The following is a 72,089-nucleotide window of genomic DNA, read 5'->3' on the forward strand; positions in this document are numbered from 1 at the left end:
CAGAGGCGGCGGGCCCGATGACATGCGGAGACAAATTATGGTCATTCCGCTCACCTTTTTGCCATTCAGACACAATTGTGTCCGATGGTGCGACGAGACAAGTTATGGTCATTCTGCGTCTTTTGTCATCCAGAGGCGGCGGGCCCGATGACATGCGGAGACAAATTATGGTCATTCCGCTCACCTTTTTCCATTCAGACACAATCATGTTTGATGGCGCGCAGAGACAAGTTATGGTCATTCTGCGTCTTTTGTCATCCAGAGGCGGCGGACCCGATGACATGCGGAGACAAATTATGGTCATTCTGCTCACCTTTTGCCACTCAGACACAATCGTGTCCGATGGCACGCAAAGACAAATTATGGTCATTCTGCGCCCTTTTGTCATCCAGAGGCGGCGGGCCCGATGACACGCGGAGACAAATTATGGTCATCCGCACGCTTTTTCTATCTGTAAGACTCGATGAGTGATAAACGCGCAGAGACAAATTATGGTCATTCTGCGCCCTTTGTCATTCAAATTTCGCAAGTTGAGTGATAAACGCGCAGAGACAAATTATGGTCATTTTGCACCCTTTGTCATTCAGGAGCAGCGAGTCGAGTGATAAACGCGCAGAGACAAATTATGGTCATTCTGCGCGCTTTGTGATTCAGATTTCGCAGGTCGAGTGATAAACGCGCAGAGACAAATTATGATCATTCTGCGCCCTTTTTCATTCAGGGACAGTAAGTCGAGAGGTGGGCGGAGACAAATTATGGTCATTCCCCACACCTTTTCGCCATCCAGAGGTGATTGTGTCCGGTGGCACGCAGAGACAAATTATGGTCATTCTGCGCCTTGCCACCCAGGTTCAATTGTGTCCAAAGGCACACAGAGACAAATTATGGTCATTCTGCGCCTTGTGTCAACCAAGAGGAACGAACTCGGCAGTATCAGGATGATGTTGGTCGTTCGGTACTGATCATTTTCAAAATTTTTGCAGGTTCTGCTGGTAGGGAGGTTGACCGGCCAAATGGTGTTTTGCTTGAACGAAATTAATGTCTTATCTTTACTTCCCTTTTATCTCCAATAAAAGACAAGTAAAGAGGGGCAACTGTCATACCCTAATTGCGTCTGGGGACCATCCGTTTGTTGGGATGCGACCCTCGTTTGACCACTTTGAGGTACTTGGCACCCATCATCAGGCAATTCGTGAAGTTTCGTGACATGCCGGAAGTCGAAAGAAAGCATTGTTGCACAATCCGTGAGGTTCCGTAACATGCCAGAAGTCAAAAGGAAACATTGTTGCACAGTTCGCGAAGTTCCGTAACATTCCGGAAGCCAAAAAAGGGATGATTACGTAATCCGTAAGGTTCCGTGACATTATGGAAAGAAAACAAGTATCGTTACGAAATTCGTAAAGTTCCATAACGTTACGGAAAAAGAATCAGCAAAAAAGGCAGGGGGTGTATTTAGTAAACGGGGGGTGCAAATAGCAACCAGGCCCACCTGGGACTTCCAGGAAGTTCCCTAGAAGGCGGTGCCTTCTGGAGGAAGCAACCTAGCTCGCCTGGGCAAGCTGGGTGGCAAGCTCCTCCCTTATTTTCCTATAAATAGGGGGAGGAGGGAAGAACAAAAATGTTGAGCCCTCTTGGTATCTGAGAATCACTTAAAATTAGTGAGAAAAATTGTTTCCGTGAAGAAAATCCAAGCTGAGGCGTTTCCGTAACACTTCCGAGACGTTTCCGTGGGTGATTTCGCGAAGATTTTTCGCCGTTCTTCATCGTTCTTCGTTCGTTCTTCGGTCTTCAACCGGTAAGTTCCCGAAATCGAACTTTTCAATTCATTCTATGTACCCTTAGTGGTCCTCATTTGTTTCGCGTGCTTTTATTTTTATTTCATTTTTACTTTCCGTACCCCCTTTTGACGTGCTTTAGTCATTTATTTAAGTCATTTTCTCGCCTAATCAAAAATAAAATAAATTTCCACCGATCATTTGAATTGTAACATCTTTTAATTTCTACTAAAATAAAATCCGACCGTTCGGTCATGCCGTAACCACGTTTAAAACCAAAAACAGAGGCAAAATAATAATATAATAATCAAAAAATATCTTTTAGTAAAATAATAAAAAAATCAATCAGACGTTTTTTCTTTGGGATTTTCCTTTCTTAGTCGAATTGACTAATAACCAAAGTGAAACTAAGGCTAAAATCAATTCATAAATCAAACTTTTGTCATCACCTAAAAAAGCCATTTTTAAGGTCCAACGCCTTAAAATGGTCTTTTCCGCTTTTATTGGTTAAACGTAGATTTCTAAAAAGCTTAAAATCAACACCTAGTTTTATTACCTCTTGCAAAAAATAATAAGAGATCATTAATTGTCCAATGCCTTAATGTTTTCTCTCCTTTCAAAAGAATCGAAAGATTATTTAATGGTCCAACGCCTTAAATGACCTTTCATTCAATAAAAACATATTTTTTGCAAAAAAGGATAAAAACAATTTAACCAACGTTTTGTTCTCAAAGAATTACGTAGGTCTGATTTCCTTATCACAATTGAGGAATACGTAGGAGCAAGGGAAACACCCTCGTCGACCACAAAAAAGATAAAAAATATAAAAGGCATAAAAAGACATAAGAACATAAAAAAGGGGAAGATAACACAAATTGAAGTCATGTTTGCACACTTGATTAAAGGCTGTCGTCCCTTGTGACGGACGCGTGGGGTGCTAATACCTTCCCTGTGCGTAAATACAACTCTTGAACCTTTCACTCAAAGTTCGTAGACCACGCCTTTTCCGGTTTTTCTGACGTTTTCCTCAAATAAACGTTGGTGGCGACTCTACGCATTTTCCATCCTTGGAAGACGCACCCGTGAGCCCTCGTTTCGCCCTCTCGCCGAAGGGTAGGTTGCTACAGTGTAGTTGGTAGGAATTCTGATTTCATTCAACATTCGCTTGAGCCATATCCCTTCATAAATACCATGTGCCCTAGCTCCGAATTTTGCTTTTGCACTACTCCTAGCCACAATAGACTATTTCTTGCTTCTCCGAGTTACCATGTTCCATACAAATGTGCAATATCATGTAGTTGATTTCCTGTCAGATAGAGATCCTGCCCAATCCGAATCAGTATAGACATCAATACTTCTGTTTGAGTTCTTCTGGAAATAGAGCCATCGGCCTAGTGTACCTTTAAGGTATTGGATTCTATTCACATTTCTCATGTCAATTTCAATTGGGTTTGACATAGAACGACTATCCATGCTTACAGCAAAACCAATGTATGGCCTAGTGTGAGTTAGATAGATTAGTTTTCAAACTAGTCTTTGATATCTATCTTTGTCAACTGTTACACTTTCCTCTTCACTCATTTTGGTTGGTTCTATGGGAGTATTGGCTGTTTTGCATCCAAGCTTCCTTGTTTCTTGAAGTAAATCTAGAGTGTACTTCCTTTGAGAAATAGATTACCATTCTTTGCCCAAGCAATTTCCATCTCTAGAAAATACTTGAGCTGGCCTAGATCCTTGACTTCAAATTCCTTGGCTAGAAGATTCTTCATATGATGTATTTGATCATAATCATCTCTTGTAATTACGATATCACCTACATAGACAATAAAGAAAGCTATCTTTCTATCCACATAATGCTTTACAAACATGGTATGGTCTGTTTAGCATTGAGCAAAACTATCTTGCTTGACAACTTTTGTTAGCTTGTTAAACCACACCTTTGGAGATTGTTTGAGACCATATAGAGATTTACGAAGCTAGCAGACCATGCTTGAGGTGTTAGGTCATTCAAGTCCTGGAGGTATTTCCATATATACCTCCTCTTCTAACTAGTTGGTGTTAAGGCTAATCTAGATTTACTACTATAGATAATAGGACACGAAAAGAATTGAATTTAGCAACAGGTGTGAATGTCTCTTCATAATCTACTTCATATGATTATGTAAATCCTTTTTCAACCAACCGAGCCTTGTATCTGTTTATACTGCCATCAACATTGCATTTAATTGTGAATATCCATTTACATCTCGTTGTTGTCTTCCCTTTTGGAATAGCGGTGACTTCCCATGTGCCATTTTTTACAAGTGCTTGAACTTCTTCTGTTACAGCTATTGCCTATTCGAGTCTTTGTAATGCCTCTTGAATATTTCTTGGAATTTCTACACTGCCAACAACTGCTACAAAGGACCTGTACTTTTGTGACAATTTTCCATAGGAGACATATCTCTCAATAGGGTGTTGAGTATAACTTCTTACCCTTTTTCTCTTAGCAATAGGAATATTAATATCTGTTGTATTTATATCAACGGGTTCAAGGTTAGGAATAATATTACATGTGGGAACTTCATTTCCTAGAGGCTAGTTGGATTCATGGTTTTGCATTGGAGTTTTGCTTGATTCTACATCCTTGCTCCTTTTTCTCTTATTAATCTTCTAGTTATCTTCTTGTGTTTCTGGGCCATGGTTTTGTTGAGATGTAGTTGAAAGTCTAACTACATCATGTTCAGTTTCTACTATAGGTTCTGTCACAACCTCTGTTGTCCTTTTTGCTAGTTTAGGTACAGGTTCGACTGTTTGAGTGTTATGGTTCTGGTCTAGTAAGGTTTATGCAGAAGTACTACAAGTTTGGTTATCTCAAGAGCCAATGGTTGGTATTCTGATTTTCCAGTTGGATAGGTGTTTGGTTACTCCCCTTGAATGCCAACTTTTGGGTAATAGGGCTGATTTTCAAAGAAGGTTACATCTATAGTGTGGTAAAAAAAATTAGTATGGGGAGAGTAACACCAATATCATTTTTGATGAGGAGAGTAACCAAGAAATATGCATTTGATGGATTTGGGGTCTAATTTTCTACGGTGAGTGTTTAGGATGGGGACAAAAGTTGAACATCCAAAGATATTTAATGGGATGGAAGAAAATATTTTGCTGGTTGGGAAGAAGGTGTGGAGAAGGGGGTCTTAAAGTCATGGATACGGGAAGGCATTCTATCTAAAAGGTAAGTTGCTGAAAAGGCGACTTCTCCCCAAAATTATTTTGGAACATTGAAGGCTAGCATGATTGATCTAGTCACTTCCAGAAGGTGTCTATTCTTTCGTTCTGTAACCCTATTCTGTTGGGGGCTATCCACTAAAGAACTTTGGTGAACAATTCCAACCTTTTGAAGATAGGAATTTAGAGCAAGGTTGTAATACTCACGACCATTGTTAGTTCTGAGTACTTGAATCCTACTGTGAAATTGTGTTTGCACCATATTGTGAAAGATTTCAAATATCCTGCCTACTTCAGATTTTTCCTTCATTAGAAACACCCAAGTGATGCATGTGTGATCATCAATAAAGGTGACAAACCATCATGAGCCGGTAATGTTGTGAACTCATGATGGTCCCCACACATGACTATGAATTAGTGAGAAAGGTTTGGATGGTTGACAGGGTTAAGGTGGGTAATGGTTGCGTGTATGTTTAGACAATTGGAAGATTTCACATTGAATATGTTTCTTGTTTTTATTGAATAATGAAGGAAACATATTTTCCAAGTACATGAAATTTTGGTGGCCTATTCTATAGTGCCACAACATGACATAATTATCACTACTTGGAACTAATGCTGCTACGTAAGATGGTTCTTGAGTTATTCTTTTAGTTTTTTAGCTTGAAAGAGGTAGAGTCCAACACACTCTTCCGCATTGCCAATCGTCTTTCCCGACTCCAAAATTTGAAATTCACACAGGTTTGGGAAGAATTTAGTAACACATTTCAAATCTCTTGTAATCTTGCTAATGGACAACAAGTTACAATCAAGTTTTGGCACATATAGAACTGATTCAAGTTATTTTGTGAAATAATGATGGATCCTTTACCCTTTACCTTAGAATGAGTCCCATCAGCTATCTGGACAGTATAGTCATAGGGACATGGAGAATAACTACTAAACAAAGTAAAGTCTCAAGTCATGTGATTTAAAGCTCTTGAGTCAATGATCCATGACTTTGCTCTTTCTTTACTAGTGTTTAGGGAATGTAAAAATTACCTCTTTGAGTGCTACAATATTACCACCTTTTTTTGCAGTTATCATAAACTGTTGAAGTAGTTTTTGAAGAGCCTTCATTTGTTCTCTGTTAAATGGAGATGAATTAGAATTTACCTCAGCTTGTTGATGGTTAAAGGTTGTGTTGCCCCTACCTTTTTGGAACTGCTTGGCTTCTGAAGGTTTTCCATGAATGATCCAACATGTTTCCTTCGTGTGGTCTGGCCTCTTGCAATGATCACACCATGAACTTCATCAAGATCCTTGTTTAGTCCCAATAGGAACTTGTAAATCCTCTCTTTTTCCACTAGCTCCTTATATTTCTTCTTATTTTTTGTACATCACCATGAAACTTCTTCATATATACCCAATTTCTGCCAATGTCTATAGAGTATGTTAAAATACTCGGTAACAGAGGACTCTCCCCATCGAAGGTCATGGAGTATGCTTTTTATCTCAAAAACAGCAAATGTGTTGTCCATGTTTGGGTACATTTCCTTCACTATATCCCAGATATCTTTTGTAGTGTCATAGAACATAAAATTTTCACCAATTTCATTTGTCATGGTGTTGAGTAGCCATGACATTACTTGACTGTTTTCAAGTTTCCATTTTTGAACATTTGCGACCCCTTTCTTAGGACACTCTGAATCTCCTGTGATGTAGCCTTCCCTTCCTTTTCTTGGAAGAAAGATCTTGATTGACCTTACCCATTGGGTATAGTTTTGACCATTCAGTTTATGGCCAGTGATGAGGTTAGTAGGCTTATCGTGTGAGCTATTTGGAAGTGATTTAGTCTCCACCTTGAGCGATACATAAGATTTTTTGTCTCCCATGGCTTGGCGGTGCTAGGTTTAGGAATGGTTCAGATCGAGCTTCGATACCATGCGGAAATAGGTTTTATTTTCCCTTGAATCTGTGAATGGTACATGGGAGATATATATAGAATGCACAGGACATAAATAAGAGCAATAATCTAGCCTAGAAATAAGGGGAATTGATCTCCCTAGAAATAAAAATTCTAAATATGGTAAAGACAAAAATGATAGCTAATAATTATGTACATAAAATCATAATGAGCTATACCTATAAGGTCATACACTTAATAACTTCATAAAGAGTTCTACTTCTATAGAGCTTAGAATTTACTTTTTAATAACTTCATAAAGAGTTTTGCTTCCATAGAGCTTGACCTATAAGGTCGCACACTTAAGACAAGTCAACTAGGAATATTAATATTATTTGGTTGGAGCATAACTATTTTAGTGAGTCAATTCGTCATAATTAAGCCCATTATGAGTGACACTCCTCAAAACCTAATTTTTTCCTATTTATAAGCACTAAATCAAATGTGACTGTACATGAAAAAATGACATAAATTAGTTTCAATTAATCATAATTATTGTTTTATTATTGCTAGCACAATAAACAAAGAGGAACCCTAGTGTAGGTGTGGAGATATGTGCTTGTTCATGTGCTTACCTCTAGAAAAGGTGTTACATTACTTCATTTAGTCAAAAAAGGTAATCCTTTTATTGTATTTTAATGATACTTTGATTTACGCCTTCATTTGAACAATAATGATGACAAAATCCATTAGTTTAGTTGCATTGTCTTGTGTCTTGAACCTAACAATTCGTATTAGAGCATGGTTAATGAAAGACATATTTTGAGCTACAACTGTAAAATATGAATATGTAGTATTCTACCAATTTTAGCATTCATTTATTGATAGCATGAATATGTGATATTCTACCTTTTCTAGCATTTGTTAATTGTTAATATGAATATGTGATATGTTGGATCAAGTGGCCTCAAAATAATTAAGAAGGGGGGGTTGAATTAATTATTAATGTACCTTGACTAATTAAAAAATTATCCTTCTTAATGTTACTAGATTCAATTAGGCTTTTACTATAATGTTCAGAAAGTAAAGAACATAAATAGAAACTTAACTAAAAGTAATAATTAAAATGCACAGCGGAAATTAAAGAGTGTAGGGAAGAAGAAGACAAACACAAGAGTTTTATAATGGTTCGGCAACAACCCGTGCCTACATCCAGTCCCCAAGCGACCTGCAGTCCTTGAGATTTCTTTTCAACCTTGTAAAATCCTTTACAAGCAAAGATCCACAAGGGATGTACCCTCCCTTGTTCTTTTTGAACAACCAAGTGGATGTACCCTCCACTTGAACTAATCCACAAGAGATGTACCCTCTCTTGTTCTCACTCACAACAACCCAAGTAGATGTACCCTCTACTTGTACCACAAAGGATGTACCCTCCAATGTGTTAAGACAAAGTTCTCAGGCGGTTAGTCCTTTGAAACTTTGTTAAGGGGAAACAAAAGATATCTCAAGCGGTTAGTCCTTTGAAATCTTTTGTTTATGGGAAAGGGAAGAATCAAAAGAATTCTCTGACTGTGTCGTTTTGAATTCTTTGACAAGGAAGAAGGGAGACACAAAAGAATTCAGGCGGTTAGTCCTTTGTTCTTTTGAAAAAGGGAGAAGAGAGACACAAAAAGAATTCAGGCGGTTAGTCCTTGGCGAATTCTTTTTGGAAAAAGGAGAAGATAATGAAAAAGATGAATAGCACACTTTTGTTTTCTGTGAAAGAACACAGTTTGGAAACCAGAAAACTTAGAAAGCTTTTGGCAAAGGAAGAATAAGAAGTTCAAGAAGATGTTCAAAGATATTCAAAGGTTGTAAAAGAATATATGAAAAAAGTTGTAAGTGTTATTGAAATGCAAGTCAAGGTCTTGCTTTTATAGACTCTTCATGTCTGGTCAAGAAAACCATTGGAAGAGTTATAACCTTGAGAAAAACCTGAAAACCATTGGAAGAGTTACATCTCTTGATTTTTATTCAAAACTTGTCACTGGTAATCGATTACCAAAACCATGTAATCGATTACACAAAGCATTTTATGAAAAGATGTGACTCTTCAAAATTGAATTTGAATTTCAACGTTCAAATACACTGGTAATCGATTACCAATATATTGTAATCGATTACACCATTTTAAAAACAATTGGAATGTTGCAAATTCAGTGAAAAGCTTTAGAAATCAAACTTTGTCACTGGTAATCGATTACAGGAAACTGGTAATCGATTACTAGAGAGTAAAAACTCTGGTAACTTAGAAAATTTTGAGAAAAACTCTTTTGAAAAACAAAATTGTGCTATGTTTGTTTTTTGAAAAATCTTTTCAATACTTCCCTTGTGAAGTCTTCTTGATTTCTTCTCTTGAATCTTGAATTCATCTTCTCTTGAATCTTGAAATCAAACTTCTCTTGAATCTTGAATCTTCTTGATTTCTTTTCATGAAACTTGAAATTAATCTTGATCTTGAACTTGTTGACTCAATCTTGAAATCATTCTCTTGGGCTTTTTGTCATCATCTTTGTCATCATCAAAACTACTTGAATCAACTTGATTCATCATCATGAAGATTGCTTCTACATGATACTTTACTACTTTACATTTGTCCATATGAATGTGATGTTATGTTAATTTTTGTTCATAAATATGAGTATGTGATATTTTATTTTTTTCCAATATTCATTTTATTCTTATTCTTTCATATTTTGAATATCATATATTTGTATTAATTTTGTATAACATAAAAGGTTTATGTTTTAGGATGAAGATGGTTTAAGAGTTAAACCACATTCATCATGAAGACTATAGGTTCCATTAATAATTCCAAGGCCATAACAACTCTATCCATTTGTATCATTGGTGTTTCTTTCCCACCCAAGAACAATACCATTTTCAGAAACAACTGACACAACAATCTAGAATGGTGCTTGCTTGCTCTGAAAAATGGTGAAAAGATCACAATTGATCACAAATGTAACTCAATGCAAAGGGAACACCACCTTTGTGACATAAGAAAACAACACCTTAGTGTGCCACCACTGCAAGGGAGATAGCCCTTTTGCATTGTCATGGTGTAACTCTCTCAATTGTTGCTTCTAATAGCTTCCCCAAACATACATCTCAACCCCTATTTTATTTTTTATTTACATTATCCTTTGGGTACAAAGGTTTGAGCCCTTCTCATTCCCTAGTCATGCATCTCATCCCCCTAGCTATGTTTCTAATCATTTTGAACTTTCGGGATCAAGGGGAATCAAGATAGTTTGACGCTGAAATTTTCATAAGTAGCATTGACTAGGTTAGTGCTCAAATTATTTTTAAAAAAAATAATTAGGTTGCTTTAGCTTAATTGTCACTAGTTGAAATTGATAAGTAGTGTCATGGTTGTTGCAAGCTGAAATGGATAAAATAAAAATAAAATATTAATAAAAACTATTACTAGTGCTACTTAAAGTTTAATTGGTGTTATGTTGACGTTGAGGCCGACACGAACTAATCGTCACTATTTTGCAAAAATTTGGTAATGTGTTATACAAAAGAATCTATATCTTTTTCCCTTTTGATAATCCATTTCATGCTCTTTGAGTATATATTTAATGAGAGAGCCATACCGTAATGGTTTTTCAATGATGATCTAGTTCTTAATCTTTCTACTATGTTTCCAATAATAAGTTCTTGTATATGATGAGATTTAAATCTCGAACCCTTTTTGGTTTTTATTTTTAACATTTTTTGTGTTATTTGGACAATCTATGGTGCATCATATTGTTACTTTGGTTGTTCCTTTTACTTAGCATATAATTCATCTATCATTTGTCAAAATTATCTTCTAGTGATCATCATAATTATATTCCTTTCAAACTTTAGTTTTTCATTAAATCTCTTGACCATTGATAAATTCTTCAACAACTAAAGATCATGAGTTGTAGGCAATAAGGCTTAAATGTTTCAGAGTATATAGAAAATATTTCTTTGTTAATCTTAAAGTTAAAATATGTTTAATCTTTGACATTTAAAATAAAGTACTCACATTCATTTGGATGGAAATATGATACAATAGTATGTTACCTTTTCACAATTATACTTGTTTGTATGCTTCAATAGATGCATTTATATCTATTGAAGCATTTTTAATGCATATTATGGCCCAGACCAAGGTGGTCATGTGGGATAGGTGGTTTGTGTTGGACAAGTAGTTTTTAACCATTAGATTTATTAATAAAACATTGAATGGTATAGATAGATTACTTGTAAACATTTGAATTATTTTTTAGTAATTAAAATTATTTTGTATATTATCCATATTGCCCTTTGAACATTATAGTCTTTGAACATTGAATGGCATGTCCCTTTCTCTCTCTTCCTTTTTTTTCTTCTCCTCTCTTTTTTTATTTCCCTTTCATTGACCTTGTTTGGCACTACCATGACTAAAAAGTAGAACCAGTAGAAACCAAAGAATCAAAAAGGCACTTGGAATGGAGAACCAAAATTTGTAATCAACAATAATCATTCTTGCCCCTGCCAACCTGTAGCTACAAAGATTAATTCTTTGGCACCTCCTTCGCCCAACTCATTTTTTTAAACAACATATTCCAAAACAAAAAAATCCCAATTGTATAAATGAAAAAACTAAAAAAAAAAATCAGCAAAAATAATCCTTCTTATAGTCCTGGAATTGAGCATCGTCAGTACTCATCACATCTAGACTCTGGCAACCATTATCATTGTCGGGGGAGATGGACTTTCACAATGTGTTATAGTTGTGAGATGACTAACAAAACCAGAACACCCAGATCCATACCCATACCTATAACTACCTGCCTCATTGTTGTGATATCACTACTCTAGACTGCGTTAATTTAAATTTTTAAATGAAAACTTCGTTAATTTGCTTATGAAAAGTGAGAGTAATTTTTTTTTCTTTCGTGATAGATATATTAACCCAATACACTTTCATCAAAAAATGCACAAATACTTAAATGAATATGCATAGATATATTAACCCAATACACATAGTTCACATGACAGAAACTAAGTGAGTTCGTACATATAATTAAATCTGTTAATTACATCCTCAAATCAAAAGAATTATAAAACCAGCTACGGAGAAGTTGATTAACAAAGCATAACTCTCTCTCCCCAAAATAATCTCAATGTCATCACGTCGGCTTAGCGGCTCCAACAAATGAATCTCACTCCACGTAATCTACAGTGGTCCATCTGCTCCCACAAACGAAGGTTCACGATCATCACAGGTATCAACCACATGGTACAAAAATTAAAAGGTTGAGTTTATTATAAAAGAAATTGACACAAAAAATGAATGACCATGATTAGTAAGAAAACATTAACAAATACCATAATCATACACAAACATCCATTAGTCCAACAATACACACAACAACTAGTCATCAACTTTCCACAATTCCAATCAATCATGCTCAGTATGATGCATGCACCTGACCTCAACTCTCAAATGCAATGTGGTGTCATTCGTCAAGAAATAGCCTGAGCGTGTCCATGCGATACTCATACTCAGGAAAACTAGGCAGCAAGTGTCGAGGTAATCCTGTCATGCACCGGTGTTTGGCTTTCGGCAAGTACACCGGATCGCACAAGTAGTATAAAATGGTAAAAACCAAGTATCGAACAGTCGGGGAACTTGTGTTATTTGGTAAGCTATTTCAGCAAATAGGTGTCTAGTGTGTAAAAGTAAGTGTGAATATGAACAAGTGTATAAACTATCTGTGCAAAAAGAAAGAAAATCACGCGAGAGAAATGATGTGTAAAAACAAGTAGAGAACATGTTGGTCTTCCTAATAGGTGCCTGATGCTAAAAAGATGTTCTCTATCTAACAATGCTCATGTGTTCTTATGGTGTCTCCTGAGATACTAAACCTCGATTCCTCATGATAGTTTAGCCTAATCCCGATCAAGCATCGTCCGCAGATTCCTCTTGTAAGACTAAACTCAACCATGACCGCATTAAGACACGCATACTCAACTAACTTATCGCACCCCGATTCCTCGTGAAAGCACGACCGCTCAGCCCTGCACTATCAAGGACTTTAGAGTCAGACCAGTTTCCACTGTTGAATGACCCTAACAAAGCATGCATCTACGTGATCAAGGTAAAGACATACTGGAATGAAAAGCAGATAGCACAGCGAACACATAAAACATCATTAAATAGATATAAATATATTTACATCAGGTACCTACAGGGAAGATCCAATAAAGGATTTAGCTTTCCATACCAGGAAGCCTTCTTAACATCAAAGAGAAGAACAAGATGAAAGATTGCAAAAATACAAGTGGTGAGGATGTCTCCTTCACCTTTAGGATCTCACAATCACTCACAAACTCATCTCAAGCTCTCAAACCAGCTCCTGCTTCAAGCTCTGGTCTCTGTAGATCTTCACACAGCAAAATCTCTCAAAACTCTCTGGAACTTGGACCTTTCTCTCTCTAGAAACCCTAGACATGCAAAGCTCTGAATCCTAGTCCAAACTCCCTTCACAAAATCTGATTTCAGGCTTAAATAGGTGGCCTTGTTCGTGCTCGTGCGCTTATCGCACGTATGGACCGCTTAGCGCACGTTAGTAATTTTTGGCTTAGTGCGCCTTTCTCGCTTAGCGGATGAACTGAAGCAGTGCGCTTAGAGAGATGAAGCGGTGCGCTTAGCAAACCTATACAACTCATCTTCTTTTGGATTCTTCCTCGCGCTTAGCCCAGGAGTGTTGCGCTTAGCAGATGCTCGCTAAGCCAGCAAATTGGCTTAGCGAGAAGGTGAAAATAACATTTTCCAAAGCTTGCCTAATTAACCTGAAATTGAGAGAAAATGATTATTAAACACACAAAATGAAAATACTAAGTATTTATTACCTATACTTAACAAAAAAAATACTTATAACATTACAAAATAACCATAAATTGGGAGATTTTGATACAATTTATGCAAGTTTTATACATAAAAGTTAGTCATTTTCACCGACTAACAATAGGCAACTCCCCCCCCCCCCCCCCCCATGGTGATCAGCCAGAGTCACAAGGGAGTTCCAAACTGAGTGACATGCCCCTTAAGTACAAGTATTTTCTCTCGTGAAAAACTACAAGTACTTACTAACAAAGTTTATACTATTTTCATGCATTATGAAGTATGAAATATGGGTACCATCAATGTGCACTGACCGTGGATAATTAAATATTCTAACCACCCATTCACTCCATAGATGCTTAAAACTATTTAGTCATTCTATTTCCCCCACCAAGGATATCCAAATTCGTCATTGCACCCCTCATGTACATACACAGCATACATCATAGCAATGACATTATCAACATCAACAACATCTCATCTCAATGTCATTATCAACAACAATGTCATTATCAACATCAACATCATCCCATCTCAATGTCATTCTTAACATCAACATCATCTCATCTCAATGACATTATCAACATCAACATCATCTCATCTCAATGACATTATCAACAATAACAACATCATCTCATATCAATATTATCATCAATAACAACATCATCTCATATCAATATTATCATAAACACCAACATCGTCTCATATCAATTATTATCATCAATAACAACATCATCAGTAATCACATTCCACACATACATACATATGAATTTTATGCCTAAGATTCACACTCCCCAGGTCTTCAGATAACATCAGTCTAAAAAAATGATAATGTCATTTATCAATAGCAGATGTATTGCATCCCATTAGTCGAAAACATTATTTTTCTTGAAAACCAGCATGCATGGGGATAGACATACATTCCCATAATTGGGTTCCCTGACCCCAATTACAGTATCAAAGCCATAAATTATAATAAACGCCCCTCACCTATCGTGAGCTCTTCGTCAGCTCCTCTCTGCGTCACTCAGAGGTCTCTCTTGTTCACATTCGTTAGCCAAAACATAGACTTCTATATACCAAATCAAAGGCAATTTAGTATAGGTTTCAAAAACAAGGTTAATAATAACATTTGGGGTCAAATACTCCTCTCAAAATAAAAGAGGCCAAGGGGTGTTTCGAGTTCTACTACAAAGAGACATCATTTTGAAATTCCGATCATGCCAATGTGACTTGAGTTCAACGAAGGTCACGGAAACAACATCAGTTTTATAACAAGATAATTTTTACAATGTCTTATTTTCAAAGTTTTTTTAAAGTATAAAAACATCCTATTACGGTACCCAAAATACAAGAGACACTAAGAGAAGTTCAAACTAACTAGGAGAAAGGTATAGAAGTCAAGATTACCTCAAAGAAACTACGAAAGAAAGGATTGAGAGGTTGTTCTATACTAAATCCTTGAGGTGGATTCTGAGGATTCCGCTTTGATTAAAGTGTTCCTCTCCGTGTGGTGGTTCAAGGACAAGCAACGAAGACTTTTGATGGCCACCAGTGGTCGTGAGTGGTGGAAGAGGAGGGGTTAGGGTTTCTGGGCAGAAATCTTAGAGAGAGAAAGCAAAAAATTCAAAATGTTGCATTGTTGGATGTATTTATAATTTGCAGATTTTGCTTATTAAGCTCATCTCGTTAAGCAAAAATCCACTTTTGGCATTTAGCGTGGCCTTTCATGCTGAGCGAATTACTTCCTCGGGTTGGGAATTGTGCTTAGTGCGTCTATCTCGCTAAGCGAGCTATCCCAAAATGTTATCCGAAAAATCCCAACGGTCAAAATGTGCAGACATGAGTCCTGAAACCTACAATTCAATTTTGAAGACAATCCAACGGTTAATGAGTCTAGATTCATGGATTTACCAGAGCATGTTTGGGTAGACATTGAAATCTCACAATCTCAACATAGTTCAATCAAACTCTACATAACCTAACATCCACATCAAGCAATCACACATAGCTAATCCACACAATACCTCAACTCATCCAAATCAATCAAATAATACAAAAATTACATTAAACATAATTTTTGTTCGAAATTTCAGGGTGTTACAGTACGCACGACAATCGGATCTTGGTTGGTGAGAACACTAAGATCTCCTTCATCGATGGTGACACAAAGATCCAAACCCGCACCCAAAACAAGCACATCTCCTTCGTCGTTGACAACACCAAGATTTCCCTCATCTATGGTGACACTGAGATCTCCTTCATCAATGACAACATTAAGGACTACGGATGAAGGAGTAACATTGCCCCAATCAAGGGCTAACCCAGACTCGAACAACATGGGGGCCAATCATAAAAAAATAAAATCTAGGGTTAATTAAGTTTTTAGTCCTCAAACTATGGGGTTTTGAATTTTTGGCCCCTAAACTATTTTTTAAAATATTTGGTCCCTAAAGAATTTGTCATTATTAAAAATAGTCATTGTCGTTAATGTCCTTTGTTAAGTGATGAAGTGTCATGAAACAATGCAAATTAAATTCCACATGTATGCCACATACATGCCACGTAAGTTTTATTATATTTAGGTAAATAATTAGAATATTATGTTATTAAAATGCAAAAGAGAAAAAGTATAGTCATTGTTGAACCCCAACACTCCAAACATTCATGATAAGGAGATCTGCGACGCAGAGCAACAATTCATTCTCCTTGTCTACAATCTATGGTGATATTTGTGGCCACTTAAGTAAACAACTCAACACTTAACAAAGATTATTAACGGTAGGGACTATTCATAATAATGGAAAATTCTTTATGGACCAAATTTAAAAAAAAAAATAGTTTAGGGACCAAAAATTCAAAACCCCCATAATTTGAGGGCTAAAAACTTAATTAACCCTAAAATCCATCTAGTAAATATATATCATCAATTTGTATACAAATTATAATTGATATTCCAAGATGTCTTTCCTGCATGTCACAAAAATATCTATGATTGAATCTATACTGAATTTTCAACAATTTCCCTTCTAATGTAATTAACAAACAATCAATCAAGAAAACAGTTCCCCTCTAATGGAAAATTGGAAATACTTTCTTTTATGCAGTGTGATGTTTATCAACCCTTGTTTCATCCTGATATCTTGACTTGTGATTGCAACATCTCGTGTTGATGTGCACTATCAAAATTTGAAAATTATAATAATTTTGTGTGTCTAATGACACTTTAAGAAACAACTAACAAGAACTCTTAGATTATAAGGAAAACGAAATGTAACAATTGGAGTTTAACAATGTTCGATAAAAATAAAAAAAATGATCATATAATAATTAGCATTAATAAAACATAATATTCAAATAATATTTCTTTATAATAAGAGGAAATTACTATTGATTTTATAATTTAAAAAGTCAAGACAAAAATTGATTGTATAATAACTTTAAATTTGAATCGTAGGCAAATTCAGTGCCACTTTATTCTCACACAGTCATGCTGCTGCTCGCCTACTCACTATGAATATGTGATTCAATAATTATATAAATAGTAAATAATAATCTAATGAATTTATATTTTTGAAAAAAGTATTTTTGTTGGAACCTTAATTGATATAGTAAATATCTTGTGTAAATAATGTTTCCTCCACTACTAGAAATGTGTGTTTTTACGACAGTCATTTTATGAAAGTTCTTTTAGAACCGCCTTAGAAAACGAACCGGTGACATTTTTATAATTATCTTACTGAAAAAAGTCTTGTACGACACACATTCTAAGACGGTTATTGAAAACCGCCTTAAAATGTGTGTTGATCGGCAAATTTCCCCATCTGGGGTACTTTTAAAAAGTATTTCCCCAGATGGGGTTCTTTTGCTTTTATTTCCGGCAGGGGGCACTTTTGTACGTGAACAGCGTGCCATGCAGGACCCAAACCGCCACTGCCAATGGCGAGTTTGGTGTCACTGAGCAAGTCGCTTATGGCACTGGCGATACGTGCCTAAACCGCCATTAGAGCTGGCGATATGCACAAGCCATAGGGAACCGCCAGTCAAACTGGCGAGTTCCAATAGCTGAGGGCAGCAGGCCTAGTTCCTGCCATGGCAGTGCAGCAGAGAGGAAATCGCCATTGGTGCAGGCGATTTGCAGAGAGGAAATCGCCATTGGTGCAGGCGATTTGCAGGTGCAGGGATTCAAAAAATTTTATATAAAACGCGAGATATGCATGCTTCGTATGCATGCTTTCTTCTTCTTCTTCTGCTTATCTTCCTCATTGGTTATCTTCTTCTGCTTATCTTCTTCACACGAGATATTGAGCTTCCATTGCATTGTTTCTTCTTCTGTTGGTATTAGGTGTTTTTGTAAGTATTATGTTAACTGAAAATTTTAAAATTTTTTGTGTTATATATATTAAGTTAAGTTTAATTTATATTTCAGTTTTAATTGAGAAATTTTTTACCTATTGTAGGTGAAGTTTTGAATCTTACTTCCGCTGTCCTAACACTACACTGTGTATTCTCCATACGTGCTTTGGATTGCTATTCTTAATACGCGCTTCCGGTAAGTTAATTTTTTTTAATGTTGTTTGCCCTATATTTTTCTGTTATATATACATGTGTTAAAATAATTTCAGTTCACATATTAATATTGTTTAGGTTAGGTTTATGTTAGGTTAGTTTTAGTTCATTTATAAATATAATTTTAAGAATATTAGTTAGGTTAGTTTTAGTTGATTTATAAATATAATTTTGATAATATTAGTTTGGTTAGTTTTAGTTGATTTATAAATATAATTTTAAGAATATTAGTTAGGTTAGTTTTAGTTGATTTATAAATATAATTTTGATAATATTAGTTAGGTTAGTTTTAGTTAATTTGATAATATAATTTATTTATAATTTTGTAAATTAATTATAGATATGGTAAGTTAGGTTAGGTTAGTATTATTAATTGTTAGGTTATGTTAGTTTTATTAATTGTTTTAGATATGCTAAGTTTGTTGATGTATGGTAAAACTTTTAAATTTTAAGTAGTATGTTTAAATATGATTTAGTTGGTATATTATTATTTGTACGTTAGTGATTTATTAATATAATTTTGTTAAGATTTTTAAAATTTGTATGTTATTATTTGTGATAAAATTATTTGTACGTTAATTTTAGTTAGAATGTGAATATTATTTAGTTTATTGAATTATAGTTTTTATTGAAATATATGATACTTTATTAATTTTATATATACGTTCTTTAAATTTTTTATTCCATGAAATTTTTTTGATTTAATACCATTTTTTTATGTATAATATTTGTTATCTAATTTAAATTTTAATAATTGTAAAAAAAATATGGTCATTTAATTAAATTTATTTATGTACGTATTTTAATATTTAAATTTGTTATGTATAGAGTATTTTAGTTAGTAAATAAAGTTTTTTTTGTGTAAAATTTATGTACGTGTAATAATTTATAATTTTATTATGTATTTTAATATGGTAATTTATTTAAATTTTTGTAGCTATTTAATTTTTAATTTTGTTATTTGTAGATTATTTTAGGTAGTATTTTAAGTTTATTTGTGTACAATTTATGTACGTGTTTAAATTTTTAATTTTGTTATGTATTTTAATTTGGTCATTTATTTAAATTTTTGTAGTTATTTCATTTGTAATTTTGTTATTTGTAGACTATTTTAGGTAGTATTTTAACTTTATTTGTGTTCAATTTATGTATGTGTTTAAGTTTTTAATTTTGTTATGTATTTAAATTTGGTAATTTATTTAAATTTGTGTAGGTATGTAATTTTTAATATTTTTATTTGTAGACTATTTTAGGTAGTATTTTATGTTTTTTTGTGTTAAATTTTTGTATGTGTAACAAATCTATGTATTTTAATTTGGTCATGTATTTTAATTTGTGTAGCTATTAAATTTGTAATTTTGTTATTTGTATAGTATTTTAGAACATTTATTTAAATTTGTGTAGCTATTAAATTTGTTAATTTTTTTAATGTAAAATTTTTGTTGTCAATTTTTTGTATTATATTTAACTTTACAACATCAATGGCATCTTCGTCATCATCTTCATCTAGTATACACATTAAGTCTAGTCCAATAGAAGGAGACGTCTTATGGCTGCAACCTAAACATGTTTCCGAACATGTTTGGAATGGGGAAGCAGACAGAAAACTACATATCAGGCGAGCTGTACCCATCTATCAAGGACAAGAAGAAATATCAGAGGAAATTATTCCTCTGCTTCGCCAATCAGGATTCTATTGGATAATGAAAATGGGGTACCTGAAAATTAATTCTTCATTAATTACAACCTTGATTGAAAGATGGAGGCCCGAGACACACACGTTTCACTTGAGATGCGGAGAGGCTACGATTACTCTTCAAGATGTGTCAGTCTTGTTAGGTCTTCATACTGAGGGGGCACCATTAATTGGTCAGACTAATCTTGATTGGGCTGAATTGTGTGAAGAATTATTGGGAGTCAGACCACAGGAAGGTGAACTTCAAGGCAGTGTGGTCAAATTAAGTTGGCTGGCTCACCATTTTTCAGAAATAAATATCCATGACGGGAACGTAGAACAATTACAAAGGTTTACCCGTGCATGGATCCTCAGATTCATAGGAGGAGTTCTATTTGTTGACAAAAGCAGCAGTAAAGTTTCCCTAAGGTACCTCCAATTTTTACGGGACTTTGAACAGTGCAGCACGTATGCATGGGGACCTGCCGTGCTTGCTTATTTATACAGAGAGATGTGCAGCGCCACCGATTACAAAATAAAATCAATCGGAGGTATGTGCATCCTAATCCAAATGTGGGCATGGGAACGCTGCACGACTTTGGCTCCAAAGAGAACTCCTCCTATAATGGAAAACAAACCACTCGGACACAGGTTAGTTTTTTTAAAAAAAATTTCATTTGAAAATAATCAATAATGTAATGCGTCGGCACTAATTATTTCATATTTTTTTTGTAGGTGGCTGCGACGTGGAAACCAACATATTGGCAATGATGATCTAATAGTTTTCCGTCGCAAATTGGATATCATGAAACGACATAAGGTAACAAGATCATCATGTATTTGTTAAATAATAAATAAAATGGCATGGTTTAAGATAAATTAACAATTGTGTTATTGTATGCAGTTTCTGTGGGAGCCTTACACAGCAACTGTTATGTCGATGTTACCTCCCATTTGTTTGGTTGGCAGTATGGCGTGGTGCGCAGTGGTGCCACTCATTTGTTTTCATGTTGTAGAGTGGCACCAACCGGATAGAGTGTTGCAACAATTTGGAATGCAACAACCTATTCCGGAGTCTCCTTCGCAACCATGGAATGTCCACGGGCTAACACTGAAAGGCAAAATGGATGAAAATTGGTTCTAGCTGTTGGCCCCATTTATCAGTCAGTGGAATAATCGAGTTGAGTTTAGGGTCGACGTTTATGCTCGACAAGAGGGCCTATTGAGTTTTAACTCGGATTACATGGTGTGGGCCTATCTAGTTTTAATTAAAAATTACTTAAAAAATTTATAATACAAATTATTTTACTGCAAACTAACAAATAAAAAAAATTACTTAAAAAAAATTTACTTCTTGAAATCTAGTTTTAATTAAAAATTACTTAAAAAACTTATAATACAAATTATTTTACTGCAAACTAACAAATAAAAAAAATTACTTGAAAGCTCAAATGTAGTTTTAATTAAAAATTACTTAAAAAAATTATGATACAAATTATTTTACTGCAAACTAAGAAATAAAAAAAAAATCTTCAAAAAATTTACTTTAAAGCTGAAATCTACTTTTATTTAAAAATTTACTTCAAACAAATTATCATACAAATTATTTTACTGGAAACTAAGAAATAAAAAAATTACTTGAAAGCTTAAATTCACTTTTAATTAAAAATTACTTAAAAAAAATTATCATACAAATTATTTTACTGGAAACTAACAAATAAAAAAAATTACTTACAAAAAATAACTTGAAAGCTGAAATCTAGTTTTAATTAAAAATTACTTTAAAAAATTATAATACAAATACAAATTATTTTACTGGAAACTAAGAAATAAAAAAAAATTACTTACAAAAAATTTCTTAAAGCTGAAATCTAGTTTTAATTAAAAATAACTACAAGAAAATTATGATACAAATTATTTTACTGCAAACTAATAAATAAAAAAATTACTTAAAAAAATTACTTTAAAGCAAAAATCTACTTCTAATTAAAGATTACTTAAAAAAATTATCATATAAATTATTTTACGGGAAACTACAAAATAAACTATAAATCTAATTTAATTATAAAATTAATAAAAACTATACATTCAAACTGCTATAAATAATTACTTACATAAAATTATAACACAAATTATTAATTTCAAAAAAGGAACGTATTATTTTGACTTCCAAAAAAGTAACGTATTATCAATTACAATTTTTTTTAATATATATAAGAACATGCTATTTTTAACAAACTATCAACACCAACCTAATCTAATTAAAAATATACTAAAAATTTCATATTTACAAAATATTTTCATGACTCAAAAATTTTCTTTAAATAAATATCATGACATATTTCTTTTATTTGATACACATAAAAAAGGATATAAAATATAAAACTAATTTAATTAAAAAATTATTAACAACTATAAATTCAAACTAGTCTAAAAAATTTAGGAACCTCATTCACAAATTTAACCCTCAAGAACCAAATTTCAAACCAATTAAAAATATGATGACAAATTTTTTCTATTTTTTACACACAAACAATCATATAAAATATAAAACTAATTTAATTAAAAATTTCATAAAAACTATACATTGAAACTGCTACAAAAAATTACTTTAAAAACATAATAATACAAATTATTTTACAGGACATTACGAAATAAAAATATAAAACTAATTTAATTAAAGAATTACTAAAAACTATACCTTCTAAAACTCAAAACTCAAAGCCTGCACTGACAGAAATTTAAGCACTCAGAAAACTCAAAAACTATACCCTAAACACTCAAAAAACTCAAAACTCCTTTGTGCATTCAGAAAACTCAAAGCCTTTCTTCGTCTAAGCTATTTCTGCTACTCCTTATGCATTCAGAAAACATACAGCTGAAACGTATATATAAGCATAAAATCGCCACTGGTGATGGCTATTTTGTGCCCTAAATCGTCAATGGGAGTTGCAACTTCCAGGCAACTCGCCAATGGCAGTTGCAACTCCCCTTTAAAGCTCCTGCAACCTGTCACCTCCTGCAACCTAGTAACTGGAAAAGGCGTAGCTGCCGTCAGACCATGGAACTCGCCAGTTTGACTGGCGGTTCCCTATGGATTGTACAAATCACCAGCTGTAATGGCGGTTTAGGCACGTATCGCCAGTGCCATTAGCGACTTGCTCAGTGACACCAAACTCGCCATTGGCAATGGCGGTTTGGGTCCTGCATGGCACACTATTCACGTACAAAAGTGTCCCAGAAATAAAAGCAAAAGAACCCCATCTGGGGAAATACTTTTTAAAAGTACCCCAGATGGGGAAATTTGCCTGTGTTGATCATAAAAGTTAAAACGAGTTTTATTAAAAGACCATCGTTATCTCACTTGTTTTATCCACTTTTAAACCCTTCACCCACTTACTCTTATTCGTAAATGTCTACCACTTCCCTCACCATGGCCGAGCTTGCCTCCACTCTTCCACACCAAAACCAAACCCACTCTCTTTACAACCCCCCCCCCCCCCCCCCTCCAAACCCTTCACACTCCAATTTTCATGCCTCAACTCCTCAGTCTCTCTCTCCCTCGCCGCACAAACTCACCATTCTCCCCTTGTAACTTTCGTGGCCCAAACTTCTGATTGGGCCCAACAAGAAGAAGAATAAAGCCTCGGTGAAACTGAAGCGGGCCTGGAAAGTTGGGAGCCCAACGGTGAAGACGTCGGCGAAGACAACTTCGACGAACCGCCAGAAGTGGCCAAGCTCTTCGTTGGGAACTTGCCTTACGAAGTTGATAGCCAAAAATTGGCCATGCTTTTTGAACAAGCCGAAACCATTGAAATTGTTGAGGTCAGAAACAAAGAGAGAGAGGCTCTTTACCTTCTCTTGTTTCAATTTTAATTAATTTTATTGTGTTAGGGTTGAAAACTTGAAATGAGTGTGTGGTGTGGTTCTTTCTTTTTTGTTATTTTAGGTTATTTATAACAGGGAAACTAACCAGAGTCGTGGGTTTGGGTTTGTGACGATGAGTACTGTGTAAGAAGCTGAAAGCTCTGTGGAGAAATTCAACCGCTATGTAAGTTGATATATAACTTGTTTTGTTTTCAAATGTGAATTTGGGGGAAGGGGTTGAAAAAATCGGTTTGATTTTCGTATTGAATTTATGTGTGGTTATGAATTACCCAGTGAGGATAGGAACTAGCTATGCAGTGAATCCTTGTTATGTGTTTGTGACTGTTGAGAAGGGATGAAAGTATGTTGAAATGTTTGCACTAGTAAACGTGTCTCGTTAAAATGAACAAAAGGATAATGGTAAGTGTTATCAGTTGGTGTTTGCCTAATTGTCTATGGTTGTAATAGGGTGTAAATAAATATGTAGCAGTGCTAGTTGCTACTTCTGTGCTACTTATGTAGCAGGGTGTAAATAAACACTACTATATATATAGTCATTTCACGTTATTATAAGTACTATACTATGATATTATTATATGATATGTTGCTAACTTTTCCCTGCAGGCAGAAAAACAAAAACTAAACTTTGGAACCCAAATGATGTCTTCAGATTCTGTTCTTCCTCTCCCCGAAAATCCCATCATTGTGAGCATAGTTACTTACTACCATTTTCATAATTCATCATAGTTACTTACTTACTTATTGTTATGTGCATTTGACAGGTGGGGTTTGGTGGGGTTGGAGTGGATTTTCTAGCAGTAGTGCCAACTTTTCCTAAACCTGATTCCAAGATCTGAACCATTGAATTCACGATTTTTCCTTCTTTCATTTCTTTCTTCTTCTTTATTCTACTATTATTATTGTTATTACTATTATTGATATTATTGTTACTTTTTTAGCACCTCATGTCCTCGTGTATTTGATATGTTTTTAGCATATTAGAAACACACATGACACATGAATCATCATTAATTAAAATCTATGACGTGGTTTTGGGTTTTGGGTCCATGAACTTTTTGACGTCCACTTTAACCTTAATTAACTAAACCATATAACCAACTCTAGCTACTCACTTTCGCTCCAGTGCCACCACTTTTTTTCTTTTATCACTAAAATAGAGTAAGTAATTTGTCTTTGTTTATTTAAAATTAAATAATATAATCTTGTGTACAACTTTAATCATAGTGGGTCTAATTTTAATTTGATCATAGTGTTGCTGTTAACTTTATATTATTATAATATTATGGATAAGCATTATCATTCTTACGTGAGTAACACTATTTCTATATAATTTTTTTCCTAATTTTCTCTTCTATCTCGGGCAAATTCCTAGTGGACAATTTTTCTTCTCAAAAATTAAAAAAAAAAATATTTTTCTAGAATAATCATTTCCTAACAACGGTGAAGTTATGTGCTAATTAGAGTGTTTAATGTTTGTTTGTGATTTTTGGTTTGACAGTTCCAAGGTGGTGGAAATAATGGAAATACTATGACATGTGCTGCCCGGTTGGGCTTAAAGCCAAGAATAATTTCCAATGTTTCTTGTTTGTTTGGCACAAGTTCTATCATAATGTACATAAGTACGTAACCTCATGGTTGGGGCTAATTTTCTTATGACTATGCAATTTGAAATCACTAGGTTTCAAATGATGGCCCGGGTAAGACTATGCTGGAGGAACTAGAAGCTAAAGGGGTGGATACCTCTTTTTTGGTGGTATGTATATGTATATGTTTCAATTTTTTTTATTAAGCACGTGGAGATTCTTCCTCATGCAAATGCAAAAAGGGAAGAAAAAAAGAAAAAAAAACATTTTAGTAAGAGCAAATGACATTTGTCTTTTAAACCTTATATCTATCTATCTACCAATATATATATACTAGTCGGTAACCCATGCGCATGCACGGATCTTTTGTCTAAATGATTTTGGATGAAAGAATAAAAAGAAAGAGATTATAAAAAGATAAAAGAACTAACATTCATATTAAATAGTTGTAAATAGTAGAGTTGATCAATTGTCAAATTGTTTGAGTTATTTGATTAACCAAACTTCAAAGGTTGATATTTATGTGAATTTGAAACACGTGCATACGTATGAGTCACTTGATTAAGGGACTTCAAAGGTTGATGTTTATGCGAATTTAAAACCTGTGTATACGCATGGATCACTTGATTAAGGAAACTTGATGTTCATGCAAAACAATTGTTTTAGATCACAAAATTAACAAACTATATTAAGATGAATCTCATAAGGCTTAAACATAATAAACAAAATAAATATTTAAAACTAAAAGGATTAAAAAGTAAAAAAAAAAAGTGTAATTAAATTGAGAATTGAAATTTCAAATAAGTAAAATAGTTTTTTTATAAATATATGACATCATGTCAATTATAATATAAATTACTCCATATTTACATTTGTCAGGTCACTTAACAATTGTTAATTTACACTTAAATACTTGAATTTGAAGCACCTCAACAATGACCACACTATTTCCTCTAATTACCTGCAATAATAGAGAAAAATTAACAATTTCAAATCTATGTTCATGTTCTATTAACTGCACTGTCTTAACAATTTAAATTTAAAAGACAATGCAAAAGAATATAACTCACCACCATTTCTATGGGATTTTTCTCATTGTCATTCACTTCACCACCAAAAAAAATTCAAGTGAAAAATGAGAGGAATCCTAATGTTTTAAAATCCCGTGATTGTTCTGACCTACTCATGGTGGAGAGAAGGGATCACAGAAGCGAACAAAAAAATATGATAATAGCATGACTGCAATTGTAAAGAAGAAAATGAAAGACGAATTAATAAGAATGAAGAAAGAAGACATAAATTCATAGCACAATAGCATGAAATTTGAAGTTGAAGTACCTCTCAAATAGCTTGAACCTTCAATAAAAAAAATTTTAAAAAATAATAATAATAAACATGCATAAAACAAAGTACAAAGAAAGAACCTTGCAAGCAAGAAAATCAGAAAGTGAAAAAAAGGGAAAAAAAATCAGTAAGGAAGAAAAAATATGAAACAAACAATAATAACTAAATAATAATGATAATAATAATAATAATAATAATAATAATAGTAATAATAATAATAATAATAATAGTAATAATAATAATAATAATAATAATAATAATAACAACAACAACAACAAAAAATTAATTAATTAATCAATTAAATACAAAAAGAGAAAGTAAGGAAAATTTCTAATTTTCATTGCACTACCGACGTGATTTGTTTCCCGTGCGAATCTCAATATTAAAGTTGGTATAGGAAACATCAATTATGGGCTGAGGAACCACAATAATAAATGTTAGAAATCAAATACTTTTAATATATGTAGCTTCGTGAGTTTGGATGAAGCCCACATAGTCACTTTGATGACAGCAAATTGTAATAGGCTAGATGTGTGTTGTGGTGTTTGTCTTTGATAAGCTCAGTCTTAAGAGGCATGTCAAAAGAAGATTTTATTTTCCTATGGTAATCTTTCCACCGCCCCTTTTCTTTGTTTGTTCGTATGGGGAGATCTTCTCTGCTATCCTTTTAAACACACCAAACATCTCTGAAAGAGGAATCTCCTTGTCTCTCTATGGCTCTGGGTGTTTTATAATTTATATTTTATCGTAGTCTGTAACACTTTATTTAATTAAAGACCAAACCTTATTTTGTAATCATCAAAGCTCAGGAGAACATAAATATTTAACTTTGTGTATATCATTTACGTTGAATTATCTATGTAGCCTTATGCTCGTAATTTTTTATTTTGCAAATGCTTTGGCCAGTTCTTTTGTGGCACGGGTCATTTCGCTAAATGATTTTCGATGAAAGAATTAAAAGAAAGGTATTGTAAAAAAAAAACTAACATTCATATATTATTATTATTATTATTATCATCATCATGATGTAGGCTTTGGGTTCCTTAAAAAAAGGATGCACTTTGAGACTTTATTATTCAACATTGTCCTGTGAATCCTATTGTTGCAACCCTTGCATGGACAAAACACCATCATTTTTAGCACCGCCGTTGTTACTGCAGGTTGTCCCAAAAATCAAATCACAAAAAAGCAGACCAAAAAAAGTAAAAGAATCGTAACCAAAATTGCAAAAAATAGAATGAAGATCAGAAGAGAACTCTATCAAATGTAATAATGATAAAAATATGATACAATGATTCAACAATTAATTACGTGTATATTAATGTTTAATGAATTGTTATATATAGTAATCAATTATTATATGCTAATAAATGTAACGAAAGTCATATTTTTTTTATGCTGAATCATCGTATGTTACGATGATTTGATTGGATGACAATTAAAGTAATTAAAAATATTCAATTGGAATAATATGTTTACTATTATATTAGCATCAAGATTGAATAAATTAAATAAATATTAATTGATTACATGTTAATAATTTAATAAATAAATTAATAATAACAGTTAAAGTATTATATATTAACCTTAATGATACGATAATTCAAAGTCAAATTAGAAATTTTAAAATCTTGCATGATTTCAGTTTCAATTTTATAGACACAATAAGGAAAAACATGAAACAAACAACTATAACTAAATAATAATAATAATAATAATAATAATAATAATAATAATAATAATAATAATAGCAACTATAATAGAATCCTGATTACATCTTTCTTGTTTGAAAATAGTTGCATTTCTATCCATTTCCAATCAACTTATTGGTTACTCATGTTTAAAGATAGAAATAAAGAGAAGTAACCCCGCAAAGTAAATAATTATGCTATAAGATTATATAGTTTTTTTTATCAGCGCTATAAGATTATATATAATTTGTAGTATAATCAAATTTTAGTGTTAATTTCATTGTTATAACAGATTTGTAATTCCTTTTGGGCTATTGAATAATTATTCAAAGGTGTAGTATAAGATGCTAGCAAAATGTGTTTCAACCATAAAGTAAAAATAACAATCACATTTCAGATCATGCTTCTACTGAGAAAATAATCAAGATATTTCAATTCTGATCATAAGGTTCAAATGACATGTTGATGTTCAATTATTTCCTAATAAGTCCCCTAGCTAGCAGCAAATAACTCCAAAAATTAAAATTACATAGCAGCTAGTTAGTTAGAATCAACTAAGCAAATGCCTCTTTAACATGATCTCATTCTAATTCTTCCCTCGTGAATGGAATAGGTGTGGTAGTCCTCTGTGGGGTCAAACCAAAGCATGTGCCTCATCTTACGCCCACCAGTCCCATTCTTGTATACATTAGTCTGAATCAAATAAGGCTCTCCTGTTTTGTTTCCCAAAAACTCAAAATCAAGTTCATCTCTTTCTGGCCTCGCACCATTTTCTAGGCACATCTGCAACAATTCCCCACTCATCACAATGGAATCATAGAAACATAGAGGAGAGCTCATTAAAAAATAAACAATGTATAAGTGGATAAAACATAGAAGCATTCTCAAAAAAGAAAAAGGCCCTAAATAATAAATAAATTGAAGCCAACAGTTTATCCATGTAAATATACTAATCATTCAAAATTAGTATACATTCTCAAAGTTAACAGCAACACACAAAATAGTAAAAAGTTGAATGATCTGCACTTGTAGTATCCATAAAACTCGACCCCTTAAAGGAAAAAAATGATCATTTTTTCAAGAACATTACACATATCACAACCAATATCAATAATCGTGTTACTAAAAAATGTGTTCCACCACAAACGTTCGAGACAAAAATGATGCAGAAGAAAGCCACAGCAAAGAAGCGGAATTGCAGAGAAGAAAGACAAATAATAATAATAATAATAATAATAATAATAATAATAATAATAATAATAGAGAAGAGGCATCACGAACCTGAAAGAGGGATTCTGCATAATCATTGATATTGTTCATTGCTCTGTGTTTCGCTTGCACCCTTCTAAACCTTCTTGAGGTATCTTTGCTCCCTCTCTACAATTAAACCGTTCTCAACAACAAAACATGTAAACAACACTTTTCACTGCTTGGGTTACACAAAAAGTTCCCAGATTGTAAAAAACGGATACAAAATTAGAAAGAAACACGGAATTGGGGTGGTGAGACCCATAATTAAAAGAGACAAAAATTGATTTAAATCAAGAGAAGTTGTTGAATCAAATGACAAAAAGATAAAACAAAGGGAATTGAGAGAAACTAACGGAGTCCAAATGATTGCGGCGTTTACGTTGCAGGGGAAGGGTGGAATGGAAGAGTGCGGCCCTGAGAAAGGAATGAAGATTAATAATAACAATAACAATAATTAATCAAAACAAAAAATAACAAAAATTAAGAAAGAGTACAAAGAAGACATGTGTTTGTTCTAAACTTCATTTTTTTGCCCCACTAAACAAAGCAACAATTAATTTTCTACTCTTGCTTTTAAAAAATTGAGATTTTAAGGGTAAAAATGTTGAATCTCAAGTACCCGTGAATCTATTTCAATTTTTTTTGCTTGTTGCAAAAAATTGAAACTTTAGGGGTAAAAATGTTGAATCTCAAGTACCTATGAAGATTGAAAGTTACAAACATTTGCTGATGTGCAGGAATATGAGTCAATGTCTGGATACTTCCTCGCGGGTGACGTTGCAAAACCATGGAGCAGCGAAAACTACTTTAACTTGGAGCAACAAAACCAACAAAATAACAAAGAAAAGAGCATTCAATAGCAAAAGAACATTCAATAGGCAAGATCAGTGTTACTACCAAAAGGAAGCAAATATGCATAACAACAAAGCAAAAAAAAAAAAAACCTTGCCTGTTGGATGCTTCTTCATCATCACGTTGCACAACCACCAAGCTGAAGAAAACTGAAGAAGGAAGAGATGGGTTTTCTCAATAGGAAAAGAACATTCAATAGGCAAGATCAGTGTTACTAACAACAGGAAACAAACATGCATAACAACAAAGCAAAAAAAAAAAAAAAACCTTTACTGCTGGATCCTTTTTGTGAGGAAATTCAGAGACGCGTTCCATCTCCATGATTCGGAGAACCATGAAAACTAATAGATGCATCAAACAAAACATAAAAAATCGTCACTTCAACCTTGCGAGGCAAAAAAACATGTTACCTGAAGCAAACATAACCAATGTACACAAATTTCACCATATCTACAACCTGAAAAAATAAAAACGCAAGAAAAAGAAGAAGAAAAAATATCACATATGAGATTTTAGGATAAAAAAGTTACCTTGGGAACCTATTGTCTCATATCCCTCATCTCGATTCATTGGAGAGCATAAAGAGTCGTGAGGAAGCGGAGGCCGCAGAGAGCGGAGAGTGAGGGAGGAATGGGGCTGGAGAACTTACTCGAATCAAAGAAGAGAACGTCAGAAATAGAAAGATAAAAGATAAAAAAAAGGAGAAAATTGAGGAATAAAGAGTAACGTGGAGAAGATTGAGGAAGAGAAAGAGAAAACTGAGGAAAAGAGAGTAACGTGGAGAAGATTCAGGGAGAGAGAAGAGAATTCTGATTATTAAGTGAAATTAAATGGGGAGTTGAAATCTGCCAATCAGGGAGTGGCATATGTTCGAAACTGCACATGCAACGCGACACGTGGCGGGGACAACAGAAAAAAAGAAGCAAAAAATAAAGGGGCAAAATGACCAAAAAACCAAGGAAATGGACAGCTTCACAATCTTAGGCATGGGTATTTTAGGAATTTTCAGAGGGTTCTCTTTTACAGATAGTATATATATAAACATATTTTATGAGATGCAATTTTGCTAGTTTTGACCATATATTTTGATTATGTGATTAAGATTAACTCTTCTAATGCTTTGTGCTTTTGTATATATTTTGATTACTTAAAATGTTTTTACAATTATGTCTATCTTGGCTAAGTTCTATCCATTTTCTTTAAAATGAAAGTATTGAGTATTGACAATGACGTTTGTATAAGGGCAAAACTTCAATGCAATTCTTTAACTGCTATTGGTGTTGTTTTCTAATCAGAATTGAAGTTTCATTTTAATCTGCATAATACAAATTTTCCTTAAAAGTTATGTGGATTAGGTAAAACTCTAATTTCGATTAGAGAACACTAAAATACCTAAAGAACCATTTAAGATTTGTCCTTTATCTAAATTTCTTGACTTACAAATAAATGAATCATTACTTGATTTACAAATGTTGTCCTTAATGTGATTGCTTTTGATATTTGAAGAGAAAGCCTTTTCATGAAACATAAGCTAATTTAATTATATTTTTCCCTTTCAAGCATTTCCCCAAAATATACCTATCTTAATTGATGTGGAAAGGCCTAGGGAAGGATTGAATGACCTCCTGAGTTTGGCTGATTATGTTTATGTTCAGAAAATTTTTCACAGACAAGTAATTCATACTATATCACAAAGTAAACTACTAGAATACCATAAGAACTTGGGACCTGTGAGTCCTCTATTAGGTTGTAGTTATATTGTATTATTCTTAAATTCCAAGTTTCCAACATTTCATTAGTGGATCATGAAATGTACTTTGCAAGTTCAAAATTGTAGCTTTGTCTTCTAGCCGGAAGAATGATATGGGAAAACTATTTGCATCTTATAATAAAAATGGAAATATGTAATAATGAATTTGTTTTAACTAACATGTGAAAGGACCTCCTTCTAGAGTGGAGGAGGGGGCTTGCTTTAGGTCACATCATACATGCATTGCATTATAAAGCATAAAAACAAGAGGATTTTGTCAAATGCATGGTGTATGCATCTCACTTTTCCAGAGAGGACTACCCCTCAAGATACCCATGCCACCACACACTTAAATTCACATAGCATGTATGTTATACACATGCTTGCATCCCACATTTAGAGATATCACATTGGTGTTCTCTCTCTTTCTCCTTCCTTATGGTGGATTTATGATTAGCATTTAGCAATGTGCCTAGACATCTTTCAAAACCCATGTCAGAACAAGTGCATAAGTTTAGGGAGAATTCCAAAATATCAAGTCAAGCTAAGATGTTTAATAAGGAGCAGATAAATGAAAAATGGTAAATCAGATCACATAACACATAATTAGTCATGTAACTGGACAATGGTTGACCAGATGTATGACTTGATTATAACATGTGGGCAATTGTAAGTTTACTTTGAGAAAATGTTTTGTATTTAATTACAAAATAGTCACTTTATTTTTTATTTGTTTCCTGATTTCAAAGATTTGTACAAGAAACAGTGAAACTAGCTTTCATTGTTTTCAGGAATTCTTTCCTAATTTCATTTTTTTCGATTTTAAAGTTGAATGTTTGAACATTGTTTTTTACCTTATATGGTTCTCTCTTCTCTTTGGTTCAACTTTTTCTTTGTGATATTTCTTCAACATGAATTCTATTTATGATTTATGACTAATAATTTGACACATTTGACATGCCTAGACAGAGGCATCATCTATTCCAAGAGCACTAGTTTCAATTATTTTAAGATTGCCAAGACTTAAATTTGCGATTGTAAATTTGGGAAAAAATGGCTGCATAATGCTTGAGTGATGTGTGGATGATGGTAAAAATACTTTTTTTCCTCTTGGTTGGGCCTTGTGAAGTTGAATTCATATGCAAAAATAGGCAGAAATTGTAGCATCTGGATAAAAAAAAATATTTTCTTTTTTTGCATTTAATTTTTCCTAATGTAACATAAGTTGCAATTTTTTTTCTGGCAGAAGGTTCTCACATAGAGGAAATGGACGTTGAAAGCTGTCTGACATCATTAAAAGAGAGAAAGGACGATAGCACAACCATGCCAACCTGCATAGCCTCAATAATAACCTGATATTTACTGTTATAACTCTAGAGTAAGCTTTGATTGTGCAATGTCTTCTCTTATTTCTTTTATTTTATTTTTGGTGTGGGAGCAGAATGGACGTTCTGCCATATTTATTACCCTCCATGGGACCCTTCCTAGGACATGGACTGGGCTGCTTCTAATAGTCTGCCATATGAAACATTACTAGTACAAGACCATCATTTACACTAGACTTGTTGCCATTGATAGTGGCATGTGAATCTGTTGTATCCAATGGTACTACATATAATTAGTCAAATCGGTAGATCTGGCTTGTAATATAAACATGTTTTAGGTAGAAATTGTATTGCAAACAAAAAAGAATCATATTTTAAAGTCCCTAACATGGAAAAATTTTAATTTTGGTTATTACTCTTGGGGCAAGATAACATTGGTTAACTACACACTATGCAAGGAAAGTTGAGACTTTTGCCATGGATATATGGTATTTATTTAATGTGATTGTGTACAACTTATCTTTGTTGTGGAAACAAAGTTGATCCTTAGGCTATCAAGACAAGTCTAGATCACACTGCTTTACATCACAGTTTTACCTCCTCTAACATTTTTAAATCCGGTCTTATTGTGGGCTTACATTGTTCACTACAATTATTTTGTGTCCATCATTTCTAGTCTTACACTTTTTCTTTGATCATTTCACAAATGAACTGCCTTTTAGTTTTACTTATTTGGAAGAAATTTTAAAGAAAATAAAAAATCGGCAGGTCATGTTATTTATGTACACTCACAAATATTGCATGAACAACAATTAATGCATGCTACATTTTTTTTGGATTCATTTTTTTAAGAGATCTTGGATTCATTAATGCATGCTTCATTGCACACTACTATTGTATGATGATATAATTTAAATACATATCATTCCAAGGTATATCATTTTACTATAAAATTAATTTACAATTTAATTTTTATCATAATTCTTTATTTTTTGAAATCAAATATTCTAAGACAGTTGTCTTTAAGAATGTCTTAGAATGTGGTACATTCTAAGATGGTTGTCCTTAAGACCACATTCTAAGATGGTCTGGGCAGGAACCAGTCTTAGAATGTTATACATTCTACGACGGTTTAATACAACCGTCGTTATAAACGTCCACACTTTCTACAACGTCTAATTCAATGATGGTCGACAACCGATGTAGTAAACGTGTCTTGTTTAAAATGAACAAAAGGATAATGGTAAGTGTTATCAGTTTGTGTTTGCCTAATTGTCTATGGTTGTAATAGGGTGTAAATAAATATGTAGTAGTGCTAGGTGCTACTTTTGTGCTACCATCATCACGAGGTTCGTTTCGTAAATAAACACTACTATATATATAGTCATTTCACGTTCTTATAAGTATTATACTATGATATTATTATATGATATGTTGCTAACTTTTCCCTGCAGGCAGAAGAACAAAAACTAAACTTTGGAACCCAAATGATGTCTTCAGATTCTATTCTTCCTCTCCCCGGAAATCCCATCATTATGAGCATAGTTACTTACTACCATTTTCATAATTCATCATAGTTACTTACTTACTTACTGTTATGTGCATTTGACAGGTGGGGTTTGGTGGGTTTGGAGTGGATTTTCTGGCAGTAGTGTCATCTTTTCCTAAACCTGATTCCAAGATCCGAACCATTGAATTCACGGTTTTTCCTTCTCTCATTTCTTTCTTCTTCTTTATTCTACTATTATTATTGTTGTTATTATTATTGATATTATTGCTACTTTTTTAGCACCTCATGTCCTCGTGTATTTGATATGTTTTTACCACATTAGAAACACACATGACACATGAATCATCATTAATTAAAATCTTTGACGTGGTTTTGGGTTCTGGGTCCATGAACTTTTTTACGTCATTTAACCTTAATTAACTAAGCCATATAACCAACTCTAGCAACTCACTTTCGCTTTAGTGCCACCATTTTTTTTTCTTTTATCACTAAAATAGAGAAAGTAATTTGTCTTTTGTTTATTTAAAATTAAATAATATAATCTTCTGTACAACTTTAATCATAGTGTTGTTGTTAACTTTATATTATTACAAATAATCGATGTAGTAGGTTTTTATTGTAGCAGTGCTCCCTTTCCAATCTCTAGGTCCACCCCTGGCGTCAATGTTGTCCTAGGCATGGAGAAAGCGAGAATGAAAACTAAGAGAACAAGAACAACGGAGAGAGAAGGTGGTGTCATTTTGGTATTTTTAAAATTTATAGGTAATATATAAGAGCATCTCCAATCATAATTTTTTATGAGTTTCTTAATTATCTTATGGTGATTCTCATAATATTATATTATTCCTAAAAAATTTATATAAAATTTTACTCAATATTAAGAAATCGTAAAAAAATTTAAAAAATTCACACATTTATATATATTTTTTATTATAATTTAATTATTATGCAAATAAAATAATTTATTTATTTTTTATATTTTTATGTATACAAATAATAAATATAAATAATTAAAGAAAATAATTTTTTTTCTTCAAAAGAATCCATATAGCAGGAGTTGGAGATGTTCTAACATACTGTAAACGGATAATGTTACTTTTTCACCGTATCCCACTTGACCACCTCAGCTTGCGCACACGGACGGACAGAGTTGTTACTTGGGGGGCTTGGCTGTGTATTTCTTTTTTTTAATGCATAGACATATTTCAATGATCAGCTTTATCATTTTTTCCTCCTTATAGAACAGTCAATTGTATGGCTCTGTGTGCTGATTGACTAGAATATGTAGAACCAATTTAGGATTTTACACGAACGTGGCACATACATAATCATGCATTTATATAGGGATTGAGTAAAAAAAATGCAATTATACAAGGATTACAAATTTGCAAACCGTCAACTCTAGATGCTTTATATAAGGATTACAAATTTACAACCGTTAACTATAAATGCAACAATTAAATTATAATTCAATAGTAATTTTTTATTTTAAGAAATTTTATTTAATATTATATTTTATTAAATTTTAGTTATTATATCTTCGGTTTTTATCTCCTGACTTTTTATAAATTATAAAATAAATAATAATGATCTTAATGTTATATTTTATTAAATTTTATTATTATATAATCAATTTTTTATTTTTCTTGGACTTTGTTAAACTCTATTTTTCTTGTAATTAAAGGAGTTGTTGTTTTTCAAATTTCATAAACAAGTATCATTGATTGCAAGAGGCAAAAACAAAAAGACATTGCCACACCAAAGAAACATATTTTTAATTTTCTATATTTTCGTATTTTACATTTATATATAATAAATTGAATTGACTAATTACACACATATTATAGTATTTGTAATATATTAATTATACAGAGAAAAATTATAATGATTTTGAATTAAAATTAGTGATGTTTATTTATTGCATGAATTTTTTATTTTTGTTGACTCCCTGTCATTTGAGTGTGGATTTGCCCCTACTTGTGCAATATATTATATACCCATACAGGATTGAGCGTATTGAGAATGTCGTTGAAAGGAAACAATTAAAGGTTCAAATCTTGAAGATATCTTTTGTAATGAGAGTTTTTTTTATTGGAATGAATCAAAGTTAGTTTGGTATCAATAAATTTACAATAATTTATATACTTACATCTTAAATCAACTAATGAAGTCAGATCCCTTTAATCGTGTTTGGTTAAATGAATTTATTCCACACTTACAAATATAGAAACACCCTGAAAAACCTAAGAAAATGTATTAAACCTTTTTGTGCATCGACACCAAATTGGGTTCAAAAGTATTTAACTGAATATTAGTTCTTCATAAAAAAAATTGAATATTAATTTAAGAAATTAATTGTGTGCGAGTTCTCTTGAATTGTACGCATAAGATATATAGCGTAATGTAAACTTATGGTTCAATAGTTAAATTAATTAATGAAACTTTATATTCTTTTTAAAACAGGTTATTTTAGATACCTTACATATTGCTTAGTTGTTAACTTGTTATTTAATCTGTGAATTTTATAAGCGTTTCTAATGCTATTCAACGTGATAATGGTAGTCAAAACAGTTTATAATTATATGGAGCTACAATCAAAACCTTCAACGTACAGCTTTGTCTTCAAATCCATGGACCTGCCACTTTGCGTTGGCGTCATATAAAAGTATGCATTCTAGCTAAGGAAGATTGACGAATAATTTGCTTTGGTAGTGGAGAAAAATCATAAATATTATTGAAGACTGAATCTGGCTGACCAATGATCCCGAAGGCATAATGAGCTGAAATGGGCCATCGGGTAGCACCATAGAAACTTGAATAGGAGACCAAGAATTTTTATAAGAACAACTTTGTCCCCTTGTTTGTGTAGGAGTAATCAAAAGTAGGTCTTTGATCATTAAAATCACACGCCTCCTAATGTTTCATACAATTTTCTTTTCTTTTAGACCATAGGTAGCCTTTGGCTTTGCTTCCTCCTACAAAAGAAAGCTAGCTATGATAGTACTGATCCCACCATATTCCTTGGTGTTTTGGAAGAAGACTGAAGTGAACCATAGACTAGTACTATTGCTTCCTTCTTGGCCCCTCTCCCCTTCCTACTTTATTTTCCTTTTGTTTTTCTGCTTTTATCTATATAGGAAAGGGCATATTTGGGATTCTGTGTCCTTTAGAAAAATAAAAAGCAAGTTGACAAAGGTTAATATCTAATTCACTACCGTACTAACGGGGATGAGTAAATTAATAATAATTGAAAAATCAATACTACCTTGAAGGTTATGGGATAAAGAGATATGCGATATCTTATCTAAAGGGAATTCTTTTGGAAACATACATTTTAATCATTTTTTATAATTAAGTTTTCTCTATCAATTTAATTGTTAAATTTCATCACATTATTTTAACAATTTATATCAAATTTTAGCTAATTTAAATATTTTAAATAACGCATGAGATACAACCAAAAAAAACTGACACATAAGATGTTAAAATAAAATAATATGAAAAAATTGGTTTTGAATTATATAAACATTTATAATTTAATATAGTTATAAGAATTTTTAATTCAATAATTGAATTGATAAAATCTATGATTCGTGATGTTAAAAGTATAATTTTGTCAAACTTATAATTTGATGTGAATAGATCCTCTCTCCACGTGTATTGTAGCCAAGAGACAGGATGATTAAGCATATTTTCACTTTCCAAATCCACTCACTTGATCCAAATCACTCATCATCCCCAACATCTTTCAAAAAATAATACACAACCAAAGACTACAATCTATATAGAAAATTCCCACATCCTTCGACACATTTCTTTATAGGATATTTGAACACGTACTCCTTTTTCTTTCTTTCTTTCAAACTAGTACCTCCAAACTTAATACTCAAATATATTCATCAATTAGGATCGAATTAAAATAAGAGAAATTTGAGGATTTCTTCCAAAAGTTTAGGATTTTAATACAGATATTGAGAAATATTTTTTTCCTTAATTTCTCCAATTCCCTCTTATATATATATATACACACAAATAAATTCAACTATTATTTCAAAAAATAATTATACAAATATATATCCTTAAATTTCTCTAAATCCACATACATTTATTTTTCTTTCATCCTACTTCCAACTCATTTTTCTTTCTATTTCCCTTTTTATCTTCTATAATTATATTATATAAATACATCTATTATTTTCTCTATTTTTTTTTACCATCTCTTTCTTTTCTTTTTTACCTATACACCCAAAATTTGGGTATATAATTATCATTACTCATGATTCGTTAGTAACATATTTACAATTGCAAATCACATGGCACACACAAACACAATACACTCTTGTTTGTGACACATATCTTACATAGGCTAGCTAGCTAACAACATCATTGCAACACCACCATGCAATATTATTCCTCAAACTTTGTTAACTTATGTCTTAGTTGGCATCCCATGGTTCACATTATTTATAATTACACCACCCCAAAGCTAGCTCCCTCAATTTGAAGCCAACAAAGACCTTGATTCGCTCCCCATGCCCCACATCCAAAGCCCCATGCCATAACCAATCTTCTAACATCAGCATCACACACACATACACACATATAAACCCTAATCTTCTTTCTTATGAAAACCTACCATCCTCCCACTCTTCCATCATGGACAACAACATCACACACCACAAGAAGCCCTCCTCCGGGGACTCCTTCTCCTTCCCTAGCACCCCCACCCTGGACTCGGCCGACTTCGAGTTCGGGTCCCTCACGCCGGACTCGCCCTCCACCGAGCCCTTCGCGGCCTCCCCGGCCGACCACCTCTTCCTCAACGGCCGCCTCCAGCCCCACTACTTCCCTATTACCAGCCGCAACAGCAGCAACAGAGACTCCCTTTTCTCGTCGCGAAGCAACAGCACCAACAGCAGCTGCAGCAGCGCCAGGACAAGCTCCAGCGACAGCTCCGAGCGAAAAGCCTTCCACAACAAGCTCAAGGGTGGTGGCTCACTTAGGGCAAAGACTCAGTCCCATCATCAGGCATATTGTTCCCAGAGGTGGCAGTATATAACTCCGGTGCCAGCCGCATTGAGCCGCGACGGCTCTGTGAGAAGAAGGGGGGACACAAACCAAGGGAAGAAGAAGAAGGACAAAGGAACCAAAAGGAACAACAACAACAATGATAACAATAACAAAAATAAGGGGGTGAGGTTGGGTTTTGGGAGAAGGATTTTGCGGTGGTTTGTGATGGCTTGCAGAGAATGCCATGCCATGGAACCATCGTCCAAGGGTCGTAGTAAAGAGATGTGATTTGATCGATGTTGTGGCAAGGAAATGTGAATAGTTTAGCTTATGAAACCTTTTGTTTTTAACGTATATGGAGTTTGGGAAGATATATATAGTATATAAGTGATCTATGTTAGGCTTTGTGCATGTGTTGCCACATGAAAGTGTTTATTTCACTTGTCGATGCAAAAATCGACGGACTTGGTTTTGGATCTCCGAGTATTTGTGACCAAAAGAGGTGTTTGAATTTGACCATTGAAGAAATTTTTGCCTTGGATTGTGTATGTTGGGTGCTGTGAAATTGCTTGTGATGATATTCTCGGTATGATAGCTACAGTATTAACTACGGACAAAACCTATTCTGCGTCAATTATCTTTATTATCTCATTTTTAATTTTTTTATTGTTATCTTTTTCTACTATATTACTCTTTTACAAATCAACAACAATTAGCATATGTTATAGGAGATTCTATTCAAATTGTGTAAGTAGCATCAAAATTCCTTCTCTAAATTTTTAATGCAATGACTCAAACCTTTTATATTACTTGTTGTACTACTATTTCTTCTTCTTTTCATCTCTTGTTTTCCACCCCAATTTACTTCTTTTTTTTTTTTAAGTTGAGTTTGTCATTACTCGTTAACTACATTACTAAAGCGAGGATTGTTAAGAATCATGAGTGCAGGTGTATGACATGTCCGTGTGTAAAAACTAACACGGTTAGTCCTTCCTAGTATATTAGGCTATAGCTTATTTTCTATAATGTTTTAGGAATATATTTTAACTATTTTGAATTGAACCAAACATAATGAATCTATTTATGATTTTTTTTTTAATTTGAGATCTAAGGGAGAATTCTCCACGAAGTAATTTTATTTTAATATAACTATATATCTAAAGACTTCAAGTTAAAATTACTAATTAAACCAAATAACTTCACATCACTTGATTGATCTAGATGTTCGATGAAAAAAAAATTCTTTTTAATATCGTTTGTTTTATTTACATGACTTTGACCAAAATTTTGTTTAAAGATAATATTGTTGTCATTTGTATTTTCCATCTTTTTACTAAAATTATCTAGTTCAACTCTCCTTTTTTTTCTTCCTCTGCCTTTTTTTGCAAAAATAATTAAGTATGCGGGAAATGTATAAAGTTTTGAGCATAAATGCATCGTTGATGATTACTCCCAGTTACTTTCTCAAACTTAATTCAAAATCTTACTTAAAAATTCGAATTCAATTCTATTCCAACCAAAAAAATGTTGATTGCTGCTTTCTCTTCTTATTATTATGTCATTTTATTTTCATATATTCATATCTTTCTTTTAGGATAGGTGTCTTTATTAGAGATCTGAAGTTTCAGGATCCTGCTGAAATTAAATTTGCATTACTGGGGGACAAGAATGTCAGTACACGACCGATCACTATCGCGTGCACCCGTGTAAGAATGGAACATGTATATATTTTATATATGCCTGCTGAAACCATATGGCGCCATATGATAAATTAATGAGTTAAATATTCACATGTAGAATTTTTTAAGTAGTTATTATAAAAATTAATAAATTTATAATGATAATGTAAATTTTTTTATACGGAAAATATATAATTCCTTTTCTCCAGCAAAATTGATACCTAGAATATTTTTTATACAGTATTTGTTGTCTTTAGAATATTTTTATTTCAAGTTATTTTTTTATTTTAGAATGCTAAAAAATATTTTTTTTTCTCCCAAAACTTTTGAGAAATAAATATGCTAACTAAATTATCTTTTAGTTCTTGAGATTGTGGAACATTGTTATAGTAATTTCTAGAATTTGAAAAATACCAAAAAAATTGTGGAGTACAACTTATTATAATTATAATTTTTAAATTTATAGCTTATTATCATTATCTATATCTATAATAAAAGGAATACTCATTTTTATCTCCACATTTTATTAGTATAACTAATTATTTTCTTGTGTGCATTATTTTAATTTTTAACTCACGAATAAAACGAGACCGAAGAAGTATTAGCTGCATTAAAATCGTTTATTTCCTTTATTTTTCTTTTTTTTTAATTTTCTCATAAATTGAAAAAAAAATGTTATGATGGCGACAAAGGAAACTAACGAGAAGCAACATTTTTTTAAGCATCAGAAATGAAACAACAAAGAAGCAAGCAAAAAACAGACAGAAGCATTAACGCTCCCTGCAAAAGAAGACTCGAAGAGAATCAGCAAGGAGCTTTGGACTAAGAACTGCAGGACACACTTGCCAAACTTTGAAAGGTAAGCCATAAATTGTGCCATTTAATAAAGAGAAGGATTGTTTTAATTAACGTACGCTGTCTTTAATTGGGAATATATAGAAAAGAACATTAATGACATGAAATTTCATTCTTTAACATTGCATGAGAGTAGTTCCAAAAAAAAACGTGTATTTGATAGGAGTAAAATAAATAAAACAGATGAAAATATGAAAGAAAATAAGATTAAATATGTTTATCATACTTCAAAAATAGATAAATTTTAATTTATTACCTAAAATTTATTTTTTATTAATGTACTTAATATTTTTTGTTTTATTGTGATATTTATAATTAGTTTCATTTTATTAAGGAAGTATTATCTCATCAAGCTTAATCACTTAGGTACGTGTTGTTATTGATTAGGCTTGGCTTAATGACATGACATTTTGTCTGTCATGTCATTTAATAAAATGAGATATTAATACCAGGTATTACAATGAAACATAAAAAAAGATTATAGATACTTATAGATACTTAGATGGAAAATAATGAATATTAGGTAGTAAAATAAAAATAACTTATTTTTTGTATGAAAAACATATTTAAGCCAACAAAATAATGTAATAGGTGAAAAAAATGAATTTTAGGATAACTTACCAGAAATAAGAAAGAGAAAAAAAAAACAGGAATAAAATTATTACATGAGAATAATTTTTCTTTTGGAAATGATTATTTTAGTGGTTTATGTTTTTTACTGGTTTAAACCGTTAAAAAATATGATGATTATTTTGTGTGGAGATATATTTGTAAAAAAAAAAAGATATATTATGTGAAGAAATTTGTTAAACTTTTATTCATTAGCTCTACATGTATAGAGTTAAATTGTAACACAATTTAAATACTGATAAAATCTTGTCCTTGAAATTGGCATACCCTTATTTTATTTATTTTTTGCTTTAAATTAATCTTTTGTTAACATTTTTTTAAAAAGATTCAGTTTATTTTTTTCATATTATCATTAAATTTTAAAATAACAATATAATAATACAACTTAATTATTAGTTAAAAAAATCAATTGTATCAATACCCCCAAATTAACAGCACACGATAGAAATTCTCATTAAATTATTTTTTTTCTAAACTAAAGATATTAGGTTTATTCTCAACAAATGATATATATTTAAATTCGTTTGAAAATATTATTGAGCATATGAATCAACTAGTGTAAATTGTTCTAACCTACCTAGTGGTGTGTAGCTCAGTTTTAAATATGCAATTATGTTAAATACTAAAAAAAAGAAAGTTATATCATCCATTGACAGTCCTACTCAGCTTGAAGAGGATCCTTCTTTACAAAAAAAAAAATTACATGTGATCTATACTTATTGGTAAACGCCAATAAACAATAAAATGGCTCTAGTCAAACAACTATAAACCGCAACAAAATATCAAATATCAAATACCAAGGGGAGTCTAGCTTAATTGATTGAGTAGGATACATGACTTATTATAAATTCTCAGGTACATGTCTTCGATTCCTACTGAAAAAAACCAATTTATCATTCTGCTTTGTGCAAATTTACAAGTATGAGATCCACACTTTTTTTATTTTTTACCCCATATTCCTCCCCCTACCAAACACATAATTTTTCTCCTTATCTATTGCCTTATCATTTTTCTTCTACCAAACACACAAATGCAGCCAATGTGAAGTCCTAGAATCCTTCCGCACCAATGGAACATTTAAATTTACTTGTAATAGCATGTTATTTATCAGAAGAAAAAAATAATAAAGAAATAAAACAACACAAAAAATAATAAAATAAAAGAAATTATATTATAATGAAGAAAGGTTAGGGATGACAAAACGAGCCAAGCAAGCTCACCCACTATCAATTTGGTGGAGCGGGATGGAGATCTTAGCCCACTAGCCCATCTGGTCAAAGCCGGGTTAGCCAGCTAGCCCGTCAGGCCAGAGTCGAGTTAGCCCGTCAGCCCACAACATTAATTGTTTTTTATAAATAATAATTATATTAATATATGAGACTACTAAAAAAATTAAAAATAAAAAGATAGGAAGGATTTTATAGTTTGATTTATGTTTAATTACTTTTTATTGTTTGAGATTTTAAGACTAGTTTTATGTTTATGACTTTGTGTTTTGATTTAACTACTTAGTAGAATTATTATTATTATTAGTTATTACTAAAGACGATTAGTATTTTGTGTGGTTTAAATACTTGGTGTGATTTAAGATTTTAAGACTAGTTTGTTAAATATTTTGTATTATCAATTATTTTTAAAAGTGTTTTTTAAAAGGGTGGGCCCACCAACCCACCTTCAGATCGGACAGGCCAACCTGTCAAATCTGAGCGGGTCAGTGGCAGGACGAGCCAAAACAAGTTGAACCAATCTGTTTTATCATCTCTAAGAAAGGTTATAAGTTTATCATGTATCAGATTTGAAATCGAAGAAGGAATACTTGTTCAACCAACAATTTTTTTAATACATTTGATATATTTTTCTTATAATAAAAAAATTTCATTTTTTTTCCTAGTCTCATAAGCTCTTCCCCCACCATCGTCTGGCCCACCAACCCACCTTCAGATCGGACAGGCCAACATGTCCAACCTGTCAAATCTGAGCGGGTCAGTGGCAGGACGAGCCAAAACAAGTTGAACCAATCTGTTTTATCATCTCTAAGAAAGGTTATAAGTTTATCATGTATCAGATTTGAAATCAAAGAAGGAATACTTGTTCAACCAACAATTTTTGTTAATACATTTGATATATTTTTCTTATAATAAAAAAATTTCCTTTTTTTTCCTAGTCTCATAAGCTCTTCCCCCACCATCGTCCATTTTCTGTTGGTGAATTCTTTGGTTCATTCCAAATACCAATTTAGAATTCTAAAACCTCAAATTACTAATTTAAAGTTAACAAGTCTCTCACACAAACAAAAAACAACCAATTTATTCCAAATTCCAAATCCTCCCAATCAATTGAGTTTCAAATTAAGAGCAACTGAGATTCAAGAAAGAACAAAAAATCAAGCAACTTCATGACTGATTAGCAAAACAGAATAACCAGAATCCAACAAATAAAAGAAAACATTAAAAATGGAACAAACCATGCTACTGATTTCTTCAATTCACCAAATTACAAAACGTACAAGAAATAAATTAAAGAAAAATAAAAGGAACATTAATCGCTCAATCTAGTTGACAAAGGTTCAATCATGGAGAGAAAGAAGTAATTGATTGTCAAATCGAAGCAAGGCGAGGGGTGACACTGAGCACCGTATTCTTCCATCATTGATGGCTATGGGGGAATAGAGGACATGGGCATGGTGGGAGTTACTGGCGAGGTTGAGGCATGAGAGGAGGCACACGGGCGAAAGCGGATCTCAAATCTAGAAAAATAAACATTGTTGTCATCGCGGATCTCAAATCTGGAAAACAAACGTTCTTGTCATCAGCGAGGCAAAGGAGAGAGGGAGAACCTTTCACGTCAGGCTTGAAGGTGTCGAAGTCGTCGCAATCGATAAAGGTCAGGGAGGAGATAGAGGAGGTTGACGAGGCTACCACCCTTTGTTGTTCCTTCTTCCAGCTTTTTGCCTATGCCGACTACCTTGATTGGTTCTCATGGTTGTCGAAGTGGGTTTGAAAGGAACGAAGTTAGAGATGGTAAGGGAGTGGATCTGGGATGTTGGTTGCAGAGAAAGGGGAAGGAGCGAATAATTGCATGGTTATCAAAATCACTATTTAACTCGTAAAATCGTATGAGTTTACGATTCCACACCGCCTCCACGAGTCAAATCGTGAGTAGAATTGAAATCGCATAGAATCGAGCGAGTTTGAGTAGACTCAGGGTGAACACAGTTTTTATACTAGTTCGGCAAAGTCCGTTGCCTATGTCCAGTCCCCAAGCAACCCTCTTGGGAGTTCCACTATCTTGCAAATCCTTTACAACTTCTGAAACACACAAGGACAACCATACCTTTGTGTTTAGATTTCTTTACAACAAGAGACCCTCGGTCTCTTAATCCCTTTTCAGAAGTATGAAGAACAGAATAAGAAATCTCTCTTGAAAGAGATAGATTTTACAATGAAATACTCAAATAATTCCTTATTAAATTGCAAGTGTTTTTGGCCAATGAATGTTTTAGAGGATAAGACAATTTTTCTTTTGAGAGGATAAGACTTTTTGTTCAGAAAAACTCTAAGCAAATTCGTGTTCCAAGTCACATATATATAGACCTTTGATGGCCATTCAAAAACCATTTGAACAAATGTGACTCTTGGAAATTATTTCTGAAAATCTCTTCTGGTAATCGATTACAAGACTTGTGTAATCGATTACAGGCTTAAAATTTGAATTCTAACTGTTATAAAACGTTCAATAACTACTGGTAATCGATTACCATCCAAGTGTAATCGATTACATATTGTAAAATTTGAATTCAAATTTCTAATAGTTGTTATAAATAGTTTCAACTGTTGGTAATCGATTACAAGACTTGTGTAATCGATTACATGTTTTCAAAAGTATTCAAAAACATTTTAAAATCATTTCAGGAAGCATTTTGGCCATTGGTAATCAATTACATCCTCTGGTAATCGATTACCAGAGAGTAAATCTCTTGTAAAACATTTTAACTTAAATTCTTTGGCCAAACCTCTTGTTGTTTCAGCTTGGAATTTTCTTCCTAAGACTCTAGAGATTATCTTGATCATATGTCTTGAATTTCTTTGATTCTTGTCTTGAATAAAACTTGAGAAGTGCGTGATCCTTTGGCATCATCAAAACATCAAAATATCTTTGCGTCTACAATCTCCCCCTTTTTTATGATGACAATTCCTGAAATCAAGATACAAGATAAAACGTTCAATCATCCCATATTCCCCCTACGTTTTGGAATTTATGATCTCTTGATTTCTAAGCTTCATACCTCGTTTCTCTCCCCCTTTGGCAACATCAAAAAGCCAAAGTGCGTGGAGACTAACATAGTGATCGAGGTCGTACCCGAATCAAATAAACATTAAAATGTAGTAACTAGGAAGTGATCCTAGGTCGTTTCCCAACGAGCAGTGACAAGCCAAATGTTCATAATATACTTGCAGTAACAGTAACAGTAACGATGGGGGAGGGGGGGGGGGTTGTTTGCTTTTGTAAATTAAACAGCGAATATATGTGAATTAGAAAATATCAGAATTAAAACACGTTGCTTCCCCTTGATTCACAAGCAAGTCTCTTATCCTAGGTTACGAGAGTTTATCCTTTATCAGTTTAACCACTTAATCCAACCCTAAATTAAATTACTAAGCGAAATTCAACATAAGGCATTCATTATGTGATTAAGCATCACATACACCAATTACTCATAAACGATCATTAAGCATGAACGTAAATTAAGCGCAGAGACAATTAATCAAGCACTAAGCATGCATGAATTAAAAGCAACAAATTCACAGTAATTAGTGAAGAGGAAAAACTAAACAGAATTTAACAGTAATAATAGAACCTCAAAGAGAACTGTGCTTGATCCTCAAGGGAAAACAACGCTGCGGACTTAGCCTTCCATTAATCAAATAGAGAATGAAATTTTATTGATAAAACTAAAAGTCTGAACTGGAATTGAAAAAAAACGAAAATAAAAGAGAAAGAGAAGAGAGACTAAAACTAAAAACGAAAAATAGAAGAGAGAGAGAGAGTCTCCCGCGAGGGAGAGAGGGGGGGTCCTCTAAACTAGAACCTTGGTGTTGTTATATAGTTTTTTTTTCAGCCCCAAAGCTTACAAATATGTTTTAAATCCAAGCCCATAAGTAAAATCAAATCAAATCTAGATAAGATAAGATAAGATAAGATCTAGATGAAATAATATCTAGATGAGATCAAATCTAAATAATATCTAGATAAGATAAGATCTAATTTTATAGAATAAATTAGTCTGCCCTCTTCAAGTCCAAGCCCAATTCTAGATTCAAGCCCAAGCCCAATTCTGGATTCAAGCCCAATGCTTCATTAATTCCTGAAATTAGATTAAAAACATCAAATTAGCTGAATGGGCCCAAATAATAAAACTGCCTAATAAATTTGACAATTAAGACTAATCAGTATTTAAAATGGGGCAAAAAGGGTTAAGAAATAGGAGAAAATGATGGCACATCACATAGCCATAACCATTCTCAATTCGTAATCAAACATAATGCAATCACAATCAGAATCAATCAAACATAATGTTCTAAAAATAACTATCATTCAACCAACAACATAAATAACTAAGCAAAACAACCAAATTCAAAAGTCTTAATTAAAGCCAAAATACAAGGCTAGAAAATAAGTACTGAAAAAGCAGAAACTTAAAACATAAATAACTGGAATCTATGAATCCGCAGGAGGATCAAAGCAATGTCGTATGAAGCTCATGTCATCTTCAAGTTGCGTGATATGAGTGTCCATCCCAGCAAAATGAGCATCAATGGCATCGATACGACCATCCAAGGAATCAAAGCGCTCACCAACATAGGTGCGAAGACCACATAATTCTAAGAGAACTTCATTCATGAGGGCAGAAGAGTCATCTCTCTGAGGTGGAGGAGAGGGAGTGCGTTCGTCTTGCGGAGGTTGCACATCCTTCTTCAACCATTGCCCATCCATGTCCTTAAGGTAGCCGAAGGAGGTTACCGCACCAGCACCAATAGCAAAGGAACATTTAACTTGCACAAAGGGCTGATAATTCAAGGGAATTTCAAAATGTCGAAGAAATAAAGTCACAAGTTGAAGGTAAGGTAGAGGTGAACTAGACCGCAATGCCTTATGCATGCGATAATGAATCAAATGGGCCCAGTCGATTGGACAACCGGTCAAGAAAGCCCACATCAGAATCAAGTCCTCCTCAGAGGCTTGAGCTAGATTAGAAGAACGAGGCATCAAAATTCTAACAATGATATAGTGCATGATGCGACAATCAAATGTCAATGATCCGACAAGTAGTCTACTGGTCATATCCGCCTGGTCAATGCTGACCATGCGGCGGGCATCATGACAGGAGTAATCAAACTTCTAGTCGTCAACAATGGTGCCCTCAAAGGGTGCACCCTGACTGGGTAGTTGTGTTAGAGAAAAGAAAATAGACTCATCAATAATCATAGGGATACCATGCACCTTAGAAATCAAAGTTTCATCCTGAATTTTCAAATTTGAGTAAAAGACTACTAACTCAGGATAATATGGTAATTTTAATGACATAAAAGGAATCAGACCATTGTTTTGAAACACTTGATAGCAATCAAATGTTTCCCCATCAAAGAATTCTAGGTCAAGATATTTGGGATCAAGAATTTGACGAGATGAAAAGAGAGAGGAGTACCAGATACACTGTTCATCAGATGAAAACAGTGTAGAGGATGACAAGGAGGGTGGAATTGGTGTCGGGGATGCTTCGGTGGCTCCAGGACGTGGTGTTCTAGTTGCCGTAGTGGAGGTGGATGAACCCTTACGCTTCTTGGATGATTCTGCCATTTGGTGAAGTTATTGAAGATTTTGATCGGTTGGAATGAAATAGAATTGAAAATGATGAAAATTGGAAGTTGTGGGAGTCGATTTGGTGAAGAAACGAGTGAGATATGGTGTTTGGAAGTTTGGGGAAGAAGAGGCGCAACGAGAAAAGGCGTGGCTGCGCAACGCTGCTGGTTCACATCATCTTTTATAAAGAGGACAACTGGTAATCGATTATAGGATATTGTAATCGATTACAAGGCTGATGTTCTACTGTAATCGATTACACAGAGTGGTAATCGATTACCAAAACACTCTATGAGCCTTTTCTCTTAAAGATTCCTAAGTCTATGTCTAAAATCATCATCAAACTCTATCAATCAATCATACTAACAAGAATTTAATAGTATTCAAGCAAAATCAAGCACAATAACATATATAATCAAAAACACAATCAATCAATCATTAAACATAAATGTTTCAATCAACCAATCAATCCTTATTTATCCAAATCACTAACATTTAAGAGGCCTAATTCTCTTCTAATGGCAAAGAATGTTTCCTTGGGGAGAGGTTTTGTAAAGATATCAGCAAACTGATTCTTTATATCAACAAATTCTAGCACACAATCTCCCTTCAGAGCATGATCTCTTAGAAAATGGTGCCGAATTTCTATATCCTTGGTTCTAGAATGTTGAACTGGATTTTTGGAAAGATTGATTGCACTTGTATTATCACACCTAATAGGTATATGGTCAAGAAGGATTCTATAGTTGTTGCTTCATCCATAAAATATGTGCACAACAATTGCCGGCAGAAATATATTCCGCTTCTGCAGTGGATAAAGCAACACTATTTTGTTTCTTACTATGCCAAAAGACTAGAGCAGATCCAATGAATTGACAAGTTTCACTTGTGCTCTTTCTATCTGTTTTAGAACCGGCAAAGTCTAAATCAGAGTATCCTATTAAGGTGCATGTGGAATTCCTAGGATATCATAAACCTATATTCATAGTGTCTAACAAATATCTTATGATTCTTTTAACGGCACTAAGATGTGATTGTTTGGGATTTGATTGAAATCTAGCACACATACACACACTAAACATTATATCAGGTCTAATAGCAGATAAATAAAGAAGGGATCCGATCATACCTCGATATTGCTTAATATCTATTGATTGACCGGTTTCATCTTTATCTAAATAGCAAGTAGTACTCATTGGTGTAGCCATGTGCTTAACATTTCCCATCCCGAATCTGTGAATTAATTCTTTGCAGTACTTGGATTGATTGACAAAATTCCAGTCTTGGTTTGTTTAATTTGTAATCCAAGAAAGAAATTAAGTTCTCCCATCATTGACATTTCAAACTCACTTTGCATGTCATAAGAGAATTCCTTGCACAATAATTCATTAGTAGATCCAAAAATAATATCATCTACATAAATTTGAACCAATAAAATATCATGTAATTTTCTCTTTATGAAAAGAGTAGTATCTACTTTGCCTCTAGAGAAATCCTTTTCTAAAAGGAACTTACTTAGACACTCATACCAAGCCTTGCGGGGTTGCTTTAAGCCATATAAAGCCTTTTTTGATTTAAAAACATGATTAGGCTTGTCTGAGTTTTCAAATCCAGGGGGTTGATCTACATATACTTCTTCTTGAATAAAGCCATTTAAGAATGCAATTTTTACATCCATTTGATAAAGCTTAAAGTCCATTATGGATGCATAGGCTAATAACATTCTGATGGCTTCTAATCTAGCAACTGGAGCATATGTTTCCTCATAATCTATCCTCTCTTCTTGATTATATCCTTTGGTGACTAATCTAGCCTTATTTCTAATAACTATGCCATTTTCATCTAATTTATTTCTAAACACCCATTTTGTTCCAATGATTGGGTAGTTTTCAGGTTCCTCAACTAACTCCCAAACATTATTTCTTTCAAATTGGTTTAGTTATTCCTGCATAGCTATTATCCAATTTTCATCTATTATGGCTTCATTTAAATTTTTAGGTTCAATCATAGACACAAAAGCCATGTTATTGCATAAATCTTTGAGAGAGTGTCTAGTTGTTACCCCTTTTGAGATATCACCAATAATGTTGTCAAGGGGATGATCTCTTGAAGCTTTCCACTCTCTTGGAAGATCATTATTTGCTTTGACTTCTACTGGAGGATCTTCATTGCTTCCTTTTCCTTTTCCTTTAGAATATTGTCCATGAATATGCATTTGTTTTGTTCAAAAGATTCTGCAATATCATCTAAAATATCCTTTCTTGGAGAAATAGCATTAGACTCATCAAAGGAAACATGAATAGATTCTTCAATTGTCATTGTTTTCTTATTATATATTCTATAAGCTTTACTATGCAAAGAATAACCAAGGAAAATTCCTTCATTTGACTTAGCATCAAACTTTCCTAAGTTTTCTTTTCCATTGTTTAATACAAAACACTTGCAACCAAAAACATGAAGATGCGAGATGTTTGGTTTCCTACCATTGAACAGTTCATATGGAGTTTTCTTTAAAATGGGTCTTATTAAAGCCCTATTCATGATATAACATGCAGTATTAACGGCTTCCACCCAAAAATATTTTGGAAGAGAAGTGTCATTTAATAAGGTTCTAGCAATTTCTTCCAAAGACCTATTTTTCCTTTCAACAACTTCATTTTGTTGAGGGGTTCTATGTGCAGAAAAGTTATGTTCAATGTTATGCTTATCACAAAATAAATCAAATTCTTTATTTTCAAACTCACCCCCATGATCACTCCTAATAGATATAATTTTGAGATTTTTCTTATTTTGAATAACTTTTACAAGTTTCCTAAATGCTTAAAATGCATCATTCTTATGAGTGATAAATAGTGTCCAAGTATATCTAGAATAATCATCAACAATGACAAGTGCATAATAGCTTCCACCAAGACTCATAATTCTAGAAGGACCAAACAAACTCATATGTAACAATTGTAACGGTTGAGTAGTTGAAACAATGTTTTTAGATTTGAATGAAACTCTAGTTTGTTTTCCCTTTTGGCATGCATCACACAATCTATCTTTTTCAAATTTTAGTTTAGGTAAACCAACAACTAAATCTTTTGAAATTTATTTATTTAAGTGTTCCATGTTTATGTGAGCAATCCGTCTATGTCATAGCCATGGATCATCATCTTTGCTAAGAAAACATTGATTATTATCTAGTTTTTGACTTAAGTCTATCATATAAACATTGTTAACTCTAAACCCTATATGCTTTATATTAGTATCATGTTTATGTTCAATGAGACATTTTTGAGAATCAAATGATACTAGATAGCCTTTATCACATAATTGACTAACACTAAGCAAGTTGTGCTTAAGGCCTTCAACAAGTAGAACATTTTCAATGGAGTTAGAAGAATTTGTACCTATTTTTCCAACTCCAAGAATTCTACCTTTGTTGTTGTTACCATAAGTTACATGCCCACTTTTCTTGGGAGAGATATGTGTGAACTTTGATGCATCTCCCGTCATATGTTTTGAGCACCCGTTATCTATGTACCACTTTTTCCTCAATGGTTCCTACAAGATCAACATTGTGACTTAGGTACCCAATCTTTATTGGGTCCTTGAGCTTTAGTGTGAACAACGGTTCCTTTTGGGACCCAAATAATCTTAATGTTGTTACAATTTTTCTTAAAATAGCATGTAGATGTTCCATGTCTTTTTCTTCCACAATAAAAACATGTAATGAAAGGAGAATTATATTTTTGTGAGGAAGAAAAGAAACTTTTGTAAAACTTTTGTTGTTTTTCTGGTTTGTATCCAATTCCTGCTTTATCAAAAATACATCTTTGATTTCCTAATATGACATCTAGGTTATTTTTGTCAATAGAAAATTTTGCAAGTGAGTTTTTCAAATTTTTAATTTCTTCTACATACTTGCTACAACATTTACATGAATTTACTTTTTCATTAGTCATAGTAGAAGCATGAACTTTATCACTAGATTTAGAGATTGAAACTTCAGTTTTAAGAAGATCTATTTCTTTATTTAATTTTGAAATTTCTTTCTCTAAATCTGAAATTGTTTTCTTAGATGAAGAAACAAGTTTTGCTAGTTTAATAGATTCGCTATGTAATTTAGAAAATGCATCTTGTAACTCATCAAAAGAAATAGATTTGTTAGAAGATGTTACCTCTTCGTCGCTTTCATATTTTTTGCCCATTAGACATAGATTAATCACTTATTTTTCATAATCATCAGACGATTCTAAGTCGTTATCATCCCATGTGATGTAGGCCTTCTTTTCTCCAATAATCTTCTTTTCAGACTTCTCTATTCTTTTCTTAAAGATTAGACAATCAGCCCTCAGATGTCTGGGTTGATTGCACTCAAAGAATTTTGGAGTTTGAAATGACTCTTCAGTCCTTCTTTTAGGTTTGAAGTTTTGTCTTCTTTGATTTCCTCTCATTCTAAGAAATTTGTTGAATCTTTTGACAAAGAGGCTAAGAGCTTCATCTTCATCCAAGTCAATTGAATCTTCTATGTCACTTTCCTCTTGGATTGAAGATGAGGCTTTAAGAGCAATTCCCTTCTTCTTCTTATCATTTTCTTCATGTTGATTTAGTCTTTGCAACTCCATCTCATGTTCCTATAATTTTCCAAATAGTGTAGCAAGAGACATAATAGAAAAATCTCTAGATTCTGTGATGGCTGTTACCTTTGGTTGTCATTCTCTACTTAGACATCTTAACACTTTATTTATGAGATCCTCGTTTGGAAATATTCTTCCTAATGATGCAAGACGATTAACTATATGTGTGAATCTTTTCTGCATATCTTGTATACTTTCATTTGTCTTCATCCTAAATAATTCATACTCATGAGTTAAAGTATTTATCCTAGATCGTTTAACAATTAACATCAGTTATGCCCTCATGTGTAACATGTAGAGTGTCCCACATATCCTTAGCACTCTTACAATTAGAAACCCTAAAATATTCATTCATTCCTAGGGCAGAAGTAATGATGTTTTTAGCCTATAAATTGTACTGCACTAATCTTCTTTCATCTTCAGTCCACTCTTCTCTAGGTTTTTCTATCATTGCATTTCCAGCCACCATGGTGGGTACATAAGGTCCTACTTCTATGGCTTCCCAAATGTTTAAGTCTATTTCCTCAATGAAGATTTGCATTCGGGTTTTCCAGTAGTGGTAACCCTCTCCATTAAAAATAGGAGACCTATTTATTGAATTTCCTTCTGGGAATAAGAAGTTTTTTGAGGCCATTATTCTTGAAGCTTCTAAACTTTATACAAGAATGAAGCTCTGAGACCACTTGTTAGACAAGTGGCCTCAGATATCCTAAGAAGGGGGGGTTGAATTAAGATATTACAAACTATTTCCCCAATTAAAAAATTCTACTTTGATTTTAATGCAAGTTCCAAGTTCCCTTAAAGATGAATTTCTAAATGATTATTCAAATTAAACAATTTGAATGTAAATGTAAAGCAACAATAAATAAAAGAGTTTAAGGGAAGAGAAAGTGCAAACACAGTTTTTAGACTGGTTCGGCAAAGTCCGTTGCCTATGTCCAGTCCCCAAGCAACCCTCTTGGGAGTTCCACTATCTTGCAAATCCTTTACAACTTCTGAAACACACAAGGACAACCCTTCCTTTGTATTCAAATTTCTTTACAACAAGAGACTCTCGGTCTCTTAATCCCTTTTCAGAAGTATGATGAAGAGAAGAAGAAATCTCTCTTGAAAGAGATAGATTTTACAATGAAGCACTCAAATAATTCCTTATTGAATTGCAAGTGTTTTTGGCCAAGGAATGTTTTAGAGGATAAGACAATTTTTCTTTTGAGAGGATAAGACTTTTTGTTCAGAAAAACTCTAAGCAAATTCGTGTTCCAAGTCACATATATATAGACCTTTGATGACCATTCAAAAACCATTTGAATAGATGTGATTCTTGGAAATTATTTCTGAAAATCTCTTCTAGTAATTGATTACTTAATTTCAAGTGAAGCTTAAACTCAAAAACAAAGGGGGAGAATATGGAGTATTAAGTGAGTGATCGACTAGGAAAAAAAATGTGTATGTGTTTCTTGATTTCAGGGTTGTCATCATCAAAAAGGGGGAGATTGTGGAAGCAATACCTTCTAAAGTTATTTTGATGATGCCAAAGAATCAAGAGTCAAGCAAATTCTAAAGATTCAAGAATGAAGTTTCAAGAATCAAGATTCAAGAATAATCAAGATCAAGATTCAAGACTCAAGATTCAAGAATCAAGAGAAGAATCAACCAAGATAAGTATTAAAAAAGTTTTTCAAAACATTGAGTAGCACAACAAGTTTTCACAAAATCACTACCAAAGAGTTTTACTCTCTGGTAATCGATTACTAGAATGTAGTAATCAATTACCAATGTTTTTAAAATGTTAAGATTTTCAAAATTCAAAATGAAGAGTCACATCTGTTGATGTGTAATCGATTACACCTTAATGGTAATCGATTACCAGTGACTGTTTTCGAAAAATACATTTCCAAAAGTCACAATTCTTCAAGTGACTTGTTTCTGAATATTCTTTCAAAAGTCACAACTTTTCTAAGTGACTAGTTTTAAAAGAAATTGCCAAGAGTCACAAACTTTGACTTGAGTCATCAAGAAATTATAAATATGTGACCATGGCATGTATTTTGATAACTAAGAAATCTATCTTTGAATCTTCTCTCTCAACATCATTCAACTCTTTCAACAAATTTTTTCTTATTCATCTTTCTAAAAGTTTTTTTTCAAAACTTTTTCTTTCAAGAAAAGTTCTTTGATCAAAAACTTGTGTTATTCATCTTTTTTATTCTCTTCTCCATTTGCCAAAAAGAATTCAACAAGGACTAATCGCCTGAATTCTTTTTGTGTCTCTCTTCTCCCTTTTCCAAAATAACAAAGGACTAACCACTTGAATTCTTTTGTGTCTCCCTTCTCCCTTTTCAAAGAATTCAAAAAGACACAGTCTGAGAATTCTTTTGATTCTTCCCATCCTTTGTGGTACAAGTAGAGGGTACATCTACTTGGATTGTTGTAACTGAGAACAAGAGAGGGTACATCTCTTGTGGATCAGTTCAAGTGGAGGGTACATCCACTTGGTTGTTCAAAGAGAACAAGGGAGGGTACATCCCTTGTGGATCTTTGCTTGTAAAGGTTTTTACAAGGTTAAAAGAAATCTCAATGATCGCAGGTTGCTTGGGGACTGGATGTAGGCACGGGTTGTTGCCAAACCAGTATAAAATTCTTGTGTTTGTCTTCTTCTTCCCTATACTCTTTAATTTTCGTTGTGCACTTTTAATTATCGCTTTTACTTTTGGTTAAGTTTCAATTACTATTCTTTACTTTCTTAACTTGGTAGTAAAAGCCTAATTAAATCTAGTAACATTAAGAAGGATAAATTTTTAATCAGTCAAGGTACATTAATAATTAATTTAACCCCCCCCCCCCCTTCTTAATTATTCTGAGGCCACTTGATCCAACAATTACAAGACTTATGAAATTGATTACAGGCTTAAAATTTGAATTCTAACTGTTATAAAACGTTCAATAACTACTGGTAATCGATTACCATCCAGGTGTAATCGATTACATATTGTAAAATTTGAATTCAAATTTCTAATTACAGTTATAAATAGTTTCAACTGTTGGTAATCGATTACAAGACTTGTGTAATCGATTACATGTTTTCAAAATTATTCAAAAACATTTTAAAATCATTTCAGGAAGCATTTTGGCCATTGGTAATCGATTACATCCTCTGGTAATCGATTACCAGAAAGTAAATCTCTTGTAAAACATTTTAACTTAAATTCTTTGGCCAAACCTCTTGTTATTTCAACTTGGAATTTCCTTCCTAAGACTCTAGAGATTATCTTGATCATATATCTTGAATTTCTTTGATTCTTGTCTTGAATAAAACTTGAGAAATGTGTGATCCTTTGGCATCATCAAAACATCAAAATATTTTTGCATCTACAGAGTCAAATGCAAGTATTGTGCAAAAACTATAAGTGGTGGAGTTTTCAGATTCAAGCATCATTTTGTTGAGACTAGAGAAGATTATGAGCCTTGTGCTACGGTGCCAGATGAGATTAAATTGCCGATTATGAAAATTGTTGTTGAATCTAAAGCAACAAAGGAAAATAAAAGGAGATTGAATAGTATTAATGAAGATGAAGAAAGTGCTGAGGGGGTGGAAGCAAGTCAGGCAACTGACTTGTAGGGACAAAGGAGTTTTGGTTCAAAAGGAAAAGAAGGTAGTGCAAGTAATGGGAGTGTCGTTGTTCAAGAAACTTTGAATCAATTGATAAAAAAAAATATAAACCTTTAGTTGATGCCCAAGTTGCTGAATTTTTTTACACAAGTGTCATTCCATTCAATGCTATTAAAAATCTAACATTTTTAAAGATGTGTGAGATGATAAGGAAATATGGACCTGGCTATAAACCTCCAACTTATTATAATGTTAGAGAGAAGCTCTTGAAACAAACAGTGCAGAAAATTGATGACAGTCTGAAAGATTTTAGGGATGAGTGGAAGAGAACTTATTGCTCAATAATGTTTGATGGGTGGACGGATAAAAAAAGGTGTTCAATTTGTAACTTTTTGGTGAACAGTCCAAAAGGGACAATATTTATGTATTCCTTAGATACTTTTGACATCTCAAAAACAACTGGCAAAGTTTTTAAGATGTTAGATGATGTTGTCACATTTTTTGGAGAAGAGAATGTAGTTCAAATGATTACTGATAATGTTGCGAATTTCAAAGCAGTAAGAGAATTATTGATGCACACTCGGTAGAATTTGTATTGGACTTCTTGTGTTGCCCATTGCATTAATTTGATACTTGAGGACTTGGAGAAACATTTCAAGGTTCATGAAGTTACTATAAAGAAAGGAAGAAAGATAACCACTTATATATATGGTAGAATAATGCTCATCAGCATGCTCAAGAAGTACACAAATGGGAGGGACTTGGTTAGGCTTGGTATGACTAGATTTGCAACTGCTTACTTGAATTTATCTTGTCTCCGTGAAATGAAAGCATTTTTAATGAGGTTGTTCAGTTCTGAAGAGTGGAAAAAAATAAGTTTGGAGCTTCACAAAAGGGGGAAAAAGTAGAAAATTCAGTTTTGGATACTAGATTTTGGAAGAATGTATCCATATGCCTCAAAGTTGTTGCCCCTCTTATGGTAGTCCTTCAATGGGTTTCATATATGTTGAGATGGATCGTGCATAGGAAATGATTGAAAGAAACTTCAATAATGTGAAGAAAAAGTAATTTTTTTAAATTGTATAATTTAAAACATATTTCACTTTATTTTTATATGTCTAGTTGTAAATATAATTTACTTTATTTATTTGTGTAGCTATGAATCTATTTGGGAAATTATTGATAAGAGGTGGGAGAACCAACTTCATAGGCCTTTGCATGCAGCTGCATATTATCTTAATCCTCAATTGCATTTTGAAGATGATTTAAAAAAGGATAAAGGAGAAGGGAAAGAAGGATTGTTTATTTGTATGATGAGATTGGTAAAGGACATTGGGGTAAGGAACAAAATTAACGGGTAGCTAATTGAATTTCATTTTGCTAAAGGTCTTTTTTCTATGGAGAATGCAATAAACTCTAGGAAGACTATGCAACCTGCAAAATGGTGGGAAATGTTTGGGGATGGACATCCAGAATTAAAGTGGTTTGCTATTCATGTTTTAAGCTTAACTTGTAGCTCTTGTAGATGTGAGCGTAATTAGAGCTCATTTGAAATGGTAATTGAACTTCATGACATTATTTTTTTTTTAAAAAAAATTTTGTTTAGTTTAGACTCTAGACTTTAGTTAAGTTATGAACTTCAATTTTTATGTTATTTATAGGTTCATACAAAGAGGAGAAATCGCTTGCATCAAAAGAAGATGAATGATTCAGTTTATATGATGTACAACTTAAAGCCGAAAAGTAGACAAATAAGAAAAATTGTTACTCTTCCATTTGAAGATATGCAATCTAATGATGAGTGGATAACAAAAGAAGGAAATGATATTTTTTATGAAGACAATGTCCAACTTGAGCAACCTCTAGGTGAAAGTGGTAGTGGAAGCAATATTGACTTGGTTGGAGGAAGTTTAATAGTGTGTTTGGATGAAGCAATTTAACAGGGGAATTCATTTTTTCAAGAAATTTAAAATGATTCATGATAAAATAGCTTGTTTGGATAGAGTATTTGAAAGGAGATTTAATTTTTGGTATTTTTATGAATAATTTTGATTGACTAAAACAGTGGAATTCCAAATTCTCTCAAAAAATATAGAATTTGAAATTCTTTTTCGGAGATACTTACTCTAACTCACGTTCTTGCTCTCGACTCTTTCTCGCTCAACACTCACAACTACGGGTGACCAAAGTTTTTACGGCCGATATCGACATAAGTTGTTTTTCATTGACGTTGGGCGAGGTTTTTTAGGTCAGAATCATTTTGTATGATATCAATCAAAGTTATTTTTTGCCGATATTGGCTAAGGTTTTTTTTTAGATGGTGTTGGTTAGGATTATTTTCTCACTGGCATCAGTCATGAGAAATTTTTGCTAACGTCGGCCAAGGATTTTTTTGGTCACTATCATCCAGGTTTTTTCAGTTGATGTTGACCAATGATTTTTTTGGCTGACGTTGGCTACATTTTTTCTACTGACATTGCTCATGACTAACTTTTGAGTAGACACTTGTTAGGGTTTTTCAGCCAACGTCAGTTAGGTTTTTCTAGCCAACATCAGCCAAAGCTATTTTTTAGCCAATATCAACTAGGGTTATTTTTTAGCCAATGTTAACTAGGGTGTTTTGGCTGATGTCAACTAGATTTTCTTAGCCGACGTCGGTTAGGATTTTTTTGCTGACATCGACTAGGGTTTTCTGGATGACATCAGCTAGAGCTATTTCTTAACCACATTAACTAGGTTTTTTGGTTGATGTTGGCATGGATTTTTTCTGCTAACACCAACTAGGTATTTTTGACCGACATCGGGCATGACTATTTTTAGTCGACATTGACTAGGTTCTTACAGTCGACATCCACTAGAATTTTTTCGGTCGACATCGGTTAGAGCTATTTTTTAGCCAACATCAACCAAAGTTATTTTATAGCTGATGTTGGGTGGGGTTTTTTGTCCGACATTGGTCAAGGCTATTTTTTAGCCAACTTTGACTAGGGATTTCTTGGCCAACGTCGACCAATGATGTTTTTCAGCCGACATCGGGTAAGTTATATTGGTTGGCATCGACCAAGCTATTTTTTAGCCGATATTGGGTAGATTTTTTTGTCAACGCCTACTAGGATTTTTTAGGCCAACGTTGGCTAAAAATAGTCTTGGTCAATGTCGTTCGAAAAGACCCTAGCTAGTGTCGGCCAAACAAACCCTTGTCGACATTGGTAAAAAAATCTAGCCAACATCAGCTGAAAAATAGACTCAACCAACGTTAACCAAAAAATAGTCCCAACTGACGTCAGTTGACAAATATTTCCAACATACTTTGACAAAAAAAATCCTATTTGATATCGACCAAAAAATAGCCTTGGTTGATGTCAATTTAAAAATATCACTGGTTTTGGTAAGACAAAACAACCCTAGTTAAAATTATCAATATTTTGTATTTATAAATTATTAAAAATTGGAAATATTTTTTAATTAATATTTCAAAATTAGATTGTGTTTATTTTCTATAAAGTTTAATATTAAAATTTCATCTATTTAAAATATAAAATTAAAATTTTGCATATGGAGAAAATTGAATTGCCCTATCCAAACAAAGAATTTAAAATGGAAGAAATTTGAATTGATTTATCCAAACAAAACATTTGAAAAATGAAGGAAATTAAAATCAAAGTAATTCAAATTCTTGACATTTCAAATTCCTTGAAATTTTGAAATTTCTGATCCAAACACAAGGTAAGTGATCCAACTTTGGATGCATTTGATATTGGCAATTTGATTTTGAATGACAATGTTGAAGATTACTTCTCAACCCAGGAAGAGCTTGAAAATGATGGTGATGGTGATGATATTGGAGATGATTTTATTAGAGAATTGATGGACATTTGAACTATTTCTATGTTTCTTAAATGCTTTTATTTTAAGAACTTATGTTTTATATTATATGAATTTATGTTTGATTGGGTGTGTATTATATTAGTTTATTGAATTATTGTTAAAGTTTGATATTTTGATTTATTTTAGGGTTGAAATATTTAGTTATGATTTTATATATAAGAATTTTAATACATTTTTTTATATGGAGTAAACTCTTACAAATTTATGAATTGAGTTTTCGAAATTTTTAAGAGTTTATATAAAATTGTGAGTTTGACAACATGAATAATTGTTTAGGATTTGGGAGAAAGTGGAGTAAATTTGCTGGGATATTGGTAGCGGAGAGAGAGGAATCAGATAAAAATAAATAAAACTTTTAATAATTATTTGTTTTTTAAATTATTAATATATTTTTTACTTTTTTCTACCAGTAAATAACCTTCAATTACCGGTTATCTTTTGTGTTCCACATGTGAGGAAGGAATCTCGGACTTCACCATAGCCGCGTCCCAAACATAGAGACAAAGAAGCTGGGGCTATGGAAGATGTTGCATAGAGAACAAATCTTCAGAGATTGATCATGCCGATACTCCTTAAACAGTTTTGCTTTTTCAGTGAGTAAAAATAGACAAATAGTGGTGGCTCTACTGCCATTCTTTTGGCGGATGCTTTTGTTGATTATACGGCACATAATCAAATGTCAGGTGCTTTTGTTTCTACCCCTTATTTATTGCGGAAAGCATCAAAATTTGTTCTCATTATAACTAATAGAAAAATTGAGAGTGGTCACAATTCCACTAATTCTTGGTTTGGATTGGCGAGGGAAAAAGAAAAATAAAAAATTAAGAACAAGTTTAGTTTCTGCTATTTTTTATGAAAAGAAAATATAATAATGATATTTAAATATTTATTAAGTTATAAATAACATGATTAAAATATCACTTGGCCTTTTTTTTTCACGCCTGGCTAATTATTTTCTGCATTTTTTCTCATTCCAACTGGCTATGTCTAGCTTGATTGTTTCCTAAGAAAAAGAATCCCAAAATCAAAGTAATTTATATAAAATTCCTGATGAAGTAGTGATGACTGAATTCCACTTGTATTATGTACCATATGCTCCCTTATTATGTTTGCTTAAATTGCAATGTTTGTTCATTACGCTCAATTTTTATAATTAAACACCTCTCAGATATATAGTGCATTTTGGTTTAAATAATTTTCCGTCGCATTGTGAATGTAATAATTGCTAATGAGATTGAACTTGCATCTCTCAAACGCATGCGTTTTGGGAACAATTCTCTCAAATACTTCATTCGTCAATTTATGTATTTATGATAAGGTTTTCCTTAATAAAAATCTAACTTTTTTACTAACTCTTTTCTAATCCAAAAATTTGTCTTGAGACAAAATGAATTTGTGATTCTCGAAATTTGGTATCAAATACATACGTTTGCTTTTAATTTTGGTAGTAAAAAATATACAATGGAATTTTGCCGTCTCCTATTGACGATATCTCGTTCCAATGTGTAACACAAAAACACCTGAATTTTTATTGAGTTTTACATTGCTGAGTCATATCACATAAAACACCTACCATATGCTATACTTTTTTTTTTCACGAACTTAGTTTTACATTACAGGCCTGGCCAATTCAGCCCACGTTATAAAGAAGAACTCACTTCCCGAGAATCCACAAACTATTAACGTTAAATTATTAATTTAATTCTTATAGTTTCACTATTTATATTTTTAATTCCTATATAATATAGTTTGTTTATAGTTTAAAAATAATATTTTTAGTTTCTATAATTTATATTTTAATTATCTTTTAGTTTTTACTATAAAAAATATAAATATAATTAACTACAAATTAGTTATAAATTATCAACTATTTTTTTAATTACAAATTATCTTGTGATAAATTAGTTATGAATTACTTGCTAAATTGTAATTGATAATATTACTCATATTTTGATGGTAAGAATTAAAAAAAAAATTAAAATATAAAATATAGGGACTAAAAAAATGACTTTTAAACTATAGGAACTAAAAAAAATTAAAATACAAATTATAAAAACTAAAAAAATTACTTTCAAACTAAAGGAACTAAAAAAGAATTAAAATCTAAATTATATAAATTAAAAAAATCACTTTAAAACTATAAGACTAAAATATATAAATAATAAAATTATAGAGATCAAATTAGTAATTAAACCAACTATTAAAAGACTTTTGGGTATTTTTATACGTAAAGACTTTTCGTTTCTTTTTTGAGTAAATAAAGACTTTTTCGTATAAGAAAACTATTTCATTTTTTATCATATTTGTTAACATTTATATATATACAACGCAGAAAAATATAATAAAATTAGTAAAGAAAATTATATTCACTATATCCTAAATAAACTTTTCAAAATAATAAATAAGATAATATATATATATATATATATATATATATATATATACTTCGCATAGCGAAGAGCCTCTGGATAATGGGGTACGAAGTTTTATATATATATATATATATATATATATATATATATATATATATATAATGAAAATAAAAAATAAAAAATATATATTTCTCAAAATAGTCCCGACTGTCCTATTGAGAACTCACGTCAACTATAAATATGACTAAAACTTACAAAAGCTTGAATAATTCTCGTCTCAAGATCTTAGAATTAAATAAATTTATTAAGTACAACTCAAATTCAAAATCATAAATTTGATAAGAGTCATCCTCAACCATCCAAAATTTAGAATTGCCCAATGCAATCTACCTAATAATCCCGTGCCTTTCTAAAGTTTCTACTCTCCTTGTTTTGTTTGAATTCGCAACCTAGCTTTTCTCATAGAGGCCGGCCACATGTAACATCACCTTGTGTCATACATTTTGACATTTTGTAGAGTAAAATGCTGGAAAGATAATTCAAGTTGCTGCCTTTAATATATTGATCGTACTATCGATTAAAAAAAATGCTCATGAAATGTTATTATAACTATGGTATGTTCCAAAAAATAAAATATAACTATGGTATAAGCAATCAAATACATATAATGTACAGGGAGTAGAAATCAAACATTATTCACTCCAAGTTAAAAGCACAAATTATACTGGAGTGAATTGGATACCCAGTTTTCTTAGTTATACTAATTAGCCAAAATCTGATTAAATTACATGTTTCCTTTAATAAATAAAAAAACATTGTCATCGTATACTGCTTGTGGATAGGACATGTATGTAAAAAGCATGAAAACTTCCATGTCTAATCAAACAAAAAGAAAGAAATTGTCATTAATGAAGTCCCTCTGAGTGGATGACAGAAATGAAAAGAAAAAACACAGGATACAAAAAGGAAAGAAAGCTTAACACACGAAAATTAAGGAACACAAAATAACTACTATGCCTAAATACAACTTTTTCGTCTTCATTTCCCAAACACAACTTACCTTATTCTCCCCACATTCACTCCAAAAAGGTCTCCATGACATCCTGGTACATACTACCTCCTGAATTCCTATACTCCACACCTGCTTGTTGATGGTGATCCATTGAAGTAGAAGATGAAGATGAAGTCATTCTAGCAGGTAGAGTGAAGCACCTCTTGAACTTGTCCAGTTTCCTTGCCCCTCCTCCTTCAGTGTGGCTATCCAAGCTCAAGAACTCATTTGGGTTTGCCACACTATTAGCATTTTGCACTGATGAGGTGGGATTATTTGGGTTGAGAGAGTGGTGGTGGTGGTGGTGGTGATTGTGATCATCACTTGGTTTGCCCCCCAAGCTCTCTTGATTGAACAAGAGTTTAGCATCATCAGATCTTCCAGTGAGTGCATTGAAGATGGATAAGCCATTTGGCCATTTTATGTCATTCTCATGCTCCCCCATGATGTCTCCCATTCTTGCATGTTCTGATGCATGAGGCATGAGGAACATATGGGTCTCATCTTTGGCCTGTGGGAACCCCATTCTGGCTGCATGCTGAAAGGTGGGAGAGGGTAGCATAGAAGCGGAAGATCCAAGTGGTCTCTGACCCCAGTTGAGGAGTGGAGGGGGTGGCCTAGTTGGAATGGAGGATGGTTTTGAAGAAAGGGAAGTGGAAGAGGATGTGTTCCTTGTTGAAGAGAAGAGTTGGGAGAGGTAGAACCCTGATTGATAGCCTAGAGATTCAAAAGTGTGTCTCATTCTTAGCACAAAATGGAGGTCTTCTGGAATCTGAGAACAGAGAGAAAAAATATCAAACATTTGATGCTTTTGTTGGTGTGAAAGAGATTCATCTACTAATGAAAGAAATATTAACAACATATTCTTTAACAAATTTGAATTGACTAAAATTCATCAGAAGTGACAAAATTATGAGATAAAGAGTTAGATCCATATTATCATGAATCCCAATAAATTCCGGGTAATGATAAAGATTGTTACAAATAATGTGTTAATTAGGAGAAATTGTTATAATCTGGGATCACTACATATCCATGCTCTTGGTCCAGTCAATCTCCACGTAACATGTAGTTGAGCTTTTCAATTTACAAGAAAAAATTAATAAAATTTAGTTATATATCATGTAAAAATTAGTCAGATCATAGACACACAGTAATCTTGAACCATATAATAATTTCTTGTTAACTAAAGAATGTGTTGGTAACATTTCACCCAATAAATGGCCATACAAATATGGATGCCGTGAAAGTAGCGACAGTAAATTTTAGTTTACAAATAAAATTCTAAAATTGAGTGGAAATAAAGAAAAAAAAAGTTATATACAAATTTACTCACAATCTTGCAAGAACCAAGTTGCAGAAGGCCATGCCCAGCTTGAATCACAGCGATTGTCTGGCAATGGAATAAATGCAAATAAAATAAAAGAAAATGAAATGATTGAAACTTTAAAGTACATTAAAAAAACTTTCTGAGACCAATAATAGCATGCTGTTAATTCATTTTGTCCCTCACCTGAATGCCTGACTCAAACTGATCTATCCATTCAGGAGGAAGCTGCAATAAATAACATCAGAAAGAGGAGGTTGAGACAATCAATCACCATATAGCTACACATAACCAATAGAAAAGGCTAAATTGAATGCTGACTTTGCTATACAATTGGGAGTGAAAATCTACTCCAAATGAGGCATCACACCTGATTGGTGCAATTATCCTACGTACTTTAAGATGATATGTTACAAGTATTAATTGCACCAATCAAGTTTGATGAGGTTGTTTAACTTCATTTTTACTTAGGTAAGTTAGACAACTCCAAAAAAAAAAGATCAGAGAAGTGTTATTGAATGTGAGAGGGATCAAATGCATACAGCATCAAAGGAGCTCTGCCAGTAGTTGGAGATATTAGGCTCACATTCCGTAGGCTCTTTAAAGACCCATTTGTGGCACTTATCAGATGTAACCTTTCCCATCAACCTGTTCCCAAAACCAAACAACACCTATCAGAGTAAAGTGCAGAGAGAAATTGTCATTGTGTTTGAAAGATGTGTAACTCCCTCCAACATGGTACTGAAATAAAGAACACTTAAAATGAAACAGAAAATAGGTACAAGGAAACTTGGGAAAAAAATAATAACAACATGAATAAACACCTACCCAGTACCCACCCTTCTCCATAATTATATAACTGAATGGACATTTTGCTAAAAGATTTCCTGATAGGATCCTCTCCATCAATCTCTTCCAAACAATCTGAAACTCTTCCTCGGCAAAACCCATCTTCCCACATCAACATCCTGCACCAAAATTAACAACACATTAAATCACCAACCAAGCAATAACCAAAACCATAAATCAATAAATAAAAATACAATCTTTTTGTGCGTGTTTGGATCCATATTTTGAGTTAAAGCAATTTTAAGCAGCTTTGGCCGTGGATATAAATTTTACACAATTTTAACACTGACTTGCTTTTAGAATAAAAACGTTTATACATAAATCACATCACTTCAAAATTAATTTTAGTTCTTCATCCAAACACACTTTTAGTTCTTCATCCAAACACACTGACATAATCAAAATTTTCAGAACCAAAAAGAGCCATCACACCAGATTTTCATCTCTTCACCCTCTCTGTTCAGACTAAAAAAACACTCTTTGGATGCTGAGTTGACAGAGAACAAGCTTAAGGTGAGTGTTTCAAAGTTGTGTATTGGCACTTACAAGCTGCCGTTATCATCCCCAACCTTGCACCCATTGCCACCTCTCACTCTTCTGCAAAAAAAATGGAGAAGACCCAGTTGAGAAAAACACCTCAAAAAACACCATTCAAAGTAGCACATATACACACAACCACGCAGAAAGAGAGAGAGAGAGAGAGAGAGAGAAGCATACGGGCGAGGACGAATGGTCCAGAAGACAGAGTAAGTCCAATCTGAGTTGAGACACACACTTCTGAGGGCCTCATGAAGGGCCATCATCCCAACAGCTTCTTTGCTTCTATCTGTTGTTGTTGTTGTTCCTGAGCCCACCATCTCTCTCTCTCTTTCTCTCTCACTATACACCTTTTTTTGTTTCACACCACCCCCACCCCTTGTTTCACTTCACAATACAACAAACACCCTTTTTCCACTTCCACCTTCTCTATCTAACTACTACTGTCTGAAACAACTCACTCTTCTTTTCTTTCTCTCTTCACTTTGTCCTCAAAATTGTTCTCTTTCTTTCACTCAGTGTGAGAGAGCTTTTTGTTTGTCACTAACGAGGTTACTTTGGCAGGGAAAACAGGGAGAGAGGAGATGAGTATCTTGTTGCCATGAAAAACTGTGGGGACAGCTTTTATCCTCTTTCTGTCTCTTACAACAAAGCACAATACAACAAAGAAAGAGAGAAAGAAAAAAGCAGCATGCGAGGGGTGAGGGAAGGAGGAAGGGAGTTAGGAACCGATTTGGTTTTACCCCTTTGTTTGTTTGTTTGTCTCTGCTACCACAAAAAATTCTTTCTTCCGCGGGTGCAAAGTCTGCTAGAGTTGGTGACTTTGGGTTTTCTTCTGCTTCTGACTTTATTTTTGTACCTTTACCACTTGTCCAAGGAGAGGGAATAATTTTTGCATGAGATTTGGATCTTTCCTCATGATAATAATAATTATTTTGAGAGGTAAAATTTACTTAACTGATCTCTATATTTTTAGAATTAGTCTCAATTTTTTAGGATGGAGATATCTTACTTCTCAATAAAATAAAATAACGATAATAACATGGTTTTTAGAAGAAAAAAAATACAAAAATGATTAGAAGTGTGAGAATACAATAATTTATACAACATTATCTTTGCTGTTTATTTCTCATTTCATTGTATTATTTATTATATTTTAAATTTAATTTATGTCTCTTTTCTCTCTGCTTGATTGTATGTATATAATTTGTTGTACAAGTATTGTTTTTCAAAGTATTTAAGGTGATTATTTTTTTAAATTATATCATAGGTGTGAATTATTTATTTATTAATTTTATTGATGATTGATGTTTGTAAAAGAAATTGATTAATCACTGTTATTAAAATTTTCTTTCCTAATCATAATTTTTCCTTTTAAAAAATTTAAGTTCAATTCTATTCAGACTAATTACTTATTAATATATAAATAATTGATGCGACTACTGAAGTAATGTAGTAAGACTAATGAAGTAATGTAGTAAGAAATGAAATAAAGAAAAATGAGAAGGCGTTAACTTAGTGCTTGTATCATTTGAATGTCCAAAAATAAGGACTCTTAACAAATTTTATTTCACTTATTTTATATGATTTATCTTATAAATAATAAAATTGGATTATTTTTGCATGAGCATTTATGTTATTATTTTTAGATAAGTTTGAAATTTGTTAGAATAATATTAAGAAATTTTATATAAAAGTTAGTTTAATGCTATTTTAAATTTCTAAGTAATTATTTTTTTGACTTAATATTCAATTTGTTTCTTAGTTTATTTAAAATGTTGAATTAGGTTCCTTAGTTTTTTTAATGAGCATTTAAATTCTTAATTTTCAAATTTTGTTCAATTAGGTGCTTTGGCTGGGGCCATTAAGTAGATTGACGGAATGTTATATGTGACACTTAGGAATTTTTTATTTTATTTTTTATAATGTGTATTGGGAGATTAAAAATTATCATTATCCTTATTATTATTTTGAAAAAAATATATTAGAAAACTTCAAATAACATGTGATTGTGCAAACATGCACCAGAAACAATTAGGAGAAGATGACGAGGTCGAAGGTTTTCAAATGGTGAGTATCCAAAGTACAATATCATCCAAGTCCAGGGTAATAAACTTCATCTTCTCATTAATTTTTTTAGGAAAAAAACTAAACTTACTCCCAAAATTTGCATATTCCTCATATGCGAAAGCGAAACCCCTTTGAGGCCTTCTCATGAACTTCCAAGATTACAACACAGTCCTAAACGAGTGTGCGATGCGGAACCCTGCGACAACGACGCCATCTAAGAAGACGAAGACAATGACCACTACATCGCGCTGCAAAATCCATCTCACCCACAGCCACCCACATCGCACCCAAACCCATCTCCCCGTAACAGTTTATGATCTGTCTCGCACACTCAGATCTGACTTGTACACACTTAGATCTTAGTCTCGTATGAACAATTTTCGGATTTGTGTTCTGTTACTGTGTTTATGGAGAAGAAAATTTTGGTGCAACCCAAAACCCATTTGGGTGTTAGGATGGGATATGGTCGGTTCTATTGTTTTTTTTTTTAAAGCATTATGTCACTTTTGATATGCTTTGCACTTTTTTTATTTTGATATATTAACTTTTAAAAAATTTGTTATGTTTTTGAAATATATTATTTTAATTTTTTTTAATTTTCGATTAGAAACGTTAATATTTTGTAAACTTTTAAATTTAAAAATAGTTTAAAATTCACTTTAATACATTATATTTTTAGTTATTTCGCTTAGATTCATTTTGTTTTAAAAGTTTTATTATGATCTTTTATATTTTTTTACATGTATCGTGTTGGTCCTTTTTTAAAAAATTTCATGAGGAATGTTAGTGTTTATCAATGTTTTAAATCTTAATATAGTTAAGTTAATATAATAGCGGCTAAAAACTGTCTCTATCTTTTTGTTTAAAAAATTTAAAATCACTAAGTAAAAGAAAAAAAGATGGATCTGAAATCACGAACAACAACACTCTTTCCTCTCATATTATTATTATTATTATTATTATTATTATTATTATTATTATTATTATTCTCTTCATTCAATTTAATCATTTAATAATGATAATAATTTCATTCATCAAATATTTTCAATCACACTAGGTAAGGATTCCTTCTCCTTCCTCCGCTCTGCCTTTCACTGTCAACCCAAAAATACTATTGCTCCCCTGCCCCCTCCCATCTCGGTCGCAACCTCCCTAAACAGTCCAAATTACTGCCTCACCTAACAACAACAACCGTTTCATTGTCGCCACCAACAATAACACGTCGACGAAGGCGAAGAAGAAGACCAACAATGGCTAGTGTTGTGGATGAGGTTTGACCGATCGGGCTAGTCAAAATCACCTTCCAATGAAACACATCGTTCAATCCCTCTTTGCACTGCTCGTCTTTGCCTTACTCGATTGTAGATGTCAGATGAGAAATCCTTTATTTGCCCTGCCTAACTTTGTGTGACAGTGGAGTTATTGCCCGTAGACCTCACAAAGAGCCACATTATCACTTCCTCGTTCAAATCTAGGTTAATTGGAGAGTTAGAATAATGTTTTTGTCTTT

At 32.7% G+C, this 72,089-nt stretch overlaps 4 protein-coding genes, 1 long non-coding RNA gene and 1 pseudogene across 8 annotated transcripts; 4 read left to right on the forward strand and 2 right to left on the reverse strand.

The window, feature by feature from the left end:
• Positions 1-20,561: 20,561 nt before the first annotated feature.
• On the forward strand, positions 20,562-21,165 carry LOC114378948 (serine/threonine-protein phosphatase 7 long form homolog). The gene is made up of 3 exons (XM_028337527.1): positions 20,562-20,672; positions 20,757-20,841; positions 20,926-21,165. Exons 1-3 carry the CDS (start codon positions 20,575-20,577, stop codon positions 21,163-21,165), a joined length of 423 nt encoding a protein of 140 aa, XP_028193328.1. The 5' UTR covers positions 20,562-20,574.
• A 1,798-nt stretch (positions 21,166-22,963) lies between these two features.
• LOC114378949 lies at positions 22,964-24,081 on the forward strand (annotated as a pseudogene).
• LOC114379415 lies at positions 24,081-25,797 on the forward strand. The gene is made up of 2 exons (XR_003659481.1): positions 24,081-24,593; positions 24,671-25,797. It is a non-coding gene; the product is annotated as an uncharacterized LOC114379415 (long non-coding RNA).
• Positions 25,798-28,944: 3,147 nt separating this feature from the next.
• Positions 28,945-31,365, reverse strand: LOC114378106 (probable xyloglucan endotransglucosylase/hydrolase protein 6). Of its 2 annotated transcripts, none has more exons than XM_028336649.1 (6): positions 31,161-31,365; positions 30,898-30,971; positions 30,500-30,779; positions 30,132-30,192; positions 29,809-29,904; positions 28,945-29,310 (listed from the first exon to the last, which is right to left on the reverse strand). In XM_028336649.1, exons 3-6 carry the CDS (start codon positions 30,565-30,567, stop codon positions 29,098-29,100), a joined length of 438 nt encoding a protein of 145 aa, XP_028192450.1. In that variant the 5' UTR covers positions 30,568-30,779; positions 30,898-30,971; positions 31,161-31,365; the 3' UTR covers positions 28,945-29,097. The 2 variants fall into 2 exon arrangements, with proteins under 2 accessions (XP_028192450.1, XP_028192449.1); XM_028336648.1 differs by having other exon boundaries at positions 30,476-30,779.
• Positions 31,366-39,556: 8,191 nt separating this feature from the next.
• LOC114379516 (putative uncharacterized protein DDB_G0286829) lies at positions 39,557-40,767 on the forward strand. The gene has a single exon (XM_028338198.1). It carries the CDS (start codon positions 39,872-39,874, stop codon positions 40,511-40,513), a length of 642 nt encoding a protein of 213 aa, XP_028193999.1. The 5' UTR covers positions 39,557-39,871; the 3' UTR covers positions 40,514-40,767.
• Positions 40,768-65,593: 24,826 nt separating this feature from the next.
• LOC114378028 (protein RICE SALT SENSITIVE 3-like) lies at positions 65,594-69,354 on the reverse strand. 3 transcript variants are annotated; one of them, XM_028336532.1, is made up of 7 exons: positions 68,690-69,354; positions 68,519-68,569; positions 67,963-68,091; positions 67,666-67,771; positions 67,310-67,351; positions 67,133-67,189; positions 65,594-66,568 (listed from the first exon to the last, which is right to left on the reverse strand). In XM_028336532.1, the coding sequence occupies exons 1-7, from the start codon at positions 68,827-68,829 to the stop codon at positions 65,822-65,824; spliced, it is 1,272 nt and encodes a 423-aa protein (XP_028192333.1). In that variant the 5' UTR covers positions 68,830-69,354; the 3' UTR covers positions 65,594-65,821. The 3 variants fall into 3 exon arrangements, with proteins under 3 accessions (XP_028192333.1, XP_028192334.1, XP_028192335.1); XM_028336533.1 differs by having other exon boundaries at positions 67,666-67,794; positions 67,952-68,091; positions 68,690-68,781; XM_028336534.1 differs by lacking the exons at positions 68,519-68,569; positions 68,690-69,354 and having other exon boundaries at positions 67,952-68,071.
• Between the last annotated feature and the right edge of the window lie 2,735 nt (positions 69,355-72,089).

This window comes from Glycine soja, chromosome 12 (assembly GCF_004193775.1).
Source record: "Glycine soja cultivar W05 chromosome 12, ASM419377v2, whole genome shotgun sequence".
In the NCBI taxonomy this organism is placed as follows: Eukaryota; Viridiplantae; Streptophyta; class Magnoliopsida; order Fabales; family Fabaceae; genus Glycine; species Glycine soja.

Bases quoted from the DNA above. Each gene is read 5' to 3' on its own strand.
- LOC114378028 (XM_028336532.1), bottom strand. From the start codon at position 68,829: ATGGTGGGCTCAGGAACAACAACAACAACAGATAGAAGCAAAGAAGCT. The intron at 67,772-67,962 runs GTGGGTACTGGG...TTTTGGGAACAG, and splicing joins TTATATAATTATGGAGAAGG to GTTGATGGGAAAGGTTACAT. The intron at 67,190-67,309 runs GTGAGGGACAAA...TTCCATTGCCAG, and splicing joins AGTTTGAGTCAGGCATTCAG to ACAATCGCTGTGATTCAAGC.
- LOC114378106 (XM_028336648.1), bottom strand. From the start codon at position 30,567: ATGGTTTTGCAACGTCACCCGCGAGGAAGTATCCAGACATTGACTCAT. The intron at 29,905-30,131 runs GTTAGTTTCTCT...GTTTAATTGTAG, and splicing joins GCCGCAATCATTTGGACTCC to AGAGGGAGCAAAGATACCTC. The intron at 29,311-29,808 runs GTTCGTGATGCC...GAATTGTTGCAG, and splicing joins ATGCAGAATCCCTCTTTCAG to ATGTGCCTAGAAAATGGTGC.
- LOC114378948 (XM_028337527.1), top strand. From the start codon at position 20,575: ATGTGCATCCTAATCCAAATGTGGGCATGGGAACGCTGCACGACTTTG. The intron at 20,673-20,756 runs GTTAGTTTTTTT...TTTTTTTTGTAG, and splicing joins AACAAACCACTCGGACACAG to GTGGCTGCGACGTGGAAACC. The intron at 20,842-20,925 runs GTAACAAGATCA...TATTGTATGCAG, and splicing joins ATATCATGAAACGACATAAG to TTTCTGTGGGAGCCTTACAC.
- LOC114379516 (XM_028338198.1), top strand. From the start codon at position 39,872: ATGGACAACAACATCACACACCACAAGAAGCCCTCCTCCGGGGACTCC.